The 71,738-nt window shown below is 46.5% G+C and overlaps 1 protein-coding gene across 1 annotated transcript; it reads right to left on the reverse strand.

The window, feature by feature from the left end:
- Positions 1-26,127: 26,127 nt before the first annotated feature.
- Positions 26,128-55,182, reverse strand: Lemd1 (LEM domain containing 1). The gene is made up of 5 exons (XM_032915277.1): positions 55,091-55,182; positions 54,416-54,535; positions 50,297-50,361; positions 28,071-28,147; positions 26,128-26,598 (listed from the first exon to the last, which is right to left on the reverse strand). Exons 1-5 carry the CDS (start codon positions 55,170-55,172, stop codon positions 26,358-26,360), a joined length of 585 nt encoding a protein of 194 aa, XP_032771168.1. The 5' UTR covers positions 55,173-55,182; the 3' UTR covers positions 26,128-26,357.
- Between the last annotated feature and the right edge of the window lie 16,556 nt (positions 55,183-71,738).

Here is a 71,738-nt window from a genome sequence, read left to right on the forward strand (position 1 = left end):
GTCTTCAGACACACCAGAAGAGGGCATTAGATCTCATTACAGATGGTTGTGAGCCACCATGTGGTTGCTGGGAATTGAACTCAGGACCTCTGGAAGAGCAGTCAGAGCTCTTAACCACTGAGCCATTTCTCCAGCCCGTATGATTTTTTTTTTTTTTTTTTTTTTTTTTTTTTTTTTTTTTTTTTTTTTTTCGGAGATGGGGACCCCAACAGGGCCTTGCGCTTCCTAGGTAAGCGCTCTACCACTGAGCTAAATCCCAGCCCCTATGATTTTTAAAGAATGAAAAATCTAGCATCAGGCAGAGTAGAGGCCAGTATCCTCACTTAATCACAAACCAACCTTCTGATTCTAACTTCCTTGCATATTAAAATCAGCATTGTTACAGTGCATGAAGTAAATGAAATTATTCATGTGAGGTACTTAGCATAACTCCAGGCGTATTGCAAGCTCTTAGTCGAGGTTGCTAATGCTACTGAGGTTGGATAAGTTCCAGCTTTTGCATGTAATCACAGATCATCCATACTCCCTACACCTTCAGTTACACAGGATAGCCTCTGGAGTTGTACATGCACAGGTACATAGCGTTTCCAGAAATACACCCGTCAAATGGACAAACACAGGCTTCAAAGTTACCAACCCCAGCCAGGAAATGGCCAGATTTTTAACATGGTTGGGGCTTTGTGGCACACTCGGGAGAGGTATATGTACAATGTATCAATATTTCTTTTTTTTTTTTTTAAAGATTTATTTATTTATTATATATAAGTACACTGTAGCTGTATTCAGACACAGGCCAGAAGAGGGCATCAGATCTTATTACAGATGGTTGTGAGCCACCATGTGGTGGCTGGGAATGGAACTCAGGACCTCTGGAAGAGCAGACAGTGCTCTTAACCTCTGAGCCATCTCTCCAGTCCTGTATCTATGTTTCTGATAAATGTCCTTGAAGCTGTTTAGGAGTGTGTAGTCTGGACCAGAGCATCCAGAATACGTCATGATTTCTACAGCTTCTACCTCGATAATTCTTCTCCTATTTAAGTGTGACCAGGGAAGCTCAATAATTAGATGAACATATTCAGGTCAGGCTGAGAAAGTGCAGTTCCTTGTGAACCTGTGAAAAGACTTGCTAACTTGCTTGGATTGGATATTAATGTGAAAAGCTAACAGCAGAAGAGGGAGTTGTAAGTAACAGCTTACACGGTTTCCGTTTTTCTGCCAGTCCCTATCTTTGATTGATTGATTGATTGATTGAGTGAGTGAGTGAGTGAGTGAGTGAGTGAGTGAGTGAGTGGGTGATTGGCTGACTGACTGATTGATTGTCAGCATGCCCCGCCTCCCGAGGCAGCAAAGCCTGAGGACATCACCAAGGCATCAGACAGCAGCATAGACCTCATGTCCACGAGGATCTCAGGTTTCTTCAGGGCTACAACATGGACCACAGACACTAACATGGCCTCTGGTGGCATCACAAACCACAGTGGTCCTTCGAGAAGGTCCAATCCAGAAAGTGAACCCTTCCTTATCTCAGGCCTCTGTGGTTGCCCAGAACCTGGGTGGTCCTGCTGCTGGATAGAATTTTCAGGGCCTGAGTCTGTGTCTACGTAAGTTCCAGGCTAATGACCACCACCCTGCTGACCGGAGGACGATGACAGCCTCTCCACCTCGGCTCTCTTTCTCATCTGTCACGGCCATCCTTCCAGTTCCACCTCTCTCCATAGCACATAACCCCTCTATTTTTTCTATCTTTCCTACTTCTCCATCACACATTCGTTCATCACACTGGAGCCTACCACCCTACACTGGGTGGCAGGGCTGATGGGGAGTGTCTTCCGCAGCCCCTATCTTTTTTATCAAGATGGGGTATTACTATGTAGCTCAGGCTGTCCTCAACTTGTGATTCCGTCACCTCAGCCGTCCAAGTGCTAGGATGATGGGCACGTGCCTCCATGCCCAGCCCTCTGAATCTCGTTACCAGATTCAACGAGGAAAGACACATACCAAAAAGACAGACAAGCAAAGGAGCCTGAATCTCAGAGAGGGGAAGAGCATCCTTTGTCCTGAGTAATTACAGGGAGCTGGGAGGACGAGGCAGGCATATCTTTGTGACTTCGGGGCCTGCCTGATCTTCACGGTGAGCTGCATTCCAGGATAGCCAGAGCTCCATAGCAGCAGGGCTGGAGAGGTGGAGAGCAGTCAACAGGACTGGCTGCTGTTCCCAAGGGCCTGGGTTCAATTCCCATCACCCATATGGTAGCTCACAACCATCTGTAACTCCAGTCCCAGGGTATCTAGCACCCTCTGCTGGCTGCTGTAGGCACTGCATGAATGTAGCATACAGAGATGCATTCAGACAAACATTTGATAGATTAAAATAATAATAAAATCTTTTCAAATTTTAAATAATAATTTCTTTTTATTATTAATAATGTCAGGTTGGGGATTTAGCTCAGTGGTAGAGCGCTTGCCTAGCAAGCGCAAGGCCCTGGGTTCGGTCCTCAGCTCTGAAAAAAAAAAAGAGAAGAAGAAAAGAAAAAAGAAAAAAAGAAGACTTTGTAAAAAGAATATTCTTAAAAAGGGGTTGGGGATTTGGCTCAGTGGTAGAGCGCTTGCCTAGGAAGCACAAGGTCCGGGGTTCGGTCCCCAGCCCGAAAAAAAAAAAAAAAAAAAAAAAAAAAAAGAATAATGTCAGCATCTGAATACCCACTATAGACATATCATTTATGAACAAAACCCAGGGCAGGGAGATTTTTTTTTTGTTTTTTTTTTTCATGTTTCTTTTTTTTCGGAGCTGGGGACCGAACTCAGGGCCTTGCGCTTGCTATGCAAGCGCTCTACCACTGAGCTAAATCCCCAACCCCGCAGGGAGATGTTTTAAGCCCTATTGTACAGATGAGAAAGTGAAAGCCCCCGGCAACTTCCCAAAATCACGGAAGTAAAAAATGACAGCACCAGTCCAGAGCTGAAGTCAGATAGAAGGCGTCCTCATCTCAGGGCCACGGTTATTTTTGGACTGGTCTGCCAATGAAAAAAGAACCTTGAGGTCATGGTCTCTCCTGTTCTCTGAAATCCGCTAATCCTTGATAAAGTGGAATTCATTGCCGACCTTGGTGGCATGATGATGATGCCTGCGTCCTTCCCCAGATAAACTGAAGCAATCAGTCTGGGGTCCAGCCTAGACATCAGAGAGTACATCAAAGGGCTCCAGATGACTCTGAAAGGCAGCAAGGCTGTGATCCACTGGGATAAGGACAGTGTGGCAATGCACCAGTGACTTTTGCTCAAAGCAGCGCCAGGAAAGACTGTTAGGAGAGACTACCTCCGGTGGTCAGATCAGATTTTCTCAGGAACTGGACCTCGAGATCATAGAAGGGAAGACTCCTATAGGAGGCCTGAGGTAGCCCAGCAGAACTCTTGCAGGCTAAGCTCTGTTAGGAGAAGGTGGACAAGTCATCTACCCCACGGCCACACAGTTGTTTGGCCTGTTTGTTTGTGATCAAAATGTACCAGTGTATCAGTTTCTAGAATTTGAACTCAGAGGGATTAAAGCTGGTCTTCTCATCCCTGCCTAGTGGCCTGTGCACTGGACTGCGAATTAAGAATTGTAGCGCCCTCATCTGGCTTCTCTTTGGCCTTCAAAAGTAAAGGACAATTGAGACCACAGGGCAAAAGAGAAAAATATCACAGGGCAGTGAATGCTAAGAACTACAAAGATGAATATTAATGTGGCTTTTCCTTAGGGTGTCCTGTTTCTTACTGTCCTTAAACGTCATATTGTTAAATTACCTTGCCCATTAGATTATGTGGAAAGAAAGCAGAATTATAAAGATATTTTTTATGTGCATGTGTGTTTTGCCTGCATGTATGTTCATGTACTATGTGTATAGATGGTGCCCATCAGAGGCCAAAGGCCAAAAGAGGGTATTGGGTCTTCTAGAACTGAAGTTACAAACAGTTGTGAGCCGTATGTGGTGCTGGGAATCGAACCAGGATCCTCTAGAAGAGCAGCCAGTACTCTTAGCCATTGAGCCATCTCCACAGATATAAGCAAACAGAATTTTAATATTCTGTTTTAGTCCCCATAGTAATAAAATTCAAAACTAAACTAGTTTTCCCTAAACTATGATAGCATGTTACTAAGTTTTGTTTTGAGACAGAGTCTTACTATATTCCCAGGGTTGCATTGAGACTTTCTATACAGCATAGACTGCACACAAACACTCAATCCTCCTGCCTCAATTTCCTAAATGCTAGGATTACAAGAATATACCACCATTTCTAGCAATACTCATATATAGGAATTTGGGTTTTTTAGACAGTGTCTTGTAAGGCTCGAAGTGAGTTTTAACTACTGGGAGGACCCCCCTGTGAGACACGAGAACAGAGTTCGATGCAAACACAAGAGGTTTATTTTTCTGGCATGTTGGGGGTCTACCCTCAATCAGCCCCTCACGGCGAGTGACCAGAAGGCGACCCCAAATGGCTATAACAAGCAGTTTTTATGCTTTTTAGGGGTACAGGTTACATCAGCAAGGTTACAGTTTAAACTTATTGGCTAATCATATTGACCTTTGAATCTATTGGCTAGTAAGCATATGACAGGCATTCGAACTCTATCTGGGACTAGAGGGTCAGGTGACTATCAGTACATTCTGAGGTTTTTCAAGAATGTCCCTGCTCCTTCCAAGAACTGTGGGTGGAGAATGGAACTTGGCATAGCCTTGACCCGAGGTGGGAAGCTGGTGCTTGGCCTAATCTTTACCTGAGGCGGTGAGTGTAAGGCTGGCGAAAGCCCCTAGGGTCCTTCACGTGACCCTATAACCTACCCACTTTCTACCAGGCCAAGCCTCTTAATAGCTCTTACACTTCAGTAAGAAGTAGGGTCCTTCAGTCTCACTCTGTAGCTCAGCCTGGCCATGCAGTCACAGTAGACTGGACCTGTTGCATGCTGGGATTACAAGTGCTAGGCATTCAAGGCAAGTGATGAAGAGACTCTACTTGCCACACACCCACAGTTCCAACCTACCATGTGCTAAGTCAGGTTAGATAAAAAAAGAGTGAATAACTCAGCACACAAGGTCCTGGACTGGAGAGATGGCTCAGTGGTTAAGAGCACTGACTGCTCTTCCAGAGGTCCTGAGCTCAATTCCCAGCAACAACATGGTGGCTCACAACCATCTACAATGGGATCTGATGCCCTCTTCTGGTGTGTCTGAAGACAGTGCTAGTGTACTCATATACATAAAATATATAAATAATTCTTAAACAACAACAACGACAAAAACAATGGTCCTAATAAATCTGGTTGCCTCCGACCTATATCTAGATTAGAGTGAGAAAATTCAAATGGAGGGAAGAAGGAAGCAAGTAAGGCTGTCGACCGAGAAGGCACAATGGCCTGGGAGTCCACTGTGGGGACAGCTGCCTTAGGTCTCGGTGGACCCTGACAGACATCTTTATTCTAATATGATAAGAAAAGAAGCATTTGTAACATTTGCAACAGTGGGGATTTGGAGGGTGCTTCTAGGAATTTGGCAAGAATTTGACATTGGGCTAGAACAAGAAAGTTGGCTCAAAGGCTGGAGAGATGGCTCAGTGGTTAAGAGCACTGACTGCTCTTCCAGAAGTCCTGAGTTCAATCCCCAGCAACCACATGGTGGCTCACAACCATCTATAAAGGGATCTGGTGCCCTCTTCTGATGTGTCTGAAGACAGCTACAGTGTACTCATATACATAAAATAAATAAATATATCTTTAAAAAAAAAAAAAGGAAAGAAAGTTGGCTCAAAATGAATACAGCTAAGGATTGTGTTATTTTATCTTGATGGGTCTTGTTAAGACCCTGTATCCAGTAATCATGGGACCATGGTTTATGCTTTGTTTGTTCCTTTTTTTTTTTTTTTTTATTAACTTGAGTATTTCTTATGTACATTTCGGTGTTATTCCTTTCCGGTTTCGGCAAACATCCTTCCTCCCCCTTCCTTATGGGTGTTCCTCCCCACCCTCCCCATTGCTGCCCTCCCCCGACAGTCTAGTTCACTGTGGGTTCAGTCTTAGCAGGACCCAGGGCTTCCCCTTCCACTGGTGCTCTTACTAGGATATTCATTGCTACCTATGAGGTCAGAGTCCAGGGTCAGTCCATGTATAGTCTTTAGGTAGTGGCTTAGTCCCTGGAAGCTCTGGTTGCTTGGCATTGTTGTACATATGGGGTCTCAAGCCCCTTCAAGCTCTTCCAGTTCTTTCTCTGATTCCTTCAACAGGGGTCCCGTTCTCAGTTCAGTGGTTTGCTGCTGGCATTCGCCTCTGTATTTGCTGTATTCTGGCTGTGTCTCTCAGGATCGATCTACATCCGGCTCCTGTCGGTCTGCACTTCTTTGCTTCATCCATCTTGTCTAATTGGGTGGCTGTATATGTATGGGCCACATGTGGGGCAGGCTCTGAATGGGTGTTCCTTCAGTCTCTGTTTTAATCTTTGCCTCTCTCTTCCCTGCCAAGGGTATTCTTGTTCCCCTTTTAAAGAAGGAGTGAAGCATTCACATTTTGATCATCCGTCTTGAGTTTCATTTGTTCTAGGCATCTAGAGTAATTCAAGCATTTGGGCTAATAGCCACTTATCAGTGAGTGCATACCATGTATGTCTTTCTGTGATTGGGTTAGCTCACTCAGGATGATATTTTCCAGTTCCAACCATTTGCCTACAATTTCATAAAAGTCGATTTGTTTTTGATAGCTGAGTAATATTCCATTGTGTAGATGTACCACATTTTCTGTATCCATTCCTCTGTTGAAGGGCATCTGGGTTCTTTCCAGCTTCTGGCTATTATAAATAAGGCTGCGATGAACATAGTGGAGCACGTGTCTTTTTTTTATATGTTGGGGCATCTTTTTGGGTATATGCCCAAGAAAGGTATAGCTGGATCCTCAGGCAGTTCAATGTCCAATTTTCTGAGGAACCTCCAGACTGATTTCAGAATGGTTGTACCAGTCTGCAATCCCACCAACAATGGAGGGTGTTCCTCTTTCTCCGCATCCTCTTCAGCATTTGCTGTCACCTGAGTTTTGATCTTAGCCATTCTCACTGGTGTGAGGTGAAATCTCAGGGTTGTTTTTGATTTGCATTTTCCTTATGACTAAAGATGTTGAACATTTCTTTAGGTGTTTCTCAGCCATTCGGCATTCCTCAGCTGTGAATTCTTTGTTTAGCTCTGAACCCCATTTTTTAATAGGGTTATTTGTCTCCCTGCGGTCTAACTTTTTGAGTTCTTTGTATATTTTGGATATAAGGCCTCTATCTGTTGTAGGATTGGTAAAGATCTTTTCCCAATCTGTTGGTTGCCGTTTTGTCCTGACCACAGTGTCCTTTGCCGTACAGAAGCTTTGCAGTTTTATGAGATCCCATTTGTCGATTCTTGATCTTAGAGCATAAGCCATTGGTGTTTTGTTCAGGAAATTTTTTCCAGTGCCCATGTGTTCCAGATGCTTCCCTAGTTTTTCTTCTATTAGTTTGAGTGTGTCTGGTTTGATGTGGAGGTCCTTGATCCACTTGGACTTAAGCTTTGTACAGGGTGATAAGCATGGATCGATCTGCATTCTTCTACATGTTGACCTCCAGTTGAACCAGCACCATTTGCTGAAAATGCTATCTTTTTTCCATTGGATGGTTTTGGCTCCTTTGTCAAAAATCAAGTGACCATAGGTGTGTGGGTTCATTTCTGGGTCTTCAATTCTATTCCATTGGTCTATCTGTCTGTCTCTGTACCAATACCATGCAGTTTTTATCACTATTGCTCTGTAATACTGCTTGAGTTCAGGGATAGCGATTCCCCCTGAAGTCCTTTTATTGTTGAGGATAGTTTTAGCTATCCTGGGTTTTTTGTTATTTCAGATGAATTTGCAAATTGTTCTGTCTAACTCTTTGAAGAATTGGATTGGTATTTTGATGGGATTGCATTGAATCTGTAGATCGCTTTTTTGGTAAAATGGCCATTTTTACTATATTAATCCTGCCAATCCATGAGCATGGGAGATCTTTCCATCTTCTGAGGTCTTCTTCAATTTCTTTCTTCAGAGTCTTGAAGTTCTTGTTGTACAAATCTTTTACTTGCTTGGTTAAAGTCACACGAGGTACTTTACATTATCTGGGTCTATTATGAAGGGTGTCGTTTCCCTAATTTCTTTCTCGGCTTGTTTCTCTTTTGTGTAGAGGAAGGCTACTGATTTATTTGAGTTAATTTTATACCCAGCCACTTTGCTGAAGTTGTTTATCAGCTTTAGTAGTTCTCTGGTGGAACTTTTGGGATCACTTAAATATACTATCATATCATCTGCAAATAGTGATATTTTTGACTTCTTCTTTTCCCATCTGTATCCCCTTGATCTCCTTTTGTTGTCTGATTGCTCTGGCTAGAACTTCAAGAACTATATTGAATAAGTAGGGAGAGAGTGGGCAGCCTTGTCTAGTCCCTGATTTTAGTGGGATTGCTTCAAGTTTCTCTCCATTTAGTTTAATGTTAGCCACTGGTTTGCTGTATATGGCTTTTACTATGTTTAGGTATGGTCCTTGGATTCCTATTCTTTTCCAGAACTTTTTATCATGAAGGGGTGTTGAATTTTGTCAAATGCTTTCTCAGCATCTAATGAAATGATCATGTGGTTTTGTTCTTTCAGTTTGTTTATATAATGGATCACGTTGATGGTTTTCCAGTATATTAAACCATCCCTGCATGCCTGGGATGAAGCCTACTTGATCATGGTGGATGATTGTTTTGATGTGCTCTTGGATTAGGTTTGCCAGATTTTTGTTGAGTATTTTTGCGTCAATGTTCATAAGGGAAATTGGTCTGAAGTTCTCTTTCTTTGTTGGGTCTTTGTGTGGTTTAGGTATAAGAGTAATTGTGGCTTCATAGAAGGAATTCGGTAGTGCTCCATCTGTTTCAATTTTGTGGAATAGTTTGGATAATATTGGTTTGAGGTCTTCTATGAAGGTCTGATAGAATTCTGCACTAAACCCGTCTGGACCTGGGCTCTTTTTGGTTGGGAGACCTTTAATGACTGCTTCTGTTTCCTTAGGAGTTATGGGGTTGTTTAACTGGTTTATCTGTTCCTGATTTAACTTCGGTACCTGGTATCTGTCTAGGAAATTGTCCATTTCCTGCAGATTTTCAAGTTTTGTTGAGTATAGGCTTTTATAGTAAGATCTGATGATATTTTGAATTTCCTCTGAATCTGTAGTTATGTCTCCCTTTTCATTTCTGATTTTGTTAATTTGGACACACTCTCTGTGTCCCCTCGTTAGTCTGGCTAAGGGTTTATCTATCTTGTTGATTTTCTCAAAGAACCAACTTTTGGTTCTGTTGATTCTTTCTATGGACCTTTTTGTTTCTACTTGGTTGATTTCAGCTCTGAGTTTGATTATTTCCTGCCTTCTACTCCTCCTGGGTGTATTTGCTTCTTTTTGTTCTAGAGCTTTTAGGTGTGCTGTCAAGCTGCTGACATATGCTCTTTCCTGTTTCTTTCTGCAGGCACTCAGCGCTATGAGTTTTCCTCTTAGCACAGCTTTCATCGTGTCCCATAAGTTTGGGTATGTTGTACCTTCATTTTCATTAAATTCTAAAAAGTTTTTAATTTCTTTCTTTATTTCTTCCTTGACCAGGTTATCATTGAGTAGAGCATTGTTCAATTTCCCGCGTATATGTGGGCATTCTTCCCTTATTGTTATTGAAGACCAGCTTTAGGCCATTGGTGGTCCGATACTTTTACGCATGGGATTATTTCTATCTTTCTGTACCTGTTGAGGCCCGTTTTTTGACCAATTATATGGTCAATTTTGGAGAAAGTACCATGAGGAGCTGAGAAGAAGGTATATCCTTTTGCATTAGGGTAGAATGTTCTATAAATATCCGTTAAGTCCATTTGGCTCATGACTTCTCTTAGTCTGTCTACGTCTCTGTTTAATTTCTGTTTCCATGATCTGTCCATTGATGAGAGTGGGGTGTTGAAGTCTCCTACTATTATTGTGTGAGGTGCAATGTGTGTTTTGAGCTTTAGTAAGGTTTCTTTTACGTATGTAGGTGCCCTTGTATTTGGGGCATAGATATTTAGGATTGAGAGTTCATCTTGGTGGATGTTTCCTTTGATAAATATAAAGTGTCCTTCCTTATCTTTTTTGATGACTTTTAGTTGAAAATTGACTTTATTTGATATTAGAATGGCTACTCCAGCTTGCTTCTTCCGACCATTTGCTTGGAAAGTTGTTTCCAGCCTTTCACTCTGAGGTAGTGTCTGTCTTTGTCTCTGAGGTGTGTTTCCTGTAGGCAGCAGAATGCAGGGTCCTCGTTGTATCCAGTTTGTTAATCTATGTCTTTTTATTGGGGAGTTGAGGCCATTGATGTTGAGAGATATTAGGAATAGTGATTATTGCTTCTTGTTATATTCATATTTGGATGTGTTATGTTTGTGTGCTTTTCTTCTCTTTGTTTTTGTTGCCAAAGGCGATTAGTTTCTTGCCTCTTCTTGGGTATAGCTTGCCTCCTTATGTTGGGCTTTACCATTTATTATCCTTTGTAGTGCTGGATTTGTAGAAAGATATTGTGTAAATTTGGTTTTGTCATGGAATATCTTGGTTTCTCCATCTATGTTAATTGAGAGTTTTGCAGGATACAGTAGCCTGGGCTGGCATTTGTGTTCTCTTAGGGTCTTTGTGACATCATTCCAGTAGCTTCTGGCCTTCATATTTTCTGGTTAAAAAGTCTGGTGTGATTCTGATAGGTCTGCCTTTATATGTTACTTGACCTTTTTCCCTTACTTCTTTTAATATTCTTTCTTTATTTTGTGCGTTTGGTGTTTTGACTATTATGTGACGGGAGGTGTTTCTTTCTGGTCCAATCTATTTGGAGTTCTGTAGGCTTCTTGTATGCCTATGGGTATCTCTTTTTTTAGGTTAGGGAAGTTTTCTTCTATGATTTTGTTGAAGATATGTACTGGTCCTTTGAGCTGGGAGTCTTCACTCTCTTCTATACCTATTATCCTTAGGTTTGATCTTCTCATTGAGTCCTGGATTTCCTGTATGTTTTGGACCAGTAGCTTTTTCCGCTTTACATTATCTTTGACAGTTGAGTCAATGATTTCTATGGAATCTTCTGCTCCTGAGATTCTCTCTTCCATCTCTTGTATTCTGTTGGTAAAAGCTTGTATCTACAGCTCCTTGTCTCTTCTTTTGGTTTTCTATATCCAGGGTTGTTTCCATGTGTTCTTTCTTGATTGCTTCTATTTCCATTTTTAATTCCTTCCACTGTTTGATTGTGTTTTCCTGGAATTCTTTCAGGGATTTTTGTGTCTCCTCTCTATGGGCTTCTACTTGTTTATTTATGTTTTCCTGGAATTCTTTCAGGCATTTTTGCGATTCCTCTCTGTAGGCTTCTACTTGTTCTCTAAGGGAGTTCATCATGTCTTTCTTGAAGTTCTCCAGCATCATGGTCAAATATGATTTTGAATCTAGATCTTGCTTTTCTGGTGTGTTTGGATATTCCATGTTTGTTTTGATGGGAGAATTGGGCTCCGATGGTGCCATGTAGTCTTGGTTTCTGTTGCTTGGGTTCCTGCGCTTGCCTCTCGCCATCAAATTATCTCTAGTGTTACTTTTTTCTGCTATTTCTGACAGTGGCTAAACTGTCCTATAGGCCTGTGTGTCAGGAGTGCTGTAGACCTGTTTTCCTCTCTTTCAGTCAGTTATGGGGACAGAGTGTTCTGCTTTCGGGCGTGTAGTTTTTCCTTTCTACAGGTCTTCAGCTGTTCCTGTGGACCTGTGCCTTGAGTTCACCAGGCAGGTCACTTGCAGCAGAAAAGTTGGTCTTACCTGTGGTCCCGAGGCTCAAATTCGCTCTCGGGGTGCTGCCCACAGGCTCTCCTCGGTGGCAGCGACCAGGAAGATCTGCGCCGCCCCTTCCGGGAGCCTCCGTGCACCAGGGTTCCAGATGGATTCTGGTGCTTTCCTCTGGAATCAGTAATGTGTGCAGAGAGCAGTCTCTTCTGGTTTCGCAGGCGTGTCTGCCTCTCTGAAGGTTTAGCTCTCCCTCCCACGGGATTTGGGTGCAGAGAACTGTTTATCCGGTCTGTTTCCTTCAGGTTCCGGCGGTGTCTCAGGCAGGGCTCCTGCTGCTCCTGGGCCCTCCCCCACAGGAACCGCTTTGTTTGTTCCTTAACTCCTCTGTTTATGCCTTAGGATCGACCATGTTCTTTGCATGTACCTAGAATGGTAGAGAAGCAGACTGGGAAAAAATAAACCCGCTTCAGCTTCAGCACTGGCTGGAGTCGTGTTATAGCGTTGTCTAATTGTCTTTCTTTCTTTTGATTCTCACTCCCTCCCTCCAGACACTGCTGTCTGACTGAGCTGGCTTGGTCAAGGGATACAGGCCCCCAGGAGCTGCTTTGCTCAACACATTGAATCCTTACTTGGTCCCGGTGCACCCCAGCATCTGTGACCTTGTCTGGCAACTGTCTCCTTTACTTTTGGTCAGACTCCTGCTTGGTTCAGCAAAGGCAGAATCACTCAGAGTGCCTGTCTGCCTAGACAATCACATTCCCCTTCAAGGCTGAAGGCAGGGAAATAAGTCACTGTCCTAAATCTGCTGCCTGTCCGCACTCGAGGAACAAGTCCTGGCAGCTAAGACAGACCACCTCCACATGGAAACAATTACCTATGAAGGAGAGGATGCAGCCAGAAGCAATCATCTCATAGGAAGCAGATGGTCCCCTCCTGTGATGGCACTGACAGGCAAATGATTTATTAGACCACCTTATGGGACCAGAGCAGAGACAGTGATGTTTGGGGCCACACCTTGACCAAGACTGACTGACTGACTACGCATGCCTTGGCTCTTTGCTCCAGTTTTTTTCCATTTAAGCCTCACGTGCCTATCATTACCACAGGGAGCCCCCGGATTCCTTTATTTGTTTCTCTTCTCACCCATGGACTAGATCTCCTTTTTCCACTTTTCACCCATCCTCGTCTCTACAGTTTGTGTTTTGGGACATTGGCAGAGCTGAAATTGGGCTGTCAGAACCAGGACTTCTGTCCTAAAACTCTAACTATAGTAGCAATTACTGCAATGGTGGGTGCTCTATGTGATGCTCCAGGCTGGGTACTCTGTGTGATGCTGCAGGCTGGGTACTCTATGTGATGCTGCAGGCTGGGTACTCGATGTGATGCTCCAGGCTGGGTACTCGATGTGATGGTCCAGGCTGGGTACTCGATGTGATGGTCCAGGCTGGGTACTCTGTGTGATGGTCCAGGCTGGGTACTCTGTGTGATGCTCCAGGCTGGGTACTCGATGTGATGGTCCAATCAGGCTGGGTACTCTATGTGATGGACCAGACAAGCAGTCTTCCTGTACAGCCCCAGCATAAACATTCAGACACACTTGGGAGCTGCTTTTACTGTGCAGTGTCAACTCCTCACTTGGGCCCACAAGGGAATTAAAGGCAGAGAAAAGGCTGCCATCTTTACCTTTATTTAAGCCTTTCCCCTTTACTCTGTGTGTGTGTGTGTGTGTGAGTGTGTGTGTCTGTGTGTGTGTGTGTGAGAGAGAGTGAGAGTGTGTGTGTCTGTGTGTGTGAGAGAGAAAGAGTGTGTGTCTGTGTGTGTGAGAGAGAGAGAGTGTGTGTGTGTGCATGTGTGTGAATCTATGTGGTGAGTGTGTGTGTATGTGAATGTTTGTATGTACGTGAATGTGTTTGTGTGTGCTTGTGTGTGAATGTGTGTGTTTGTATGAATGTGTTTACATGAATGTGTTTGTATGTGTATATGAAAGTATGTATATGAACGTGTATGAGTATGTTTGTGTGTGTGTTGATGCCAGATTACGGATGTCAGAGGACAAATTTTAGGAGTTGACTCTTTTCTTCCTCCACAGAGGAATTCAGGGTTTGAATTCAGGTCACAATACTTGGGACCTTTACTCACTGAGACATCTTGCTGGCCCATAAGGTACTGTTTTTTATCATCGTTGAGAGCATTATGAAGACAAATGCTGCCTCTGGAAGTAATTCTGATTTTATCCATCATGTGGCCAGGTTCCAATATTTTCTGTGTCTTCTTAAATTTCACTGTATTTCTTTCCCTTTTCAACTAATATTTGGGTTTGGTTTTTTTGTTTGTTTGTTTGGGTTTTTTTGTTTGTTTGTTTTTTGGTTGGTTGGTTTTTTTTTTTTTTTTTTTTTTTTGTTTTGTTTTGTTTTGTTTTTTGCTTAAAAGACAAAGAAGAGGGCTAGGGAAGCAGCTCTCACCATGGAGTATGCATGACAATAGAACACTGAGACAAGGGGTTACCAAAAAGGCAGATCTGTTCGCCTGAGTAACTTGTCCTCACTTTGAGAGTGCATAACGTATTCAAAAGAACCTTCTGATGGCTTCTCATGTGTGGGAGTCACATTCTATCACTGGTGATTAAACCGTAGGAAGCCTAGGCTAGGGAGAGAACAGGCTTCTTCTATCTGATCTCAGGTTTGGGAAAGTCCCACGCGGCCTGCTTTCTCAAGTAATGTCCCTTTCCAAGGAAGCTGCTAGCAGGTGCAGAGTACGCCCCTGGCCACGCAGTATCAGGCTTATGAGAGAAATACAACACGGACAACCCCTGGAACCTGCAGGACTGCCACCACTCAAGAAAAGGGAAATCCCATCCCCTGGGAGCTCACCCACTGAGATGCATTTATCACACTTGCCAAAGATCAAGAAACAGGGTGACAATGGTGCAGCATGGCTTTGACTCCAGCACTCAGGAGGCAGAGACAGGAAGATCTCTCAGAGTTCAAGGCCAGGCTGGTCTACAAAGAGAATTCTGGGACAGCCAGGGCTACACAGAGAGATCCTGCCTCAAAATCGCCATCACCATCACCATCACCGTCACCATCACCATCACCATCACCGTCACCATCATCATCATGATGTCAAGAAAGGGAACCTGTCTGACTTCTGAATTTGATAGTGAAGACAGGCATGGGATACAGTGAAGAAGGCTAGCAGACGAGACATCGACAAGCAGCAAAGGATTTCCATGGGTCTCCGTGAAAATTCTAGGAAAGGATACTGTTAGCAGAATTCTTAATGAGTTTGGGGTTAGAAAATGCATAGAAGTAACCCAGGACCCTGATGGGGTCTGCTAGAAAAGGAAGTGCTGAAGCCAGAGTGCCAAGGGCATCAACCCCGACCTTTCTAGCACATTCTGGTTAGATAGTATAGAAAACGTGGGGAGGGATTTATTCAGATACAGTTTGTCTCGATAACATGAAGGAGAAGTATGTTGTGATGTGCTGGCGTAGAAGTGGGGAATCTGATTTGCTATCTATACAGAGATTAGAAAACTAGACCCTAAAAATAGACTCTAGTGTATCTTGTTTACTCGGTTTTATTATTTATTTGTTTGTTTTTATTTATTTATTTATTTGTTTATCTATCTATCCATCTATCTATCTATTTGGTTGGTTAGTTAGTCGTGCCTTCATACTTGCTATGTAGCTGGAGTCCCCTCAAACTTTTTTTCAAGATTTATTTTTTATTTCTATGAGTGCACTGTCGCTGTCACTGTCAGACGCACCAGAAGAGGGCATCAGATTCCATTACAGATGGTTGTGAGCCACCATGTGGCTGCTGGGACTTGAACTTAGGACCTCTGGAAGAGCAGTCAGAGCTCTCAACTGTGAGCCATCTCTCCAGCCCCTCTCCCCCATCAAACTTTTGACCCTTCTGCTTCTACCTCTCAAGTAAAGAGATCACAGGTTTACAGCCACCTGCTTTTGTTTTTTAAATTATTTTAGGGGGCTGGAGAGACGGCTCAGGAGAGATGCCCAACAGTAATTCCCTAACCCACGACACACACACACACACACACACACACACACACACACACACACACACTTTCTATGAATTTGACTCACTCGCTCATCATAGCATCCCCCTCAGTTCGTCATGAGTTCAGTGTCACCTCAGAGAACCTGGTGCTTGTCCTATACATGAAGAAGCCCTTCATTCCCACAAGGAGCAGCGGGTGCAGTGAAGATCGTGATCTGGTCACATAGATTTCCTGTCCAGAGCTGGCTGCCCTGCCTTGCCCTCCTCATACCCATAAGTCTTTGCTCTTCATCACCGTGGGTTGAAGCAACGTGCTCCTCCCAGCAACAGAACCATCCTAGCTCACAAATGAACCCATGCTCTTCTCTGTGTCTTCATTTGAGGGGCTGCCCAACATCCCTCTCCGGAAAGGGAAAAGAGTTACTCTCTAGTCAGAACAGTAAAAGTTCTGAATAAGCCATTCCTCAGACACATTCCTCCTGTCCCCTCCCTGTAGCATTAGGTAACCCTTAACTCCATAGAGAATTTTAAGAACCGCTCTCTAGGAACTGAAGCTGTCGCACTAACCCTGTTGCCAGGCAATGGAGAGCAACGTCCTCAGTCGATGCTTGCGGAGTGCCTAAAATACTTCCCCGTGGCTCTTCAGACATTAATGCATTAGCTGGGCTGCATTTAAGTGACCTGTGCGCAGGAACAATCTTGGGAGCTGCCTTTGTGTCTTTCTCCAAAGGAGAGCAGCCCTGCCCCAGCCTCTTCACTTCCTGTTCATGCGCAAAGAACCAAGAAGGAAGTAGCCCTGTGTTGTGTACCCAGCGTCAAGGAAGCCCCACATGACCCTCTTCACGGGCGCTTCCCTTACTTGGGCAATGTTGCTTCACACACACAAACTGATGAGTTTTCTTTCTTCTGAGTATCTGTCAGGGTCCTTCAAAGTCTCTCACTGAACCTGGAGTTGTTTGGCCCGATTGGCTGACCAGTGAGCCACTGGGATCCTCCTGTGTCCTGTGTTCCCAGTCCTGGAGTTACAGGTTTGCTCCACCCCACGCAGCTTTGTGTGTGGATGCTGGGAGCCGGAACCCAGGCCCTCAGGCTTCTACAGGAAGCACTTTACCCCACCCCAGCACTTTCTTATTTTAGTCCTGGGGGAAAGTTCTGGCTTCAGAAAAAAATAAAGTTTAATTTTACTTCAGTTCCTCGAATCAACAAGGCTTTCCTTTTTTAGTTGTATTTTCTTTTCTTATAGTTGCCGGGATGGAAGCTGGGGCCTTGCACATGCTTGGCAATGAACCTTATCCCTCACCCCCACCCCGCCCCCCTTCCCCCAGCCGCTCAACAAGAATTCCCCTCAGGGGGCTGTGGGCGTGGCAGGGTTGGAAGAGGAGGAAGATTAAAATAAAACAGCTACGCAAACACAAATAACCCTTCTTGGTTTTGAGACTCACCAGCAACCTCTATAGATCTGGACAATGTGGTCTGACACTTCTCTATTTATGACAGGCAACGAAAATAACACAGTTCTTAACCAATTATTTTAAAAGGTGGAAGCACAGGATTTCTGTGAATGTCAAAAGAAAAAAAAGAAAACAAAAATAGAGCCTTTAAGAATTTCTCCCATCTGCGGTACTGCATGCACACTGGCTGAATAGAGACGTAAACAGTACAGGCGCTGTTAGAACAGGCCTCCCTGCCCTAGATAGAAAACACAGGCCAGGGCTCCTGTGTGGCATGCAGAGAACTGGATCCCGACGCTTCCGCCACCCTGCACCTGCTAACAATCATGGACTCACTCTAATTGGGTGGCAGTTGTGGCCCTGAGATATGCAGTTGCGGTGACCTTTACAGACAGGAGCACAACCAAGGCCCTGGGGATGACAGCCTGTCCCAAACTGCGGCTGCAGGGTGGAGGCCACCAGAATGTCCTGCAAGCCATTTGTTCGTTTCAGGGACTTCTCTTCGAAGGAAGAAATAAGAGGCAAGAACTGGGTCGTAGTCTTGAGGTTTCAAATGTCTGTTTGGATTGGAAAGTGCTCAAAAGGAAATGGGCATTTTCTGGAGTGAGTGCGCCGAGCTAGGTTTGAAAAGAGAGGAGAGGCTTTTGTATTGAGACAGTTTATTCCACCGAGACAGTGAGTGGGGCAGTCAGAACTGGGGGGAAAAAACCGACCCTCTATACCTAGGAGTTTGCTGAACAAGGAGAGAAGAAATCTGTATGTTGATTTCTCCCTAGTACTAAGAACATTGTGGCTGTCTTTTGCTACTTTGTGGGTCATTTCTTCCACCCTTCTCCACCCCTTTCCACCTCTCAACCTGCTGACACTAGATAGGACAGAAACAAGGATAGAGGATAAAGGGGATGATGTTGTCCTAAGACTACTTCCTGCTGATTAGGGAAGCTGAGTTTCATGGGGCAGGGTTGATCTTCCTCATCAGGAAATCTAAATTCTTCTTGTTGTTTCTTCTTTTTGCATCACTACTTAACAAACCGTTACCAACCAGCAACCAACCTATAGCCACACCTCTGTGTGTGTGTGTGGGGGGGGGTGGCTAGCGTTTATATACCCTCTAAAGAGTTCCCAGAATTCCAAACACTACATCATTGCAGCTGACAAAATCACAAGGCAAATCTTTTTTTTTTTTTTTTTTTTTGGTTTTTTTTTTCGGAGCTGGGGACCGAACCCAGGCCTTGTGCTTCCTAGGTAAGTGCTTTACCACTGAGCTAAATCCCCAGCCCCCACAAGGCAAATCTTAATTGGCTGCTGTTCTGAAGCAGCTCATATCCCCATACCTGGAATAAAATGAAAGTATTTCCACTTCTTCCTCCCCCTCCCCCCGCCTCCTCCTCTTCCTCTTCTCCTCCCCTCCCCTCCTCCTCCCCTCCTCCTCCTCTTCCTCCTTCTCTCCTCCTCCCCTCCTCCTCCCTTCCTCCCTCCTCCTCCTCCTCCTCCTCCTCCTCCTCCTCCTCCTCCTCCTCCTCCTCCTCCTCCTCCTCCTCCTTCTTCTTCTTCTTCTTCTTCTTCTTCTTCTTCTTCTTCTTCTTCTTCTTCAGAAAACAGAATTCTTGCTACAGAACAGCCAGGAGGAAGCCCTGCCTTGGAATTAGATTTGACCAAAATTCAAGATCTCAATGCCATGAATTCTTCAGGGTCATTGCATAGCTGAAGGTGAGGTATCGTGGTTGGTGGTGGCTCTTTGGAAGTGAGAGCCACTGAAGTCCTGTTTGTTATGTAACTGGACTCTGGGTGCACAGCAGGGAAGGGAGCATAGTTAGAAACACATACTGTTCCGGTGAGAAGCAGGAGGAAGCTCGGTGTACTGTGTTGTTTGAGATGAGGCAAATGTCTCTTTCTTATAGGGCTGCACCAGGAGTCTGAGACTCGGTGTCCTCAGAAGGGCATGACTTTAAAGAGTCACTTTAAAAGTAGTGTCCTCCAGAAGATCCCCCATGACAGGAAAGTGAGGCTGGTGACTGCCGTGCATCTGGGAGGGGACCCTTTTGACGGAGGTTAGACGTTTCCTCTGCCTGGAATTCTGGGCATGACCTATTTAGCATCTAATATATGGTTACCCCCTCCCCCCATATTTGAATTTTCTCTTCACTTTATAAGATCCACGAGTATGTTGATACTGTTATAGCGTGCAGACAGGACAGCAGTGGAGAAAGTGGCCTTCTGTGCATTACCTTGCTGGCAGCCAGGATGAAGAACATGGATCTTAGGGAATCAGTCTGCTCTATACCTGCATATTTCTCCCAGTCACTAGGGAAAACAGTGTCTTAGTTAGGGCTTGACTGCTGTGAACAGACACCATAACCAAGGCAACTCTTCTAAGGACAGCATTTAATTGGGGCTGGCTTACAGGTTCAGCGGTTCAGTCCATTATCATCAAGGTGGGAATGTGACAGCATCCAGGCAGGCATGGGGCTGGAGGAGCTGAGAGTTCCACCTTCCTCCCCCCACCCCACCCCCAAGGCAGCCAGGAGAAGAGTTGCTTCCAGGCAGCTAGGACAGGGGTCTTAAAGCCCATGCCCATTGTAACACACCTACTCCAACAAGGCCACACCCACTTCAACAAGGCCACACCCACTCCAACAAGGCCACACCTCCTAGTAGTGTCCCTCCTCGGGCCAAGCATATTCAAACCATCATACAGAGCCTTAAAAGGGGGGCTGTAAAAGAATGGGCACTGTGTAAATACCCAAGAAAGGGCCATTCTTAGCGTTCCCTCGGCTGATGAGTTACAGGTGTGCACTCTCCATCTCCCTGGTCAGACAGCTCAGTTGCAGCAATGCTTCTGGAGGCTCTGGCATCCCTGAATCTGCCCCCTGCCTGTTTAGCAGTTGTCACAGCCACTGGGTGGAATCCCTCGCTCGAGGCCTTCTCTGCACGTGGTGGAAGGGCCGCCTCATATGCATGCTGAATGAGCAGCTCCTGGATCCTGGCAAAGTCAGGGCCCCACACTCTAAGAACTGACTCCCCAAATCCCTCAGACTTTCAGCTGCAGCTCTTAGGTTTGCCCCTCTTTAGAAGCCTCCTCACTCAAGCTGTCTCGTGGGTGGCAGTGGAAACTAACCGGAAGACAACCAGAGAGAGGGAGACACTGTAACCCAGGTGTCCTTGGGTTCACTGTGATCCTCCTGCCTCGGCTCTTGGGCTCTCAGAATCTAGCCGACTGCTCCCTGGTACAACTGATTCTAGAAAAAAAAATTTTTTTTGGGTTATGCTTTGGCAAATTCCAGTTTACTCTCATGTAGACCGCACTGACCTTTAAGATTGCGTGAGCGGAATCTTTCCTTCCTTGGTATCCACTTTGCTCACGGCTCCTTCACTCTTCCTCCGATCCCTCAGTCGCCATTTTGTCGCTGGTAGGGCTGTGGCCACGCTGTACTCTGCCAGGCTGAGTTCTCTCATACCCTCCCCCATGCTCGCCCCCTTCTTTGAACCGACTCTTACTCATCCTTCGCCTTAGCCATGACGTCATTTTCAAGAAGTTCCCACACCCGGTGTCTGTGATGACTATCCCCAGGACAGACAGTCTGTGCCGTCTTCAAAGGACGTGACTCAGCACCTGTAACTGGCTCGACTTCTCCATCCCAGCACCACGCTGCGTTCCTTAAGAGTAGGAACCGTGTCTGCTGTTAGTATTGTTTGTCACTTTATCACAAGAGCACAGGATTGCAAATTAGTTGTTGAATTTGTATCTCTTAGGTGTCCTGCACAGACAGGTTCTCCCGCTGTGGGAGCAGTCTCAGCCATACTCACGCTCCTGAGAAACTTATCCCCACCTCCCTCGATCCCGAGTCCTCTGAGTGCCTATTAACGATATGAAAACCCAAGGTGTCTTTTTTTACTGTCATCAACCATCCCTCTTCTGACGCCTGATAAATGAGTTTCCTCCTCACCCACCAAGCAACTCTGATGCCAGCTCCCTAGCAGACACCAGCCGATTGTCCCCTGGTTCAGCTCTGACACCACCTCCCGGAAGGGAGAGAAGGATCCCACAGGTGGCTCAGCCCAAGTATGACCTCTCCAGAGGTCTGGTGGCACAAACTGCGCTTCTGACCAATCTGGCTCAGACTTGCAGGCTGCTTTTGCTGACTCCTCACTTGGGCCTGCAGGTGACCTATGGGAAACTAACAGCGTCTCTGCCGCCATTTTGCAGCTGTCTTCTTTGCTCTGGGTATTTCTGTTCTGCAGTCACCTTAGGTTCTAGGAACAACAGGTTCCTGAGAAACATTTGTGACTGGAGTGGAATCTACCACTTTCTTCTTTCTACAAGGCCCACTTGACTAATTCTGAGGTGCTGGAGAGATGGCTCAGTGGTTAGAGCACTGACTGCTCTTCCAGAGGTCCTGAGTTCAATTCCCGGCAACCATATGGTGGCTCACAACTATCTGTAATGGGATCCGATGCCCTCTTCTGGTGTCTGAAGACAACTACAGTGTACTCATATATAATAAATATATCTTTTTTTAAAAAATAGACTAATTCTGAGATAATAATCTGCTAGCTGGTGCTCTGAGGCGCCAGACATGCCTTTTGTCCTGTTTCTGTCTCGTCCTTCTATGTGAATAAAATCCTTTCACCACCATCTCTTCTTATTTGGCTTTTTTTCTTTTCTTCCTTCCTTCCTTTCTTTTCTTTTTATAGATAAGGGTTTCGCTCTGTGGCCATGGCTGGCTTGGAACTTGCTATGTGCACCAATTATTTTGTGTTTAGGCAAGTGGCTGAGCCTGATTTTGGGGGTTTTTTCTCGTGTTTTGTTTTGTTTTGTTTTGTTCTGTTTTGTTTTTGAACCCTCAGGATAGCCAGACGTCAGAGTGGGATACTATCTCAGAACAAACAGTGGAGGGTGAGCAGGTTGAACTGAGGTGGGGGTCTGAGCTGCTACTGGTCAGTAACACAGCCCTTGAGTGACAGGTCATGAAGCAAAGTTGTGTGCACTTCCTTTCCACTGACTCCAGGATTCTGACCTTTAAGTGCCAATTGCACGCACACACACACACATACACACACATACACACTCATACACACAAACATGGACACACACAGACACACATACACACAGACGCGTATACACACAGCTTCTTAGAGGTGTTCCCTTCACTGAGTATGCAGAGGTATTAAGTGGATTCTTTTTATTTCTTGTCCAGTGTTCTTCTCCCTTGTTTGTGTAATCTAGAGTCTATTAAAGCCCAAAGCTCTTTCCCCAATCTCCCTTGATGCTCTGGGAGCACATAACACATAGCACAGAGCCAGGGACTGCAGGGAATCCTTGTTGTCCTGCCTTAATTAAATGCTGGTCTCATAGTCTAAGCAGAACTTGTTACAGCAGTAGTCAGGTCAGGCCAATGTCTATGGACCAGCCTTTCTCCTCCTCTTTCTCCTCCTCCTCTTCCTCTTCTTCCTCTTCTTCCTCTCCCTCCTCCCCGCCCCTCCCCCTCCCCCTTCTCCTCCTTCACCTCCTCTTCCTCCTCTTTGTCCAAGATAGGCTCTCTCTCTGTAACCCTGGCTGTCCTGGAACTTACCCTGTAGACCAAGATGGCTTTAAACCCAGAGATCCTCCTGCCTCTGGCTTTCTAGTGCTGGGATTAAAGGTGTGCACCACTATGCCTGGCTTACACTTCTTTTTAAATGTTTTTTTTTTATGTGTACGGGTGTTTTGCCTGCATGTATATCTGTGTACCATATGCATGTGATGCCCACGGAGACCCGAGAAAGGCGACATATCTGAAACTAGATTTGCAGCCAGTTGTGAGCCACCATGTGGGTGCTGAGAGTCAAACCTGAGTCCTTGGACGCGTAGCTGGTGCTCTTGACCACTGAGGCATCTTCTCGGCCCCTCTTTCATATTCTCGCTTCATGGTTATAGAATAACTGCTTCGAGGCAATGAGATCAGTCATCTCTCAATATTTCCAACAATATTGTTATTCTCAAATGATTTTCTTGAGATTTATCTATGCGTATTGTCTGCATGAGTGTTTATGAGCCGTGTGTGTGTAGTGTCCACAGGGTAATAAGATGGTGTTGGATCTCCTTAGGACTGGAGTTACAGATGTTTGATAGCCACCATATTGGGTGTTGGGGATTGAACCCTGAATCTCTGGAAGAGCAGTTAAGTTCTCTTAACCACTGAGCTAGCTATCTCTCCAGACCCTCAGATTTTCTTGATCGCAAAGAGATGTGTCTCCCGGACACCGGGTGGGTATAAAGGATTGCAGGGAAATTGTTAAAATCACTGTTGCCATTAGTGATAAGTTCTAAAGCTTTATATTTATTTTCATGTAAAGAAGCAAAGATGTTGAGGGTGTGGCTATTGGACTCACTAATTTGCAGCTGAACTTTCTCTTATCGCCAAGATGCCTTGAGCAAAAGGGCTGCCCATCTAACAACTACCCACTTGAACACTCCATCCATGCCTCGAGACAACTCTGCAGAAGACAGCAGCTGAGAGACAGCGCCTCAGTCACTGTTTGGACAGTTTGTGTCAGATGTGCGCAATCGCCAAGCCGGAAAGAACAATTCCTAACTTGGCCACAGGGGGGCACACTATCCAGTAGCGGGACTACTATGACTGGTGAGACGCTCATGATTGGTCCCAGATCAAAGCCTTAAAGACTGGTTGATGCTGCATGGCAAGCTATGGATGAAGGCTGCAATGACTGGTCTAAGCACGCCATCTCTGGATATGTAAGCAGGTTACTTAAGCTCACCTAGTACACTGACGCGGAAACATTTTCCTATGTTGCCTCTCCTGGAAATAAAACATCGTCCTGGAGGGAGGCGCCTTAAGATTCACGAAGTCCTAAGGTGAAAGTTCCTTTTTGAGAAGGAGCCAGGAGATTCACAGGAGACTCAGGAGCATACAAACTTCACTGTCTGGGAAAACTATAACTCACAAGATTCAGGGTGGGCGGTGCCATTCCTACGCAGGTGGCCCCAGGTTAAATAACAAAGCAGACTGAGCAAGTCAGGGGCAAGCAAGCCAATGAGCAGCACTCCTCCATGGTCTCCCCCCCCCCTTTCAGGGATCACGATGGGGAGACCCGGGTACCAAATTAACCCTTTCCTCCCCAAGATGATTTTGTTTAGCTTTTCATCGCAGCAATAGAAAGCAAACTAAGACGGGGACAGCATTAAACTACGTAGCCCAGGCTAGCCCAGAGCCCTGTGCTCCTCAGATCTCCTGCTTCAGCTTCCCAAGTAGCTGAGACTGCATGCACCACCCCCTACACACACACACACACACACACACACACACACACACACACACCACACACCACACACACATACACACACACACACACCACACACACACACACAAAGCTAGTTTTTAAGTTATATTCTCATTAGCAAATTAATACACAGTGTTTGTAGAAATCTTTAAATCATGCTGTGTTTTTCTCTCCTCTCCTATTGTGACACCTTGATAATACAGTACAATCTGTCCTTTTTGATTACCATTTTAAAAAAGCACGTTGGGGCTGGGGAGATGGCTTAGTTGTTAAGAGCACTTGCTGCCCTCAGAAAGGACCCAGGCTTGGCTCCCAGCAGACACACAGCGGCTCACAATCATCCCTAACACCAGTATAGAAGATCTGATGCCCTCTTCTGCCCCCCACTTATTTCAGGCATCGCATCACACACATGCATGCATCCAAGCAAACACTGTCACATACAAAGTAAAGTAAGTTTAGAGAAAACTTCAGTTAGGCGCGTTCTACGGTAATCTGGGTATTCATGTTTTAGCTACTCCTTCATCTCTAAGAGGCAATGTTTATGCTTGTTAGACCAGTCCCCAGGTCTATACCTTTGTACAGGGCTTGTTTTAGCTGCCATAAAAAATTGCTATAGGACCTCTTCCTCTTCTGAGCCTGGCTGGAATCCAGACCTCACACTTGCTTGGCAGAGCTCAACCTCTGACCCCCTCCAGCCCCAACCAACCTCAACTGTGAATGACTGAGGCAGCCTTTCCCATGGTGGCTCCGCCCCAGCAGTGCCTAGCGGATCCTCGTTCTCCAGCATCGCGTGGGCTCACCTCTGTCCTCCCAACTGTTCTTGCAGATTTCCAGGGTCAAATGATCCCTGGTCAAGAAAACTTGGTCTCCAGATCGAAACGGGAGGAAGGCTTACAAAACCCGCAAGACATTTTCAATAATTCACAGGGATCCTACAAGGTTCACGAGGCCCCTCTCTGAGCTCATAGGACTGTAAACAATTTCCAGAGAGAAGACTCTTCTGGAGGAGCTGCCTGGACGCTGTTTGGGAGCTCCAAAAGCCAGCTTTGCTGAGCTCTCACCCATGCTGGGGAAAGGACTCTTAACTCGTAAATAATCACAGTAAGCTAGATTGGTTAACCTAGACTGGATTGCTAGATTGTGTTTTAAAGGTCTGTCCTCTGTGTCCTATCTCGGGGAGACATCGATGTGCATCTTCTCAGGGTAAGTCACGAACTGCCACCAGAAAATCAGGAGCAGAGATAAAGTTAGGCCCAATGACTAGGGAAGGACCCATCTGAGTCTGAGGGATTGCTGCTTCGGAAGCAGAGTTATGCTGTATCAAGGTCACTGTCATCAGCGTGCCAAACTGGAAATGTCACCACTACCTGGACACTTGGACATATTTTATTAAGAACATAATTTTCTCCTCGTTTCTATGCTCTGTAGTTTGCAAGTGATCTCAGTCATCAGAATATGAAGCCTTTTCGGCTGAGGAAACCGGAAGGAGGGCGGAGGGCGGAGGGCAGAGGGCGGGAGGCCCAGGCAGTTTCCCTTACAGAAGAGCGTTCTGATGTATCAGCACCTTTAATGATGGCTTACTTGGCTTACAGACCATCATGCACCACCATGCTGCCTGGTTCTGCCCTTGCTCCTCCACCTGGCTGAACCCAGAAACAGCCAGGAGAGCCAGTATAGGGCGGGGAGGGGTTGCCTGGTTGTAACCATGGCCCTTCAGCACAGCTCTGTGGTTCCAGTTAAAGATCCGGGCACTGCAGACGCTGCTTTGCTCCTCAAGGGCTTAACCGAAGAGCGGCTTCTTTTCCACAATTATGTAGACAAACAACACAATGAAGAAAATCCCAAGGATGGCCAGCTTCAAGCCCCATGGCTCGCTGCTCTCGGGGTTCTGGCTTAGGCAATAGTTCCTGGGATACTGGTCTAGGAAGCTGCTCTCGGAGCATTGGTTGTAGGCGGTGACGCATTGGCTGCAGTCGGTGATATACCGACGCTTGTTCCTCGGACTTGGTCTTGCAGCGCACCTGTGGAAACATGTCAGAGGCTTTTAGGGTTGTAATCAGCTGTTTCCTGATCATCTCTGAGGGTAAATGCGTGCAACTCGGAGGCCCTAGAGCCACTGAAAACATGTTAAGTGTCCATAGCTTTAAACCTACATCTGGGCGTGGGAGGGCTCTCAGTGCTGCAGAGTATTTCTATCCACTCTTACCTGCCTTTGAATCACTCAGTATTGGCAAAGTCTGGCTCCAGGAATTTATGGTCTCTGGGTCCCCAGTGGAAAGTTTTACAAGAAATGGGGACGAGCCATAACAGACCCTGTCCTGTTTGCACAGGCTCAGCACGGCCCTCCTGGGCGGACATGCGAGTGCTTTTCCATTCTCCTTAAAACTGACATTTAAAAGAATAGGAGGGGGGTTGGGGATTTAGCTCAGTGGTAGAGCGCTTGCCTAGGAAGCGCAAGGCCCTGGGTTCGGTCCCCAGCTCCGAAAAAAAGAACCAAAAAAAAAAAAAAAAAGAAGGGGTGGGGGTGGGGAAGAAAAAGGCTAAATGACAGTATCTGCAGAACTCAGACGTGGGGTTTATGCAAGTCATGGGACCAGCATGAGGCCTTCGGTTCAGAGAACCTCAAAGACCAGCCAATGACTCAGAAGTTCAAAAGTCCCCTAATGTCCTAAAAAATTCTGTTCAAACCCTGTTTTTGGGGGGACCCTGGTTTAAACAGGCCCCCAAAACAGGTGCCTTGAACAGCTTTTTAGGCATTAGGATGACTTTGAACATTTGGCTGGTATTTGCCTTCTCGAGGGCCTCATGTTCTACCCTAACTTGCAACCTTAAAGAAACGTCTTCAGCTGGTCTGGCATAAGCTTTTATCAAAGCCACCTTCTTTTTTTTTTTTTTTTTTTTGCAGATACTGGGGAGCGAACCCTCCTTATTTTCCCCCACCCCACCCCACCCCTAAATCCCCAACCCCCCCACGTCCCACCCTAAAATATGAACTAAGAGCCTCAACAGGGTCAGCAACGCTCTTTCAGATGACTCCAAGTGAGGGTTTGGGTTCTGATCTGTGCCCCTGGAGACTTTTCACATCTCCTTCCCCCTGCCAACCTCTGTTTTCTTTCTTTTTTTTGTTTTGTTTTGTTTTGTTTTTTCCATAGCTGAGGACCGAACCCAGGGCCTTGCATTTGCTAGGCAAGCGCTCTACTACTGAGCCAAATCCTCAACCCCCAACCCCTGTTTTCTTATCTCCAAATACGAACGATAAGAGGTAGACTTTGGCGTTGATGTCACTTGGTATTACAAGCCTGTCCTCTTTCCAGCAGGTTCTCTCCAGGTTCAAACTCTTCACAGACATCTGAATAACGAATTTTACCCCCCATTAAATATCTATGTCTTTTTGTGCCACATAAGAGTTTGTTTGAGGCTGGGAATGGCCTTCAGGGCAGAGCTCTTGGCTAGCATATCCAAGGCCCTTGGACACAGAGGTATCAGCCTTTACCTGACTTTCTTTGTAGGCTTCTGGCTCAGGTAGTAGATGTCTAAGATTCTTCTTTTATTAGTAGAAGCCTCAAGTCTCTGCTATAAGCAGAAAGAAAATGCCAACAAGAATTTATTTGCAACATCTTGTAATTTAGTTGTTACACTAGAAAAAAAAGAATCAATCTATAAACTCGCCTAAGTTTTAAGCATACCAGGTGGTTTAATACTCGTTGGGTTTGTCTTTCCTCAATGGTCAGAGAAAGTGCTCAGTGCCACGAAGTGGTATTTTACTTCAGTGACTCACAGGAGGACAATAGATAGTCACCGGGGTGGCTAAGGTCACGTGGTGAGAATAATTACTGTTACTGTGCGTCATTTTCATGTAAATAATAAAGTTATTGAAAAAAAGCTGTCTGTGAACAAGTACTAGAAAAACGGCTTAAGAAAAGAGCCGTTTCTCTTTAAGAGCATGACTTGGGACAACTGTATTCTCTTTTTCAAAGATTTGTCTTATTTCTATTCGTGTGTGTGAGTGTGTGTGTGTGTGTGTCGGGTGTGTGTAGGTACCCAAGGAGGCCAAAAGGGGGCGCCAGATCCCCTGGAGCGGGAATGAACTGTTGTGAACTGTTGTGAACTGCAAGGCTTAAGAGTTCTGGGAACTGACCTGAGTCCTCTGAGAGCAGGATACATTCTTAAATGACAAGCCATCTATCCAGCCCCCATCTTTTCTTTTTTTCTCTTATTTTCTTTTCTAATTAAAAAGTAGTCTTTGTGGACCACTGAGATGGCTCAACAGTGAAGAGCACTGACTGTTCTTGCTGTGACCTGGGTTAGGTTACTAACACCTACATCAGGTGCATGTAAGCTCACACAGGCGTGCGCGCGCACACACACACACACAAATAAAAATGAGAAAAATAAATAAATATTTTTAAAATTGCAAATATGTCCTTTACGGCATCATATTTTCATGGAGAGGTGTGCATGGTAAATTCACACATTTGTATTTATGTATCTGGATGCATGGGTGGGGTGCTTGTGCCAATCGCGCTAAAGGTTGGTGCTGCCAGAGGCTGACATCAGCTGCCTTCCTCACTTGCTCCCCGCCCTATCCCCGTGTATTTTGGGGCAGGGTCTCTCAAGTGAACCTACAGTTTTTACTCTCTATGTGGATGCCTGACCCCTGACCCCTGACCTCTGACCCCGACCTACACTTGTGTTGCGAGTGCTTTACCCACGAAACCATCTTTCCAGCCCGTATTTGCCAATAAAATGAAAAGCGGTAGCCTTTGTTCCTTGTTTGTGGGACAGATCTGTCAAAATTGAGGCATTAACATACACAGATTGCTAAAATACATCCTGGTAAGGAAGGAGTAGTCAATAAATATTGATAGTAACAACTGTGTTCGTTATTGTTAATTCTGAAGCAGAAATACACGGCGGTCCCTGGACCACAGAGACATTCTCATCTCAGCCTTTTATAACTCAGGGACTGGAGTTTCTAGTTGTTTGCTGGCCACGAAAAGCCTCCACTGAGGCAGGCTTCAGGGCCTTGTCTAGGAGTGAAATTCGGGACAACAAATTTCTAAAATCTCTTATTATACAGGAAGCTTAGAGAACAGCGAAATCCCTTACCACGTCCTAAATCTTATCTTTAAACCCACAGATACATGTGACTGCCACCCCTCAGCAAATAAGAGACCATCACAACAAATAGAAAACCATCACGGAAAACCACAGCTGGACACAGTTCAGGGAGGGACAGATTGTGGGAGCCTGGCTCCTGTGGGTACATCGACAGCACGACCCCTGTGTCTGCTGCTGAGGGGCAGCTCAGGAGAGGGATGGAAAGCTAGTAGAGTCAGGTTAGCAGGAAGTCTGCTGTGAAGCAGTCTCTCACAGAAATGGCTGCACAAACAACACACAAGCCATGGCAACAGCAACAGACATGCTAACACAAAAGCGGGAGCATCCCATGGGGTCACACCTCTGGACAAGGAGCTGCAGGCTGACAGCTGAGAGAGGAAGAGCTATTAGTCTGTGGGTGAGGCCCCTAACTGATAATCCAACACAAAGTGAGCCTCCACACCACACACACACAACAAGATGGACTCAGTGGGTTGTGTTCATGCATTTTTGCACGCGCGCGTGAGCGCACACACACACACACACACACCCATGTAACAATAATTATTGGGAAGAAGAGGGTATCGATTTGAGAGTAGTTGGGGGACAGACATGGAAGGAGTTAGAAAAGACTGAGGAGGGGCTGGAAGAAGGGAAGAGAAGAAGAAAGTGATATAGTTATATTTTAATTTCAAATAATTTAATTGGGCTGGAGAGATGGTTCAGTGGTTAGAGCACTGACTGCTCTTCCAGAGGTCATGAGTTCAATTCCAGCAACCACGTGGTGGCTCACAACCATCTGTAATGGGATCCGATGCCCTCTCCTGGTGTGTTTGAAGACAGCGACAGTGTACTTACTCATATAAATAAAATGAAACTTTAAAAAAAAAATTTATTGTAGAAAGAGGCCTTCAAAAGAGGGTGCTTGGAAGGTCAGATTAGCATCCTGAGAGGAGCCCCTGAAGGGAGCTGTCCCTGAGCTTCGTGGGGGCTTTCCTTCTGCTCACCGCTCCCTCACCCAGCCAGCAAGGTGGCCACAAGCAGTTCGCACACTGCTCACCAAGTTAGGAGAGTAGTCATGCTTTGAAATCCCTGCTGGCTAGGTGTTGACCTTGGCTGGCCCGGTAACTGCCAGCCTTGGCCACCGTGGCTGATCCTGACCTTGCAGAAGCTGCTGGTTCCCGACCTTGGCAGGGTCTGCCGGCTGTCAGCAGCTGCAGCTCATATAGGGCTCCTTGTCTAGGGGTCCAGGGTGGCCCCCTTCCTGGAATAGGTGGAAACTTTACACAAGCTGTTTTTGTGCCTACAACGTAGAGTATGTAGAAAAGGCAACCGGCGCCTACATGTGTTTCTTGTGGGACATCGTGGTTGCTGGTGTCTGCAGGCCTTCCGCATCCTGGTCACCCAGGTTACCTCACACCCTCGCACCTAGCTGCGATCCTTTTTATTTCTCATCACTAGTGTTTCCAAACTGACTTTTGAAACCAAAATACCAGTTTTTACTGTAATAATTTCATTTTACTGTTTATTTTTTCTTCCTCCCTATTGTGGTGCTGGGGAATCAAGTCGTTCCTCACTTGTCCATAGTTATAATTTAATCCTCAAGGAATATCTGGTCTATTATTTTATATATATATATATTTGATATATATATGTGTATATATATATATATATATATATATATATATATATATTCGTATTCCATGTAGTTGCTGGGAATTGAGTCAAAGATCTATGGAAGAGCAGTTAGCACTCTTAACTGCTGAGTTTTTGTTTAGTTTTGTTTTGAGACAGGATCTCTCTGTATAGCCCTGGCTGTGCTGGAACTCGATTTGTAGACCAGGCTGGCCTCAGACTCAGAGGTCCGCTTGCCTCTGCACCCCTAAGTGCTGGGATCAAAGGTGTGTGTCACCACCACCTGCTCGTTAACTCCCATCCACCCAGCACAGGTCCCATGCACCCCAGACTGACAGAGATCTGCTCGATGAACCATGCCCCCTTTTTCTGATAAAGCTGTTAGTCCATTTTGGAGATGAACTGAGACACAGAAAGGTTAGGAGCCCCGACTGGTGTCATACAGTGTCATACAGAGAATCCTGTACACAAACACAGGAACAGCCTCCTTTGTACCTCTCAGTCTCCAAGACTGACTTCTGTAGGGATCTTTGTTACTCGTGTCCATGCATGCTGCTCCTTTCTCTGTGATCTGAGGCCCTAACCCACTCATGCTATGGCACACTTAGGGATCACTCTTATTTACCCACTCAGAAAACATGTGGTTCCTTTTTAAAGGTTTATTCATTCACTTAATGTGTGCGTATACATTCCTGAGTGTGTGCATACACACCATGTTTGTACCTTGCCTAATTAGGCCAGAAGAAGATATCAGACCCCTTGGAACTAGAGACAACTATGAGCCATCATGTGGGTGCTGGGAGATGAACCCAGGTCCCCTGGAAGAAAATCACTGAGCCACCTCTCCAATATGACTCGTTGTGTTTCGCTGACATGCCGGAGTCCGCAGATACCGAGGCTACCACACTATCCAAGCCACAGACAGCTAAATAGGAAAAGATACTGTGTAAGCACTGCATTAGTTGGACCTTGGTCAGTTGGCTCTTACAGCACTACGTCCTGTTTTGCTTATTCCCTGGAATGTTGGGAGCTGAACAAGAGTAGGCCTCATGTCAGCATTGTGCGTCTGAGGCCCGGAGCAAACAGCCAGTCACTGACTGAAGAAGAGGACTGGCTACCTCAACAGAACAATAATTCAAGGCCACCCAAGTGGACATCGGACCACAAGACCACGAGGCTGGACCTGGGTGTGTCACATGGGACAACAGAGGTGGACACTGGCTTCTTAAGGTTACCACAGCCAAATGCCTTGGTCTCTGAATGCTGTCATAATGCTCACTTGAGCGCCTAATTCTTGTGACTAGACTGTCACAGACCCATCAGCTGATCCAAGGGCTTTGGCCTGATAGGGCGAGAAGATATGAACCAGTTCTGACCACACCCACGGGAAGGCTGCAGTCTGTCTGCTGCACCTTCCCTGTCCTTCTCAGAGGCACAGGGCCTGCAGCTGTGTCTCTCTTCTCATGGGCCTGCTGGTTCAGCCACCTCCTGAGCAAAGGTTCTCAGGGTCAGCATTCCTCCAAGATTCCCTCAGCCATGCATGCTCAGCAAGAGGTGTTTCGTGCTGTTCCCAGGGGTGCTGGAAAAATCTCTTTATTGAGCAAATCCCATTTTTAAAAGCCTTTGATTTAGAGAAAAATGTTAACATACACAAAAGTAGACAATAGTGTAGGTAGCCTCCACACATCTGTCCCACGACACTTTTTCTCTTGAGGTTAGAAATAGAAATGTTTAATAAAGCACTTAAGAGAAAAGTCTATTGCAAAATAAAATTATAGGATTTCACAGCTCTTAGGCAATCAAATACTCCCCCCTTCTCTTCCTGTCCTAGGTAGTTTTAGCTCCTTTGTTCCTTCCCTTCCCTTTGTGTTGAGATGACATGCTGCAGTGTTGCCCAGGATGGCCTGAATCCCTGGACTCAACCCACCCCTGAGCCTTAACCTCTCCTGACAAACTGGAGCTACAGGTGTGGGACATTGTGCTTCCCTACCCTATTTTCTGTTTGTTTGGAGACAGGGCCTCTCTATCTAGCCTGGGCTGTCCTAGAACTTGCCTTGTAGACTAGGTTAGCCTTGAGTTCACAGAAATCCTATTGTCTCTGCCTGCTGAGTGTTGGTCTACCCTATTTTTTAATAAATTGTTTATGTATGTATGTGTATATAATACATACATATATGTATGCACATATATACATATATGTATGTATGTGTATATATATAATTCACATATAGAGTTCTCATATAGTATGTAAAGGGTGGACATTTTTCCCAATATAGAGCAGTTATCTATCACCTGTCCCCTTGACTGTGTAGCCACCAGAATCATTACTACTCTATTAATAATGTCATAAACTTATATCTCAAGGAAAGGGTCACCAATATGTCAGCTGGTGAACTCTAGAAAATCTTATGTAAACATCAGTGCCAGCTGTCTACACACTGGACCTCCACACAAGTGAATCTTCTATAGAAGGAAAGAGCAAAACCAAGCCAAGCCAGATTTTGCAACAATTGGCGTCTTACGATTCGCTGTCTACACTATTAGCTGATTTATAATTTTCTTTCTTTCTTTCTCTGTTTTTCTTTCTTTCTCTTTCTTTCTTCTTTCTTTCTTTTCTTTCTTCCTTCCTTCCTTCCTTTCCCCTTTGAGACAGGATTTAGCCCTGGCTGTTCTAGAACTCACTCTGTAGACCAGGCTGCCCTGGAGCGAAGGGATCTGCCTGCCTCTGCCTCTCAAGCATTGCACTTGGAGACATCACCATCACCACTCCCTTTATATTTCATCTTTTTAAAAATCCCTCTTAACGTTCTGCTTTGATCTCCTCCACAAACACCATTTACAATGTAACAAAATATACCGGACTTCATTGCAATGTCGGCTGGGCCAGGGTAGACGCCCTGGGGAGATAGAATGTCTTTGCTTCCTTTTTCAATCTTTATTTTTATTTGAGAGGAAGTCCCACTACGTATCTGCAGCTGAGCCGAAGCACAGGTAGAGTAGGCTGACCTTGAACTCACAGACCCCTGCAATTAAAGGCATGCACCACCATGTCCAGCATATATATCTATGCTTCTCTCCCCCAGCATCCAGGGCTGAGCTCTATAACACAATCAGAGTCCAGTGAAGCCCTGGGCACAGTGAAGCACACTTGGAATGCCAATACGTGAGAGGCTGAGGTGAGGGTATCCCTTCAAGTTCAAGGCCAGCCCTGACTGTATATGGAGGACTGGATCTTTTTATGTAGGCCTGGCTGTCCCGGAATTTGCTCTGTGAGGCTGACCTCGAACTCACAGATATCCACCTGCCACTGCCTCTATGCTGGCATGACGATTGTGAGCCACCACCGTGTTGGAGAACAAACAACAAGGGAGGTGTCGAGCAGGGGGAGTGTGTGGTCTCCCCTACTTCACTCTCTTCACCCTGCACTCGAGGCAGAGGAGCCCGGTGCTGACCACGGCTGTCACGATAAATACGAGAAGTCAGAGATGTGCCGATGCTATAAGCCACGTGCTCTGTAACAGTAGTAATGGAAATAAACCCAATCTCAGGACTAGCCTATGAGGAGGGCTTCTGTTAAGCTTGTCCACAGACAAGGAAACAGAAGCACAGAGCACGTCAGCAGCTTGTCGTGGTGACCTCGCTGGTGAGGGGACCCTGCCAGGAAGTAGCCCAAGCTGTACACTGAGTCCTGGCTCGGCATCACTGTACCAAGCAGTAGGACAGTGCCGCTCCGTTAGGCAGTTAGAAACGGTGCGTTCCAAACATCTATTATCTTGGGTATGCGGCGTACCTCAATTCCCTTAGTCCTTCTAAGATCACAGGAACTACTTATAGACACTATTTTGTACGTGGAGAAACAGAAACTGAAGACATTAAATGATCGGTCCTAACATAATCAATAAAGAGCTAGTTAGAGTGTGAGGTTTGGTTTTGTTCTTTCTTTTTCTTTTAATTTATTTATGCATGTGAGTACACTGTAGCTGTCTTCAGACACACCCAGATCCCATTACAGATGGTTGTGAGCCACCATGTGGTTGCTGGGAATTGAACTCAGGACCTCTGGAAGAGCAGTCAGTGCTCTTAACCACTGAGCCATCTCTCCAGCCCGGTTTTGTTCTTTCTTTCTTGTTTGTTTTTTGTTTTGCCGCTAAGCATAGAAGCCATAGCCTTGAGCATGCTGGGAGAAACTTTCTGACTGAGCTCGGCAGCCAAGCTCTGACACATACATCTTAAACCCAGATATTATGGCTTCAGACCTTTGAGGTTCTCCCCACCCCCACCTATTAGGAAAATTTGTCATTGAAAACAGGTCAAAACATTTCTTAAAACTTTCCATTAATTAGTAAATCATCAAGTCATTATTTTTCCTGTGGAAGCACTACATGCAGCCATTAGTTCTGTTCCTACATGTTTCTGGAACTTCTGAGAAATAGCCCTTTTCTTAAGATTTTCCCAGGTGGACTGTTTTGTACTAATTCTGCGTACTTAAATATATATATCCTATTGACTCTGAAAGTGGATTGTATATAAGATACTGAGTCACACTGTGTTATATTCCAATTAACCACAAAACACTGGGCTACCACCTAGCACCAGAATGAACAATAATCAGCCTGCAGTCTCCTTAAGTCACATTTGTGGCTAAGAGACAGCTAAGAGTAGAAATTGAGGGGCCACCGGCTGCCACCAACACAAGGCATAGGCAGGGCAGGTGCCACTACTGTAAGTATGTGTTTGAAAGATAAGAGAGAAAAAGAAGCAGACAGGTTTGTGCACTATGAAGAGAAGTGGAACTGGAAACATGAGGGCTGTAAGAAATGATGTGGTGTGAGTAGCCTGTGCTGCTGCCTGAAGCCATGGTGATGTCCCAGCCTGGGCTGCTACTGGGGGCCATATTGGGTCCGTGGGCCTGTGGCAGCAAGGGTCTATGTTGATGTCCATGGTCCATGTTACCACCAAAGGCCATTCTTACATCATTGGTCTGGGCTACCGCCTAGGCCCTGTTGATGTCCAAAGGCTGTGCAGAGAGAAAGCCCCACCTCTTGCCAGGGCAGTCACCCCACCTCTTGCCAGGGCAGTCGGGGAGAGCTGGCTATAGTGTGGGTGCAGGAGAGCTGGCCCCAATGGCTCCAGCCCAGGAGAGTCAGTCCTACCCCTTGCCAGCTGCCACTGGTAGGGGAGCTGACCCTCACCTGGACAGAGTGGAAGAGCTAGCCCTGGTGACATGGGGCAGGAGAGCTGGTGGAGTGAACACCACAGCTACTACCCAGCCCCAGATCCAGGGCTTTGAGTTAGCCCACCTCAACATCTAACCCATTTATGAACTGTGTGTTAAGGGGCCAGTTCTACAGAACCAAAGCTATAGGATCTCCATGATACAGGGCAACAACAGGATATCTGAGAGGAGTCTCCGTGAAGTTCCTGTATTGATAATATAGCAGAAGTGTACACACACTGCAGCTTCCGTGCGAGATTTTTGTTGCTGCTGTTGTTTTGTTTTGATTTGATAGGAAGTTATAAGTGGGGAGGTCAGATATTGGAGGCATGTGGAGATGAGTGGGATTGGGATGTATGATAAGAAATTGACAAAGAATCAATAAAAATGTTTTAAGGGCTGGAGAGATGGCTCAGCGGTTAAGAGCACCCTACTACTCTTCCAGAGGTCCTGAGTTCAATTCCCAGCAACCACATGGTGGCTCACAACCATCTGTAAAGGGATCCGATGCCCTCTTCTGGTGTATCTGAAGACAGCTACAGTGTACTTATATAATAAATGAATAAATCTTTTAAAAAAAGTTTTAAAAAGGAGGGTGGGTCAGTGTTAGATTCCCACCACCCATGTCACAACTATTGTTAACTCCAACTCTAATAGAGCCAAAGTCGCTGGGCTCCAACATACAACCCCCCATCATCCCCTTGCACATAACTAAAAATAAAAATAACTCTATTAAAAGAAGAATTATGAGCTGGAGAGATGGCTCAGCGGTTAAGAGCACTGAGTGCTCTTCCAGAGGTCCTGAGTTCAATTCCAACAACCACATGGTGGCTCACAACCATCTGTAATGAGATCTGATGCCCTTTTCTTGTGTGTCTGAAGACAGCTACAGTGTACTCATACATGAAATAAATAAAGAAATGGAGGAGGAAGAAGAAGGAGGAAGAAGAGAAGAAGAAGAAGAAGAAGAAGAAGAAGAAGAAGAAGAAGAAGAAGAAGAAGAAGAAGAAGAAGAAGAAGAAGAAGAAGAAGAAGAAGAAGTATACTTGATTTTTTTTTCTTGATACAGGGTCTCTCTATGTGGTGCTGGCTCTCCTGGCACTTGCTATGTAGATCAGGCTCAAAGTTAACTGCCTGTCTGCAGCATAAGTGCCGGGATCAAAGGCATGGGCCATTACATCTAGATTACACTTGATTTTTAAAAAATGGTCTAACTTGACTAAAGCCACCACTAACTGTCTACAGAAAAGCACAAGGCTGGATTTTCAAATGCTTTGTATACCTCAGACCCAATGCCAGCCAACATTTTACAGGCAGATACCTGCAGTTACAGATGAGAGGAAAGAGCTGGACAAATGGCTGCCCTCTCTGGTTCCTGTTCTTCTAGGGACTTCTTGCCCTCGGACTTGGGAGAGCCAGGATGCTCTAGGACTTAGACACGGCAGTCCCTGCAACTGAAACAGCACACAGTCCTGCCCTCCCCCAGCTCATTAATGCTGTACATGTGTATGGCTTGTATGTAGAATCGGGCACTTTCATAGATGATGTCGCAAACCTGAAGTTATAACCAGAGATAGCAACAACAAAATGTCCTTCTGATTTACAGCTCTTTAAAACTGGGCTAATCCTAGCCCTAGGGAGGCAGGAGCAGGTTGATCTCTGTGAATTTGAGCCAACCTGGTCTATGTTGTAAATTTCAGGATAGCCAGAGCTACATAGTGAGACCCTGTCTCAAAAACAAAACATATAAACAAGGAACGGGTCCATCTCAAATCCCTGCTTTACTAACATGATTATCGCAAAAGTTCTCATAGTAACACCACACTTTTACTTTAATGATTTTACCTGAATCTTCTTAAAAGCGAATTTCATTTAGAGGATAAATTCACGCTTGTAATGGCAGCACTGGGGAGGTAGACGCTAGAGGATGAATTCAAAGCCAAGGCAGGGTACATAGTAGACTGATACCAGCCAGGGACAAGAGTTTGGATCCCAGAATCCACATCACAACAAGTCAGGCTTGGTCCCACACATGACTGTAACCAAGGCAAATGAGACAGAAGGATCCCTGAGGCTCACGGCCCTACAGCCCAGCCAAAAGAAGTCAAGCTTCAGCTCCAGGAGGAGAGCTTGCCTCAAAGAAACATGGCAGAAAGTAATAGAGAAAGGAACCTGGCACCCTCCCCTCCGGGTGCGACTTGTGCACAACCCCACACACACTACACTCCCACACATGCACAATATAAATAAATCAACAAGAACGATTTATAAATAACTATGTTGCAAACAACCAGATGCAGTTGCATGTACTTGTAATTCTAGTACTTGGGAGGTGGAAGGGGAGGGTCAACAGTTCAAGGCCAGCCTTGTGTGTATAGCAAGCTCAAAGCTATCCTGAGCTGGTAAGACTCCATATCCTCGAAACCGAAAGCATATGTATCACGGCTCGAGGGCACATGTCTGTAATTCCAGAACTCGGGGTGGAAGCAGGAGAACATCAATAAAGTCAGTTTAATCTATGAATACGTAGATCTATGAATCTATGAATATGTAATCTATGAATATGTAATCTATGAATACGTACCCTTTGAATATGTCGATCTCATCTTAGAAAAGCAAAAGTGAGCTTTCTAGCTTGGAACGGTGACTCATGAAGAGAAGAGCCATTCTGCCATTGAGGAGATGGTGATGTGAGAATGACCATGGAGTGGCCTTTCAGGACTATGACCCCCCCAAAGCCCTGAAGAAATCCAGTCATTTTCCACGAAAGATACAGAGATTCCAAATGGTGCATCCACACCAGGCTCGGCAAAAGCTGTCTGGGACAAAGAAAAAATGTCCCATACCATATCATACCTGTGTACATTTATCAAAATAAAACCATCATGAGGATGAGGGTTCACCCGACGAGCTCTACACTGTGGTGACCTGCTACCATGGTCAAAAACCTATAGTCAGTGTGGTTGGGAATTAACGCTGGGTATCAAAGTTATAAACCTGTCAAGGCAATCAAACTAACGAGTGTATCTATGGAAAATTGACATGTGTCAGGCACAATACTAGAGATGGAAAAGGGTGGAATATTCCATGATAGGATAGATGGATATCTTGGGCAAAGACAGACCACATCTCCAGATATCATACATGAGACAGGCATACAAAAGTTCCTGTGGAGAAAAGGCACTGGAAGGTAGCCTGCAGGAGCAGAGTGCTAGCGATCTGTGAGCTTCTTAACCTCGGATATCCAGGAGAACATGATGGAGCAATTGTCACCTTAGAGATGACAACGGATGCAGTCCTCCCAAAATTGCCCTCAGAAAACAAAGGGTCAGTCTGGTAAACTAGAAAACTTTCTGATAGTAATTGCCCTATCCCAGCCAAAGAGACCATCAGTCAGAGTGAACAGAACCTGGGATGTCATATCTGTGTGTGGTACCTTCTGCACACACCCACATGCACTCATGCACATGCAGCATGCACTCATGCACTCATGCACACATGCACATGCCATGGCTGTCCCCAGTGTTGAATCTGGACTTTTACCCGTGCCTGGCAGATAGCCACCTCAAGGAGTCAGAGAGGTCTGCCAGGTAGGTGCTCAGCAAGAGAATTGAGAGCTCCTGGCCTCTGCTACAGAACCCCATAAACACTGACTAAATAGCCATCAGCACCAGGCTAGCACAGACACCGCTATTATCTCACCAGGGGTTTGAAGCAGCCATCATAACATGCCTCACTGAACATGTCCGAGCCAAACAGAAAGACTCTCTACAGAGAAACACAAGCCGTGGGAAGCAGCCAGGTGTAGGCTCTAGAAATTAATTAAAAGAAAAGAAAAAAGCCTCACTAGATGAATCAATGAATTCTAAGACAGAGAAAAAGAAATCACCCAGCAACAGAACTGACCAAGAAACATTAGCTGGGTCTCAGAGCCACAGGGAGCCTTAGGCAAGTATCTCACACCCATCCCATCAGAATCCCTGAAAGAGAAGGATGGAGTGATCCCAAAAGGAATGTTTGAAGAAATAATGGCTGAAATTAACCAAACTTGATTAAAAGACTTCTTGATTTAAGAGGTGGAGGGAGTCACAGAGAGGAGATGGCTGAAGACATCCAGGCACCAATCATCACGTGATTTCTGCACCAAAAGGCATCAGGAAGGTGAGGTGGCAGGTTTCAGAGTGAGGAAGAATACTCAAGTCATATTCCGACAAAGATTCACCATATGTAAAGAGCTCTGACATCCCAACAACATAAGAATAAAATCCCCTTTTATTTTATTTTATTTTATTTTTTTGGTTCTTTTTTACAGAGCTGGGGACCGAACCCAGGGCCTTGCGCTTCCTAGGCAAGCGCTCTACCACTGAGCTAAATCCCCAACCCCTAAAATCTCCTTTTAAAGATGAGTGGAGAATTTGGAAAGACTTTCTTTCTTTAGAAGGAAGAAAATATTCAGTATTGGGGAGATACTGAAATGCACAATGAGCCCATAAAGATATATTCAATACCACTACTCATGAGGGAAATCCAAATCACATGACTTCATCATTAGGAATGCTTACCTAGCACACACAAAGCTGGGCTCTATTCGGAACTAGGCATGGCGGCACACATCTGTAATCCCAGCACTCAGGGATGGAGATGGCCATCCTCACCTATACAGCCAATAACAGGCCAGTCTTAGCCCCTTGAGACTCTGTCTTTAAACCCAAGCAAGCAAACAAGCAAGCAAAGGGATAACAGGGCAAGCAATGAAGACAGATTAGGTGTGTTGGCACACCCCTGCAATCCCAGCACGTGAGAGGCAGAAGCAGGGGCAGGAAGCTTTCATGAGTTCGGGGCCAGCCTGGCCTACAGAAACAAAACTAAACGAACCAGAAACCACAAGGACACTCAAAGAGGAAGAGGAAGAGAAGGGAGAAAGAAGGCAGATGGACATTGTTAACATGCGCTGTACACATTTACAGAAATATCGCAATAGACCCCAGGACACCGAGCAATTAATAGACAGTGGCGATTATAAGATAATTATGATATGAACAATAGAGAGGAGAACAACAACAGGTGCTGGCAAAGAAGCGGGGTCATCCGTAACTTACATGTTATTGGTGGGAATGTGACCTATGACAGCAGCTCAAGAAAGGAGCTTGGCGACTCCCCTGAGAGAGTAAACACACAGCTACCGTGTGCCCTTGTGTGTCCTCTGCCAGGTCCCAATGCACTGCAGTCAGGCACTCAAACACTTGAGCAGGAATGTTCACAGCAGCACAATTTTCAATACCCCAAACATCAAGACACCTAAGTGTCCCTGAAGGGGCATTGAATAATAAAGTGTGGCTTATACTTGTAACAGAATATTCCAAGCAAGGAGATGCTGAGGAAAATGCATGTAACTGTGTGGACGGAGCTCAGAAACCCGGTATAAGGTTAAAAAAAAATCACACACTGAAGGGTTACTTAAAATATACAGAAGAGATAAAGCCAGGGAACAAAAGGCAGGTCTGCAGCTGCAGCGCAGGTAGGGAGGAGACTGGGGAACTCAGGTTGAACTGCACACCAGCCTTAGGTGTTTTAAGAATGAAGGTTGCCTTCTCTACGGTAACAACAGTACTGCGTAGGGAGATTTTAGATCAAGGTGTTGGTTCCACATTCTGAATGCACTAACCTCCTATAACTGTGTGCTGTAAAGTCTCTAAGCTTCATCACAATAACGCATTCCTGTGTGGCTAGGGAGATGCTCCGTGAATGTCTTCGTTACTTTTCTATTGCTGTCATAAGATGCCATGACCAAGGCAACTTACAGAAGCATTTACTTGGGTCTTACAGTTTAAAAGGTTAGAATTCATGACCATCATGGTAGGAAGCATGGCAACAGGCAGGCAGGCAGGCAGGCAGGAAGGCAGGGAAGGTGCTGGAACGGGTAGCTGAGAGCTACATCTAATCCACAAGGCTAAGGCAGGGAAAGACTGGAAATGGCATAACTTCTAAACCCTCAAAGCCTGTCTCCAGTGACACACCATTCCCAACATGGCCATATCTCCAGAGCCTTTCCAAATGGTTTCACCAACTGGGGGACCATGTATTCAAACATAGGACCTACAGGGAGCCTCATTCAAACCACCACACTGGGCAAAGGGCCAGCCATGCAAGCCTGAGGACCCATGTTCAGATCCCTAGCACCCATGTAAAAAGCCAGGTACAATGGCTGTCTGTAACCTTAGCCCTGAGAGGGCAGAGAGACGGGCAGATCCATGGAGCTCCTGGGCAGCTACTGTAGTCAAATGGTCAGCTCCAAATGAGGCAGGTTCAGAGAGACCTTGCCTCAGAAAATCAAGGCCCAGAGCAAGAAGAAAAACATCCAACATCAACTTCTGGCTGCTTCTCTCTCTCTCTCTCTCTCTCTCTCTCTCTCTCTCTCTCTCTCTCTCTCTCTCACACACACACACACACACACACACACCTATCACAAATAATCAAAAACTATGGGTAAATCTGGATTAGTACCATATAGACATTCTTTTTAAAAAACAAAAACATTTTTGAGGGCTGGAGAGATGGCTCAGTGGTTAAGAGCACTGACTACTCTTCCAGAGGTCCTGAGTTCAAATCCTAGCAACCATGTGGTGGCTCACAACCATCTGTAATGGGATCTGGGTGTGTCTGAGGACAGTAACAGTGTATTCATACATAAAATAAATAAACATTTAAAAATATTTTTGAAAGGCAAGAAAAGAGTGGAAAGAAAAGCAAAGCAAATAGAGGGTATTGCTACATTCATTGCAAAGAAACAACAGAAATCCACAATATCTAAGTCACACCTATAAACCAATAAGGTAAACAATCTACTAAAAAGGACAAAAGACATGATCAGGCATTTCATAAATGTGAAAGTACAAATGAAAAATTAATATGAGAAAAGATGCTCAATCTTATCAGAAATTAACAAGAGAAATTCCATTTACAATCATGAATAACACATTCCATCACCACACTTATAAAACTTAAATATCTCTCTCTCTGTCTCTCTGTGTCTCTCTGTCTCTGTGTGTGTGTGTGTGTGTGTGTGTGTGTGTGTGTGTGTGCGCGCACACATGCACACACATGCTCACGACTTTAATCCCAGAACTCTTGAGACAGAGAACTCTCTGAATTCAAGGCCAGTCTGGTCTTCAGAGCCAGTTCCAGGATAGCCAGTGCTACACAGAGAAACTGTGTCTCAAAAAACTAAAAGTTAAATTAAATTAACTAGCAATGCTGAATTTCGTTGTTGGCTTGTTTTGAAACAAGGTGTCACTATGCAACCCTGGCTGTCTTCAAACAAGCTTCATAGACAAAGCCATCTCTGCCTCCCAAGAGCTGGATTGAAGGAATGTCACCACACCCCACTTAGTAGAATTCAACTTTTTTTACTCTCCACTTAGGCAACCATTCATTTGCATATTTAGATGTGTTGACCTGTGTCCCGTAGCCTTGGTGTGCAACGGGACGGGTCCACCATCAAAAAAACCAATAATCCTAAAGAAGCCTTTGCAGCACAAATCCTCCTGCACTGCCTAAAATCAGACACCAGGGGGAGCAATTTCATCACTAAGACGGCCTTTCCTCCCCTTTGGTCACTTAATACAACTGGATGAAGATTGGAAATAGAAATTCTACTCCAGTTTTTCTTCCGGCTTTCTATGTGTTCTTGGGGACATCACCTCCTTCCTGTACATTTCCTCATCTATAAGGAGCTCTTTCAGGGAGGAAGCCCCATGATCAATAATTATCTCCAATAAATCATGCCTAAGTTCATGAGCTATGATGAATGGTATCTACTGCCCATGAAGCTGTCCCGTGAATGCCCTATGGAGAGGACAGCAGGAAATTCCTCTCGATAAAATGAAGACAGATGTATGTTCTCAGGAAGGAAATGATAGGAAAGTCCATCGCTAATTAAGAAAAGGCCCCACAGGCTTCCCTACAGCCCGATCCTATGGATCCGGGTTCCCGGTTGAGGTTCTCTCTTCTCAGATGACTTTAGCTTATGTCAAGCTGACACAAAACTATCCAGAACACTATGCCTGAGGTCTGTGAGTCATTCTCACCAATTACCAGGTCTATGAAAGGGTTCGTAGGAACCAAGGTAGCTGGTCCATCAGAAGCACAGTAGAGCCAAGGATTGGGGTCGGCATAGGTGACAAAAGCCCTTTGGGAGACCGAGCTCTCAACCTGTGGGCTCTGATGCTAACTGCAGGGAGCGGTCAAAATTGAGTCGAATTCTCCATTTCTTTTTGAAAAGAGTATAGGTCTCTCTCTCTCTCTTACACACACACACACACACACACACACACACACACACACACACACACACACACAGTTGGTACTGAGAATGGTTTGTAACTGAATTAGAGCATACTAACCCAACAGAATGGAAGCACTGATCTCTAAAACTGATCGGGGCATGAGTTATAGGGAGAGGCTCAGACATTGCTATGCCAGGATGAAGGACACTGAAGGGACCAGAGAACTAGAGGTGACAGGCGTTTCTGGAATGAATGGTGGTAGACCAGGAAGCAAAAGGACACTGTTGATACAGTAACTGAAGCCTGGCGGGATCTGTGCGTTGGAGGTACAATTGTTTCTAGCTGGATCTCTGGAGCCAGACAGCAGAGCGCCTGTCTGAGGGCTGGAGGCTTCTTGTGCTGTTTGCTCTCAAGAGGGTTCAGAGACAGGACCCGTGGAACAGCAAAAGTGACACATGGTAGCAACGACTTCGCTCTGGTAAAAGAGTACAGACTTCTCTTTACTACTCTTGCCACTAAGTACCTGTGAAATGAGTGCAAAGTAACTTAATTTTTAAAATGTTCAAAGAAATGGGCAAGGATGCAGATATGAGGTTTCAGAGGAGGGGTCCTCAAGGGGGGAGTTGGGGGGGATGGAGGGGGACATAAGCTTTTCTGGATGTTGTCTTATTTTTTGAGCCAGAGTTCTCATTCTGTAGCTCAGGCTAGCCTGTAACTTGGAGTGCTTCTGCCACGGTGTCTTAGGTGTTAGGTTTGCAGGTGTGCGCCACTGTGACTTGTTTATTATTCAGACAGAGTTTTAAAAGTTCAGCATGTTTCAGTCACAAGCAGAAAGCCGCCCCCTCCCCCTTTGGAGCTGGGGACCGAACCCAGGGCCTTGCGATTGCTAGGCAAGCGCTCTACCACTGAGCTAAATCCCCAACCCTGAAAGCAGTCTTTAATTATGCCTGAATATTTACTTTTATAAACATCCCCCGGGCACGCTGGTAAGTCATATTCTGCATCATCCAGAGCTCGGTGCTGAAGATATTATTTTCATTTCCTTACTTTTTCCCCCACTAACCGCGTTATTGTGTATTGCAGATAATTAAATAGTGTGCTTTTTATAGAACAGCCCTGCTAACAAAAACAATAGCTCTTATTTGGAGCTAAGTATCTTTTATTAGGTGGCATAACTACTCTGTTCTGAGCTACGTCTCCAGTCCGATTTATATGGTTGAACTCAAGCTGCACGACTCACTACAAGGCAGAGGCCGTTATTAACCCACTTTTGGATAGCAAGCTCAGACGCAGCAAGGTTGGGGACTTATCCAAGTGACTGGCAGAGCTGGGATTGAGCCCAGAGAGTCTGTCTCTAGCGCCCATAGTTTTGAAATGTCTTTTTGTGTTTAGAGCACATTTTAAAGTTTTTTTTTTTCATAGCAGGGCATGGTGCTGTACACCTTGTAATCCCAGCACTCAGGAGGCAGAGCCAAGTGGATCTCTGTGAGTTCAAGACCAACCTAATCCACATAGCTAATTCCAGACCAAACAGGGCTATAGAGAGAGATGCTGTCTCAAAACCGAAAAGGGTTTCTTTAGGTTAGAAACTATGTCTCTCTCTCTGCACCCTCAAGCAGATTTAAGACAATGCCTGGTACTCAGAAGTGACACTTAGCTCATGGGCGAGCCTGGCTGGAAGGATTGTCTGATCATATTCTGAACTTGTCCACCCGCTGTGACCGAAGCTCTGTCTCTCCAAGTCGTAATGTCTAAGAGGCAACGCATCTGGTGAGGAATAGGAAATCAGAGAGAGAGAGACCATCTTCCTCAGGGTAGGACCAAGGCTCCTTCCAAACAGGCCGGTAAGGACCAAGAAGTCAATCTTCCTATGCCTAGAGACGAATTGAACTCAGGGCAAAAAACGAGGAAGCTTGGTCCGTTCAACATTTCCCAGCCTAGAGGCAAAATGTGTGGAAAAGCAGATGTGCCCTAGGCAGGGGGCACATGTGAGAAGCCAGGAGTGAAATGTTTAGGAAAGGGGGCAAATGAGAGGACCCCACTCCCCACCCCCAGGCTGGAGACCAGGGAGTATTGAGGCTATGGTCACAAACAGCAAGTTATCTCTGGGCGGAAACAAGAAAACCTCAGAGGGGTTGGCAGAGCTCCATCTCTCTCTCTCTCTCTCTCTCTCTCTCTCTCTCTCTCTCTCTCTCTCTCTCTCTCTCTCTCTCTCTCACACACACACACACACACACACACACACACACACACACATATATACAAAGACTCAGAGACAGGCAGAGAGATACAGACAGAAAGACACCCCTACCTCATACCCATACCCATGAGCTCCCCAGCTACCCTGTGGCTTTTGCCTACAGCCTTGCTCTTAAAGTGAGGTGTGCACACCCATATACTTCAGTCCTTGGAACTGGCCCTAAACCCAGAAGACCATGCGTCTCCTTCTGACCTAGCCACTCCTGCCTTATTCTTGTTGTTCTAGTCTCCCTGACTTGTAACCCCCTTTTACTCTTCATCTCCATTTGGGTGGTAAAACACAAGGTACCTTACTCAAACCCCACTTTACAGGAGCTGCTACTGGAGGCCGTTACATCTCAGTTGACTGTAAATCCCTTTGAAAGAGGAGACAGGGGAGCCTGAGTTATAACTGCAAACCTAGCTCTCGCCCCAACAGTAGAAAGATGAGGCATTTCCAGTCCCTGTCAGAGGAATAGCACCACTGACTTCTACTCAAGGACCTGGCTAGCTTGTGTCCCTCACTAAGCATGCGCTTGCTACCGGGCTGCACCTCATCCCTGACCCGGCTTTTGTGAGTGGTCTTAATGACTACATCAGCAGGCTATGTCAGTGGTTTGACAACCTACGTGGTCACTAGGTAAAGAACAGTGCGACAGCTGCCATAGACCACGTCTCAGGAGAGCCCTCTAAGAAGAAAGGATGTTTTGAACAAACACGAGCCCTCTCTTTCTAGACGTGGACAAGATTATTTGGTGCAGGCCACTGCTCCAAATAACGGTCTAGGTACAAGTGTCTGAATAAACACACTCGCTGCCATCTTTAAGTGGCAACCTGAACGTTTGTTTACCTCCACTTCCAGATTTAAAGTGGAGCAGATGTGCCGGGGGCCCCTTGAAGAATCCGAATGGCTTATATAAATTCCTCACGTTAAAGGATCCCCCGCCATCACATACTTCCTACTTAATTCCACCACCAGTGGAAATATCAATGCAGCTTTGTCTCCGGTTTGTGTAAAAGACTGCGGGCCCCTGCTTCCAAGCTTAGGTGGTTTAAGTATGCAGGTTGCTTTTTTCTACTGTAGCCATCTTTGTAAGATCTAGACAAAAGCGCTTTCTGAGGAACCGGGGTTTGGTGAATAGAAAAGATGGATACCTTTGTGAGCCATTTAGTAGACTTTTTTTTAAAAATCCTTTTAGAAAATGCCGTACTTGCTCAGAATCACCTCATCAAATGCAAGCTGTTTTTGAATGGGAGCTATCGCCATGTTTATACCTGGGGTTTCTTTTCATTTATCTAAGTTCTTCGGGTAGTTTAAATACTAGAATCCAATTGCAACTAACCCATTTGTTGGTGAAACTGTGTGTGATAGGCTCAGCGGAATACATTTTAGGCTCCTGTCAGGCGCAGGACCCTGTGACGGTGGTTCAGCTAATGAGTGAGGTAAAGTGTCTTTTCAAAGGGATTCAGATGAGTGGCCTTTGAAGCATTTCTTACAAAATCACAGGATTTTAACAGTGGGAGGAAAAGAGAGCCGGGAATGAGAAGAATGAAGAGAACTCCAGGCACAAGCAGCAGCTGGCACCGAGGCTCAGGAGACACTGAAGGAAATACCAGGTGCATCCACTGGGCGAGGGTGAGGAGGGAGGAGAGCCACAGGAAGTACGGAGTGTCTCCGGAGGGTGGAGCAAGCGAGTGGTGGGACTGGCTAAGCCTCTGCTGATTGATCTATGCTAGGACTGGGAAAAGTCAGGGGCAAAAACCAATTGGGAAGATCTTGCAATTGGTTAAAAACAAATAAACAATACGGGTTGGAATGGGGTACTGGAGAACAGAAGAGAGGTCTCTGTCGGGTGGAGGCTGGGGACCGGGTCCCAGGCTTACATAAGCCAATCAAGTGTTTGCTTTGAGTTACATCATCAGCCTCTGGTTTTTGGTTGGTTGCCTGGGTTTGCAAGAATAGGGTCTTGCTATGCAGCCCAGGCTAGTACGGCGCTCACCATCCTCCTGCTTCAGCCTCCTGAGTACTGAGATTAAAGGTACAAACCACCCAGCCCTGCCTGGAGTAAGTTTTAAAACATGATTCTAATCTCAAGAATGTAGAAACCTCTATGAATACATTACTATGAGAAGTGGGCATTCCGGGGTTGGGAATTTAGCTCAGTGGTAGAGTGCTTGCCTAGCAAGCGCAAGGCCCTGGGTTCGGTCCCCAGCTCCGAAAAAAAAAAAAGATTTAAAAAAAAACTGGGCTGGAGAGATGGCTCAGCGGTTAAGAGCACCCGACTGCTCTTCCAGAGGTCATGAGTTCAATTCCCAGCAACCACATGGCGGCTCACAACCATCTGTAAGGAGATCTGATGCCCTCTTCTGGTGTATCTGAAGACAGCTACGGTGTACTTATATATAATAAATGAATAAATCTTTAAAAAAAAAAAGAGAGAGAGAAGTGGGCATTCCACAAGAGGTCTGGGGGCTTTGATGCGGGGCAGCGATGGCCACCTGTGCGGCTGGATGGAAACGGGGATGTTTGCTCCCGATGTCTGTGCTGTACACAGTAGCGGGGAGTGGGGGGCATGTAGCAAGGTGTAAACGCATCCCTCCAATCTACAAAGTACTCAGGGCTGTCAGGGGTCATCCGTCGAGTGGATGCAGCAGCGGGGAGGGAAGGGCAGAGACTGTGAAGGAATAAATCAACTTGACACAGGCCCTCACGCCTGAGGAGGATCTTTGGAGGAGTTAGCACAGGAGGAGGTAAACAAGGGGAGCCACATAAAGAAGGCAAGCCCTTGGGGGAGGGCTAAAGCTAGGGGTCTCGAAAAGAAGAAGAAAGAGAGGAGGAGGAGGAGGGAGCAGGAGGGAGCGTGGAGGACATTTATTTAGAGAGCAAGACATCCGTCAAGAACAAGCCCTTGGGGGTTGGGGATTTAGCTCAGTGGTAGAGCTTGCTGCCAGCAAGTACAAGGCCCTGGGTTCGGGTCCCAGCAGGAAAAGAAGAAGAAAGCAGGAGGAGGGAGGAGGAGGAGGAGGAGGAGGAGGAGGAGGAGGAGGAGGAGGAGGAGGAGGAGGAGGAGCAGGAGGAGGAGGAGGAGGCAGCGGACAGGGACCCTAACCTGAGGGAGCCGTCTCACACGCATGGGGAAAGGTCAAACAGAATGACGTGAGTTTTTTTTTTCTTTTAATGTGTCTGAGAGTGCTAATTTTTATTTCTAACATATGTGTAGAAGTATTCATTAGAATTGGTCATACCTTCTTGCCTTCCTTGTTTTTTGAGAATTTGATATTTCCTTTCAAAATGATATCTACGGATGGATCTGGGGAAACAAAAGGAAAACAAGGCCACGAGAACAGATGAGGCAGCAGAAGAAACAAACACCAAGTGTTTTTTTCTCAGCCACAGGGCGCTTTCACTAGGGGAAGAAAATTCACAGTGCCCTTTATAGAGAAAAGCGCCTTCCTCTGGAGCTGCGGGGGCCTTAGTGAGACACGCTCAGGCCTCCTGTGGGGACATAGCTGGCTGTCATGTTTGCACACCTCTGAGAGATATACGCTAGCAGGCTCTCTGAGGGCTGTTGTTCTCAGTTTAGCATTGTCCCTGAAAGCCAGCTGTGAGCTCTGTGTGTCCCCAAATGCCAGGGCAGGAAGGACTTTCTGCCTCCTATCTAGAGCAGCACCCTGAAGAAAGGGAAGCCAGTAGCTTTCTGAATGGCAGGATGGCCGACAGCAGAAAGCAGCCCATAGTGACACTGGGATGTGGGGGGACTCTGTGCTGGGATTTGTGTGTGTGTGTGTGGTGGTGGGGGGTAGTCCACAATGGGATGTAGGGAGGAATAAATGCTGGGATGTAGGGAGGACTCAGTGCTAGGTGTGGAGAGAACTCCGTGCTAAGATGTGGGGAGGACTCTGTGCTGGGATGTGGGGAGGACTCAGTCCTGGGATGTGGGGAGGACTCAGTGCTGGGGTATAGGGAGGACTCTGCTGGTGTGCATTCAGCCTAGATGCTCATGAAGGCATTTTATTTTGCTTTTGACGTTTCGAAGCAAGGTTTCACTACTTGTTCAGGCTCCACCTTCCAGCTAAGGCCCTCCCGTCTCAGCCTCCCCAGGGATGGGATTGTAGAGAGGCTCCACTGTAGGGGCAGTGCTAATGCTAAGGTCCTGTTCCCCAATTGGTTCTTGATCTGTCAGTAAAGAAAGCCATAGGCCAATTGCTGGGTGAAAGGCACAGGCGGGACTTCCAGGGGCAACAAGGAGGAGAGGAGTTTCACCAAGCTTCTGATGGAGAAAGGTTGAAGAGCCATGTGAGATCTCAAAACAGACTAGCCACATGGGCAGCTTCTACAGGCAGACGGTCAGGGGCTTTTAGCAAGGGCTAGATGGGACTAGCCACTAAAATTTAGGGCAGGTAGGAGGTATGGAGATAAGAAATTGATAAGGTCAGAGATAGCAGCACCCAGCTATTGTGCCAAGAAGGCAAGTTGGAAATGAACAACTGTGTGTCTTTTTTTTTTTCTTTTTTTTCGGAGCTGGGGACTGAACCCAGGGCCTTGCATGCTTCCTAGGCAAATGCTCTACCACTGAGCTAAATCCCCAACCCCAACTGTGTGTCTTATATCGGTGGATTCAAGGGGAGCTAGGCAGGGGCAGGTAACTCGACCCAATTTCAGAGCTAGGCAGGGTAGTGAAAAGCTACGCACAATGTTCCATCACAGCAGGGCATTTGGTACCTGAGAATTTTGAGAAGAGGTTGCTGACCAGGTGAAATTACACCCGAAATTTCATCGATAGTGAGGCTGAGACAGGAGGATCACTGCGAATCCAAGACCGCTCTGTTCTATGTACTGAATTCCAGAACTGTTAGTGCTACACAGTATTAAAAAAACATATCTCCTGGGCTGGAGAGATGGCTCAGTGGTTAAGAGCACCGACTGCTCTTCCAGAGGTCCTGAGTTCAATTCCCAGCAACCACGGTGGCTCACAACTATCTATCATGAGATCTGATGCCCTCTTCTGGTGTCTGAGACAGCAACAGTGTACTCACATAAAATAAATCTTTAAAAAACAAAACAAAACAAAACAAAACAAAACAAAAAACATATCTCCCATCCTCCCCTTCAAAAAACCAAAAGGGGTCAAACAATTAAACCGAAACCTCCTCTGCCCAGAACAGTGACTGAAAGTGAGAAAAATCCAATCACTGGTTGTTCGTGAGACCTGAGGAGCTTTCTGTCCTTGCTGTCCTCTAGTCCCACTGCTCACCCCAGCAGGTGTTTTTGGAATCTGTTGGATCCGGGCTGACTCTTCATAGGCCGTTCCCAGGTAAAGCCTCCACTCCACACACTGGAGTGGGGTGGAATGGTTCAGCCCTCCATTCCAATGTGTTAGAAGGCTCAGGTGACAAACTTGACCTTAAGTACACAACTCAGGCCTCCTCTGGAGGATGGTTTTGTGACTGGGGCAAGCACTGGCAGTTGGTAATCCAGGGCTTCACCTAAGCGTATGGTGAAGCAGAGCCTCCACTCTGGCCTAGAAGTTAGCATCCGGGAGACCCAGTGGAAACAGTCAATATCACCAGTGGGAAGCAATCTTCTGCAGTCCCAGCAGAAACATGCCTTTGTGGAGGCTGTGCCCTGGAAACCACACATGAATGAGGAGGGGATCCTTGGCCAGAACTAGCTTGGGCTGGCTGCAAGTCCCCCAAGCTTCTTCCCCAAGGAGAAAATGGAGACGACCCCAGTCTGAGACAGTCACTTGTCCCAAGGTCATTTGTATATACTGGCTATCCCAAGGTTACCTGTATGCTGGCCAGTGGGGTCTATCCCTAAATCCTGCCATCCTTTTGAAATGAGCTCACTGTGCCAATTGGGAAAATCTCTGTGTCCATTCAATATCAAGATTTTTCCCCCATACCATTTGGACTGTTTAATCAAAATGTTAATAAGTATGGGAAATTGTCCTTTTGTATAGATCCCACATGGTCCAAAATACAAAATGTTTATCAAGTACAGGCTATGAGATAGTAAGCACAAGTTTAAGAGGCAGTCAGTCCTGAGTTCAGGTCTTAATTTTGTCACTGTTTGTGTGTGCATGCACGTGTGTGCACGAGCGAGCACATGTGTGTATGTGTGTGTGCTTATGCACTCATGTGTGTACATGTGTATGCATGTGTATGTGTGTGCACATCTGTGCATGTGTGTATGTGAGTGTACAAGTGTGTGCGCAAGTGTGTATGTGTGTGTGTGCATGTGCACACGAGAGCATTGTGTATGTGTGTGCTTATGTGCACATGTCTGTATGTGTGCATGTGTATGCATGTGTTATGTGTACCTGTATGTGCATGTATGTGCATGTGTGTGCATGTGTGTGTGTGCCCAAGTGGTCCTCAGGGCCTTACACACACTAGTCAAGTGCTTACATTGAACTACATGAACTACACCCACAACCCTGACTGTTCTGCTCTTTACTCTCAAACATCCACTGAATTCCTGCTCTGTGATGCTGGACAGAGTGACATTATTGAAGATGGATGTTCTGGTTCATTGTGCTACATCGAGAAGATGTGGCTCATCTTCTCGAGCCACGCCCCAGTGGTGTGATTTGGGGCCAGTCACTCTTGCGCTCTGACTTCAGCTAAGTGTTGTGAGGGATAAGGGGCTTGGTTCACATCCTGTCTGGAAGGCAGGGTGGGCCGCATTAGGTACTGTTTCCCGGGGGCTCCAGGGAAATGTTTGTGGGATCTAGAGTGGGGTTCTCCAAGGCCATCCTCAAAGCGCTCTGGGGACAGAGACAACTACAGGTGCATGTTTTATGCTGCTTCGTGTAGTGTGCTTGCAGGGGGAGTGGGGGCAATGTTAAGGTACCCCAGGGGCCACGGCTTCCCACCCACCCACTCTTCAACAAAGCTGCTCTAGGCAGTTTGTGTGTGAGAAGTTCCAGAGAAGTACAAGCTGGTTCATCCTTTCTGGGCATGAAATCACCTAATTCAAACAAAACCGTAGTAAAAAATGTATCCATTTGAGACAAAGCAGCGTTTGCGACCTCTTGGAAGGCTGGAAGCTCTCGACTCTAGGAGCTAATCTTAAGGACTCCCCATACATAAACTGACTCGGGTTTAGGTGAAGGATGTGCACGCCAGCCGGTCCTCCCCGCCACCCCAATATCCTACCCAGCCCGTCTTCGGTGTGAATACAGACTTCGGCGCACAGATTACCTTGCAGCCTAGGGGAGCTTATTTTGTAGGCTGTGTGCGCAGAGGCCACACGGCTATTTCACAGGTCAGCATGTGCATCACTTACGGTGTGTAAGTCACGCTGGACGGGGTATTAATAAATGTGAAGCTGCCATCTGGCAGCACCACAGACAACGGTACCTTCACTGTCATCGCTGTCCTCAGAGCCAGGCAGCCTTCTGGGTCTCTTCATGACAGATTCACAGGGAGGCGAGGCCAGCAATTGCACTAGTTTTCTTTCATATATTTTTCTGGTGGAAGCTGAGAAGCAACACGGAGAATTAAACCGTTCTGTGTTGTATATTTAGGGTTTGAAGTATTTTCTAACCCAGACCTCTCTTCTAGGAACTTACATTATTGGCTAAGTACGGCTTTTAACAATGAGACGGACCCCAGAGCCACTCAACTCATTCTTACCATTACGCAAACAGGTAATTTCTACAGGTTATCAACAACCAGGTCCTGGGTCCTTCTGAGAGCAGCGGGGACAAAGTCGTGTATGAGGGAGAGACATAATGAAAATAGAGGGCACATATAAAAACCCAAGAGGGCTAATATGATAAAGAATTGGACTTTTTAGCATTGAGAAATTAAAAAATAAAAACAACCCCTCCCCCTCCCTGGCCTTGTATCTCCTGTCTGTAAGGACCTAGACTGTCTGTTACCTCTTCCCTCCATATGGCTGTTTTCCTGTCTGTTTTCAGTGGTTTTTACCACATATGTTCCTTCTACTTTTCTGCTTTAAGTTTTGGAAGTAGCGTGTAAACAGCAAGTGAAGCACCCCCACCCCGCCCCCAATGTTAACCGCAGGCATACGTAGTATTGGGCCAGGTGTGAACCCAAGCGTCTTAAGATGCTTGTGCAATTCATGGTCACTCAGACATTTCACATCCACCATGGTGATCAAAAAGTGGCCTCTTCTCTGACAGCGGATTCCCTGAAGCAGGAAAATATTAAGATCATCAAGGTAATTTCACAAATACCACAGCTAGACTCATAGCTGCATCCCCCTGCCGGTCCACAGGGCTAAGGTATTCCTTGCCCCCTCTTGCTGTCTGCCAGTCTCCTGCTGGGACTGGTGGTAGCCTTGGTAAACAACTTGACAGGCTTCCACTCTAGCCCAGGTTCTTGAGGGTCAGTGATTTCTAACTTTTCTGCTCAATTAAGGTGAGAAAACTTACCTGGATAAAATGAGCAAAATATTTCCACAACTGCTCTCTGCCCAGGACTCAAGCCGCCCCGAGGATAAGCCGTTAATTAAATATGAACGAGGCGAGAGAGATTTGTTTTCGGTGAGCTAGAAGAGTTATTTATCTCTGCCCTCTTTTTCATGAGGCGGGGGGGGGGGGGGGGGAGCTTAGAGCAGTCCAGGATTACAGGCTGCAGCCGGTTTCATGCGTGCATTGAGCACAATGAGATGCAATTTTTATAAGATTTTAAAATTTCCACTTACACGTGTTTTGTGCATGTGTGCATAGACACATGTGGAGATGGGCGGGTACCGCAGTGCATGCACATGTCGGGGGGGGGGGTCAGTGGACAACTGTGGAATCAGTTTTCTTCCCTCACCACGTGGGTGGACAGGCAAGGGTACTTACCAACTGAGCTATGTTGTCGTGGTGGTTTTCAATCAGCCACAAGGAAACCGTGTGGTTGGTGGACTGGCCTTTGGCAAAAGCCAACACTTAATTCTTAACTCAGATTGAGGCACATAGGTTTGCGAGGGCTCGGTCTGTCTAAACCTGTATAACCTTAACTCAATTTGCTTTATCCCCTTTATCTCTTGATTCCTACCCCCCCAAAACTGACCCCATCACCCATTTAATAAAGTTGGGAAAGAGGTAGGATCGCCCATTCACAGAACCCTTTTGAAGGCTTTGCCACACGGGACTTGTTTACTGCTCCTCGTTTCTAAGAGGTTTTCAAGGAATTTTAATATCGCAGGGAAAACAAGCTAAGCGCTCAGCACTGGAAGATCGGGCCCCGTTCGAAGAAATGACTTTTTAACCGGTGCTCAGTCAATGTCCAATTAGGAAGCACATCATAAACGAGCTGGAAAAAAACAGGAATTGTGACCTAGGACAGAGCACCCGGGCAATTTTGTGCTTCAAACTATGCTTCTTTTCACAAACATAGTCTTGGTTAACATTAGCTTTTTCCTCCTCCTCCTCCTCTGTGTGCTTGGGAGCTGGATGAACCTTTCGAGAAAGCAGAAGTCTAACCCTGGAAAGGTAAAGGGCTCAGCAGCTCAATTTTTTTTTTTTTTTTTTTTTTTTTTTTTTTTTGTACTGGAGGCACACTTAGGCAGATCCGGCCGACATTTGTTCCAGAGAACAGTTGTCTGTTGTTTCCCTTGCTTCCCCAAAATAACCTTCCAAAGAGCTCTCATCAATTTCAAGTGACATTAGACAATTGCCCAGAGGGAACACACATATGGAAGACAGATATTCAAACGGAATCCAACGGGATGATTAACCCACTCACCCCTTCACATGGTTGTCTGCAGTCTATGCACAATCAGTCTGGTTACTTTAGCGGGGCGAGTCTCACCCAAGGGTTGCCACGGACGATGGCCCCTTCTCTGCCTGTTAGACATTGTGGTACTCATAATACTGACAGTGTGACATCAGCACCATACCCTTACCCCAGCAACACTGATGACAAAATCAGATGAGGGATTAAAGCTACGCTCAAACAGGAGGCGGCGCTGGCCAGCGTCAGAGGTGGAGCGCCAAGGAGAAAAGGCGAAGAGAGACTAACAAAGGCGCCATGGAGCACAGGGAGCAAGGAGCTACACGAGACTATACGGTACCAAGGAATGGAGGAGAAAAGAGATGGAAAGCAAATGCCAGCATCCAGGCCACCAACCAAGACCCACAGGGAAATAGGAGAGTGGAAGAGACTTGGATCCACATGAAGGATTTTTCCATTAATAAAATAAGAATCATGCTGGGTGGTGGTGGAGACAGACTCCTCTAATCCCAGAGGCAGAGGCAGGCAGAGCTCTGTGAGAGAGCGAGCAAGTTCCTGGACAGCCAAGGTTACAGACAGAAACCCTGTCTCAAAAAATAAAAAAAAATAATAATAAAAAAATAAAAACAGACTGGAGAGATGGCTCAGTGGGTAAGAGCACTGACTGCTCTTCCAGAGGTCCTGAGTTCAAATCCCAGCAACCACATGGTGGCTCACAACCATCTGTAATGGGATCTGATGCCTCCTTCTGGTGTGTCTGAAGACAGTAATAGCAAACGCATATACATAAATGAATAATTTAAAAAATTTAAAAACCCAAGGGTTGGGGATTTAGCTCAGTGGTAGAGCGCTTACCTAGGAAGCGCAAGGCCCTGGGTTCGGTCCCCAGCTCCGAGAGAAAAAAAAAAAAAAGAACCAAAAAAAAAAAAAAATTTAAAAACCCAAAGACACAGTGAGACGAAATGGAAAGAAAAGAAGAATCAAGATGGTCCGGCAGGTAGCTCAGTGGGTAAAGACATTCGCCACCAAACCTGAAGACTCAAGTTCCATTCTTAAGGCTCGCATGGTGGAAAGAACCCACACTTGAAAGTTGTCGGTCGGTCCTCCAAACTCCATACCCACACTGTGGCACACAAGTGTCCACACATACCACACACATGCACATACAATAGATAAATGATTTTTTTAAAAACTTAGAAGAATCAGGATGAAGGTCTTGTACTGACCATTCAGAAGTCATGGTTTGGGCCTCCTTAAAACATGTTCAAGTCTCACTCCATTCTCTGGATGTGCTCAAGACAGCTGAGACACATATCACTACATTCCAAAATGTAGATCTTAGCGTTGCTTTATTTTAAGGGGATATCTGTCATACTAGTAGCTGGAATCTTTCGAGAAAAACTGTGATTTTTCCAAAACGATTATGCGAGACAAAATGTAACTGTGAGGAAACACAGTGTGTTCATTAAACAGCAGGGGAAGGGGAGCATCTGAAAGGGTTTAAAGGGAACAGAGGACGCCTACCTGGAGTCGAAGCTCAGCTCCGTCCCTTACCATCTGCCGGTGACCAAGTCCCCCCTTTATCTGCTATGGCAATGGCAGAGAAACTGTCTTTATGCAACTGACAAGAGGCAAGGACTTGAAACACAGGAAGTATTTGGCACCTAGTATATTCTATACGTTTCCACTTCTAATTATCTGTGCACCCTGGCCTCAGAGCTTCAACGTCGTCTCCTCCCCCGAGAAGCTCCATCCCATTTAGACTTCCTACGTAGCCCTATGACTACAGCCTTTTCCAGGCCTTGGGAAAGAGCGGAGCATCTTGTGGTGGATGGCCAGGGAGGCTAAGTGGCTCCCAGACTGTGACTCCAAAGTTTTGAATAGAGCAGCAGTTTCCAAACATATGATGTGATCATTTTTATCAACATCCAAACACTGGATTCACCAGACAAAGGCTTGGAAAATTGACACATTTGTTTCAATCAAAGCAAATAAATGATAGGCTTGCCTTATTAGGATGCAGAAGCATTTTTGTTTACATGGCCCAGCATCGCTTTCAACAAAAATCAGCCAGCAGGTGGAATCGCTTCCATTTTAAACAGTGAAGCTGTTGGAATGAGACAGGCATGGTGTGTGTGTGTGTGTGTGTGTGTGTGTGTGTGTGTCTGTGTGTCTGTGTGTCTGTGTGTCTGTGTGTGTGTGTGTCTGTGTCTCTGTATGTGTGTCTGTGTGTCTGTGTGTGTGTCTGTGTGTGTGTGTCTGTGTGTGTGTGTCTGTGTGTGTGTGTGTTGTGTGTGTGTGTCTGTGTGTTTTTGTGTTTGTGTGTGTCTGTGTCTCTGTGTGTGTGTGTGTCTGTGTGTATGTCTGTGTGTGTGTCTGTGTATGTGTGTGTGTATATGTCTCTGTGTGTGTGTATGTGTGTTTGTGTGTGTGTGTCTGTGTGTGTGTGTCTGTGTCTGTGTGTGTGTGTGTGTTTGTGTTTGTGTTTGTTTTTCTTGATCAAACCCCTGTCATTTGAAACCAGTGGGTTAAAAAAGGATCAATTAGCAGGACTTTGCCAGCCTGTGTGGGGTGAGCTTCCTGCTCTATCTTCAGACAGACCTTGGGGTCTACAGCTCTCCCCTCCGAGCTCCCCTCATGCATATGCATGGTACCATTGTCAGCATTGTTCCATCCGAGGATTCCTGTGTGAGATCCTGAAATACTCATCCTCCGTGTGCACAGCCTTTCTGTCAGTCTTATCTGTGTGGTCCTGGGCTTTGGCTTGGTTTTGTTTTTATTCTCCCCACAGCCGAAAAGGCATTCCACCCCATTCTTAAGACAGGTTTAATTGCCAATCGACTAGGTATTCAACACGATAAGGTATCTAAGTCCTGAGAGTTTCCTCCTTTCATTAAAATGTAGATCCAATTTCTCTTCTCTTAATGCCACATGCTGTTATTAAACCAAAAGAATGGAAGTAGTAAAAGCCAGATGTCACTTCAGTCTCAGATTTGATAGGGGCACAATTTCCTCTCCTCCAGCTTAATCTGCCAGTTATTTACTAACCCCATCCTTCGGAAGAATATACAATTTAAATGTAAATGCAATTTACATAGGGGAGCAGATAGTAGATTTGCAGTTTCAATTGCCAAAAACCATTTGCAAAGGGGGAAATCAGCCAAAGCAAAGACCAGCAGCTGTCAGCCTCAGGTTAAGCCATTCACCGTCTCTGCTCTGTTCCGGAAGCCACCTGCCTCAGAGCCTCAGCTACAAGGCACAGGGGTTACCACAGCCACCTCAGGTATTCCAAGCTGAGTGCACCCCCTCCTCCAGGGAGGCTGGGTGAGCTTGGGTTTCAATGAGCAAAGCCTGTTGCCACCATCTCTGAAAGAACTGAAGAATTCCTCTCAACAATTATCGACCATCTCTTACACTGGAGTTGGCATGATGCTTGCCTTAAATCAGGACAAGGAGCGGGGAAAGAAGCAAGAGTATCATTGAAGAGCTCGGCATCTCTGCTAAGAGGGAAAAAATACAGATCATTAAAAGAAAATAAGACAAGTATCAATAGGAAAGCCCTAAGTGTCATTCAGGCTGAGCTTTCCAGAAACCATGTTTTTTTGTAACAAGGGCCCCTGGCAACAGCCAGGAGGGCAGGGAGTGAGAAGGAAAAGCAGTCAGGTAGCCTAGGGCCAAACTGTCGGGAATTTGTGGGAGACATTAAAGGGCTTGGCCTTTTACCTTTAGGCACATTTTAAAAGTTTCAAAGCCGGATGTGGCTCTCATGTCCCATTTAGATTAAACAGGATTTGACAGTAAAGGGCAACGAGCAAAAAGTCTAGAAGCTACTGGGGGTTGGGGGGGGGCTAACACAGCAGGACGAAGGATAATCCTGACCAGGACACCTGAAGGGATGTCTCTTCTGCTCTCTCAGATAGGCACCGCCTGTTGCTGTCTCTTGTCTCAGAATGGAGCCTACCCAGTGTGGTCTATGCAGCCCTACACTTCAGAAGTGAGTCTGCACAAGTCTTCTCAACCTTGATGGCGCCCTCCTTGAAGGCACCGGCGACACGGATAACCACGGTCTCTTCTGTTTGGCTCTGGGATTAATTACACCTTCTAGACAAATTTGCCTCCCTAATTAATCTTTCTTCGGCTAACATTAAAATTAACTAGTAGTCTTGGAGCCCATGCCAACTGGGCAGGGATGAGGAGCAGCGGAAGGCAAGGGGAGGGGCTGCTGCCGCTGCCATTCACCTTGGGTCAACACAGCAGTGCTGGGAACTGTGTGCTGGTGGGGGCCTCTATGGTTACAGACTCCAGGCAGGGGAGCGTTTGGAATCATGAAGTGGCTGAAGGTGAGATGGGAGTAGGTGGAGGCCGAGAGGGGACTTCCCAGTAACAGACATGGGGAAGGGGGGGTGGGGGTATCCCAACAAAGAAGTGTGAAACCAAAGAGAAAGTCACACAATGACCACTGATGTGTGAAACCAAAGAGAAAGTCACACAATGGCCACTGTATAAACACTGGGACAAGTATACTTGTAACAAACTCACCACTGGGGCTACAGAGAAGGCTCACCAGCTAGTAACACTTGTTGCTCTTTGCAGAGGACTGGGTTTGCCTCCCAGCATCAACACCGAGACTTGGAAACACCTGTAACTTAGGTCCCAGGAGATCCAGTCCTCAAGTCTGACCTCCGAGGACACCAGGAAAAACAAAGGGACATTAAATAAAAATTTTTAAAAAATTAAAAACATGCGTTTTTTCCCCTTTCAGTAAATCATATTGGTAAATTCTAACACGAAACTAGATGTGAACTTTCCCTAATGATTTCTTTCTTTCCTCTTTTTCTTTTTTCCACCCACTTCTTTTTTGTTCTGTTTTGTTTTATTTTGTTTGTTTCCTTGCTTTTTTTTGTTTGGTTGGGGTTTTTTGGTTTGGTTTGGTTTGGTTTTGGTTTTGGTTTTGGTTTCGGAAACAGGGTTTCTCTGTGTAGCCCTGACTGTCCAGGAACTGGCTCTGTAGACCAGGCTGGCCTGGAACTCAGAGATCTGCCTCCCTCTGTCTCCTGAGAGGCAGGGTTAAAAGTGTGCACAATTCCGCCCTGATTTCCCCTAGTGCTGGGGTTCACTAACCCAAGGAGTTGTCAGAGATGATTGGATGGCACTGGGGACACAGAGAAGCAGCCTCGGCGACTGTATGTCAGACCCCACACACAAAGTGCTCTTTTGAATATATTTATTAATTCTTTGAGACTATCATGAGAACATGCAACTGATAATATTCACTCCAAACTCCTCCTACTCCTCTGCTCCCACTCCTCTGCCCCTTCTTTCCTATTTCTTTTGTTTTTTAAAGCCAGTGAGTTTAACATGTGCTGCTGATGTATTCACAGGGGTGGGGACCACACACTCCTAAAGGATGGTTGACCTCAGGGACCACACTCTTAAAGAAAATTGTTTCCCCAAAAAGTCATCTATTGTCCATAGGTCCTCAGCTGGGGGTAGGAACATGTGAGCCTCTACCCCCTATGTTGGGGTGTTGATTGACTTAGTCGTATGCAGGCCACCACAGCTGCTGTGTGTTTCTGAGTACGATGGTCCCATCCTGCCTAGAATACACTTTGTTTCTGGTCCTCCTCAGCCTCTGTCTCTTTAAATCTTTCTGACCCATCTTCCGCAATGGACCCTGAGCTTTGGGGGAAGTATGATATACCTGTCCCACTTGGGGCTGAGCACTCTAAAGACAATGTCGTGGTTTGAATATGCTTGTCCCATAGGGAATGGAATTGGTAGGAGGTGTAGCCTTGTTGGAGGAAGTGTGTCACTGTGGGGGTGGGCTTTGAGGTCTCCTAGATATGCTCAAGTCTGGCCAGAATCCATCTCTCCTGGCTGCAGTTGGATCAAGATGCAGAATTCTCAGCTCCTACTACATACAGTACCATGCCTACCATGATATTAATGGGCTGAACCTCTGAACCTGTAAGCCAGCCCCAATTAAATGTTGTCCCTTATAAGAGTTGCCTTGGTCATGGTGACTCTTCGCAGCAATGGAAACCCTAACTGAGACAGACACCCTACACTCTAAAGAAAGTTCTCTGATAATGTCACAGTTGTACTAATCTACGGGTGTGGCGATATGAGGTTAGAGGGCAGCTGGAGGCCATGTGCATTTAGTAAAATATAGTGGTAGGTTCACCTGAGGCCCATATGCTCCGGTCATGATCCTTGGTCAGGTTTACCAGGCATGGGTTTCCTCTTGTGCAGTGGTCCTTGAAATCCAACCAGAAGGCAGCTGGCTATCCCCATAACATTCATATCACCACCACACTCACAGCCTGTTGTGACTGTAGCTCGCAGGTCTCACAGTTGAATAAGACTGATGATTACGAACCAGAACCATGAGCCCCACCCCGCCAAACGCTTAGCACCTTACGGTACTATGAGCGCTCTCCAAAAAGGAGAAAACTTCCTGGTCAGTTCCAACTTGATTTCTCCTGTGACCGAAGTGGAAGGCATCTTCAATAATCGGGTCATTCCATCAGGTGTGGTTGGTGGGCAGCCAAGGGAGTTTCTGGGAAACCACAGAAAACATGGATTCTAAGGAGAGATCTCGCTGCCACAGAAAGATAGGACGCTACCCATCTGCTTTGCTTTCCAAGCCGCTGCTGAACACCAACATGGTTCCAGCCTCCAAGTCTATCCTGAAGCAAGGCAGGGCTCTAATGCTGGTAAGTGACTATATTGGGGGCTCACGGCCCACCGCCAGAGGTTTTGGGCACAAATCTACATGCAGGAAGTTTTAGATAAGCTGTGGGTTAGAAAGGCCTCTAAGGGGGCTGGAGAGACAGAGCAGTAGTTGGGGGTGCCGGCTGATCTTTCGGGGGACTCAGGTTCAGCCTCTTGCCCCTACATGGCATCTCGAAGCTGTCTGTGACTCCATCCAGTTCCAGGGAATCTGATACATTCACACCAGTGCACATTAAATAGAATTTTAAAAATTAAGAAAGAGAGAGAGAGAGAGAGAGAGAGAGAGAGAGAGAGAGGGAGGAAGAGAGAGAGGAAGGGGGGAAGGAAAGAGGAAAGGAAGGAAGGAAGGCATCTAAGATGGGGCTGTAGACCCAGAAGGATTATATTCTAAAGCATTTTTTATGTTCAAAATAAGGGGAAATAAACGTAAGTGTAAGGTCAAAGTTCTGGGGCTGGCATCCACTCTGAGGTCCTGAGGTCCCCAGTGCATGGACGTTCACACACACTCAGCAGCAGAGCCCGATCACCACTGACGAAGGATAACTTTCTGGAGGAGGTCAGGCACGCATCAAGCAGAGACGAGCATTCTAGCCAAGGGCACATAGTGAATACTTGAAATGGGGACAGGACCTGGCTGGCTTTAGAGAAGCAGCTAATAGATACAGTTGAGATAGCTGGCAGAACACTGGGCAATTTCCGGGAAAGATGGCAGCCCCCAGCCCTCTTCTGTTTCTACGGTCTTTCTACTATGTGGCCTGCTACTGCTGAGGGGAGGCACCTGGAGCTGTCCGGAGGGTGACAGCTGTACAGCTGAGGTGAGCAATGACAACCCTGGGCAGGGCAGAACAGACAGAAAGCACTCCCACCCCTCATTATTCCATGAACAGTAGTGGAGGGATTGCAAAAGAGCTCTGGACTGCCAGGATCTCCTTTGGGGTTGGGCAAGGGGCACCGGAGGACTCTAGGATAGAGCTATGGAGGTGTTAGAAACTTAGGCTTGGATGACCCTGCCTCATTCACAACCTGGACCTTTTGTAGCAATGCCTCTGTTTGTGTCACACGCCTACCTTGCCACTCAGGGCCAGGCACAGTCCACACAAAGATAACGCATTTCCATGCTTGCCACACTATTCTGCAAGTGCTCACGATGGGAGGAAGACATCTTACTACACCGCCATGGAACCATGAACTGTGTCTGGGCGCTTAGTGAGAGAGGACGCCTCTCCTCTCCTCTACATAGGAAATTCAAAGTGGTTCCTCCCCCTTATAAAAGCCAGCCTAGCCAGGGAGCTGCTTTCTGTCAGTGACATTTGAGTGAGAACACGCCAGAGGACTGGCTTTATACCCCCCCCAGAAGCACTTGGGAAAGACAACACCTATTAATAAGAAACAAACCAAGATGTTCTACTGAGGGCATTATGGGACATCTACTCCTGTCCTTACAACTGCAAAGGGCACTCAAAGTGAGGATTGTCACCGCCAAAGACAGACAATAACAGTGGAAGCAAAAGAAACCAGATAATAGCAAGCAAGCACAGGAAGGAACGAGGTCTATGTACCTAGAGGAACTTGAGAGGGATCTCCAGCAAGACAAAGTTCTCTAGAAGCACACAAGTGCGCTTGTCCGTTCTGTACTCACCAAGGGAAACGGAAAAAGCATCAGTTCCCGGGAACCATAGTTTCCCCTACAACTCTGAGGTGTGGATGTCTCCTGAGCATTGTGCGGGTGGGAGGCACTGGACAGCCAGAAAGGCTGACTGGCAGGGGCCAATCTGCAAAAGGCCTCAGATGCTGGCCTAGCAGCTTTATTCTGAGACGGTGGGAGCTACCGAAAGCTTTTGTGTGTGTCTGTAATTTTTAAAACAACTTAGCATATTTGGGGCTGTAACCGACACTCACATTTGATTAAACCAACAAACAGAGCACTTGCCCGGCTCCAATAGGTGTCAACATTTCAACAATCTTGTCACCAAAGGGCTTAGGTTGGAGGAGTGACATGACAAGGGCTGCATCTGAGAAGGACCTTTAAGCTCTTCTGGAGAGGATGATAAGGATGCGGCAGAGCAGGGTGCATGGGTTGCATCAGGTTTCAGCAGGCCACTCATTCATTCATTCATTCATTCATTCACTCATTTGTTCAACAAATGTTTCCTGAGCCTTACTACAGACTTGCCCCAGTTCTTGTTGCTATGGATTCAGGCGTAAAGTGTCTGAGGTTCCTGATCCCCGGAGTATTTGGCATAGGAGGAGAAAGCAGATCAGCAAGCAAAAAGGAGTGAACTAGGAAATTTCATAGAGCAATATGGAGACAGGATATTGGGCGGGGAGGAGTGGGCTGGGAGGATGGATGGTTTAGAATCGGAGAGTCAGGGTGATTAGAGCAGCATAGAGTGAGGAGCAGAGGGGCCTGGAGAGGCCGGGCAGGAACAGGTCCTTAGTCTCAGGCAGTAGCAGATGGGAGCAGTCCATGTAATGGGATTTAGAAGGAAGAGACGGTAGGAACTGGCGGTGGATCCCAGGCAGAGTGGGGAGATGTGAGGACTCGGGTATGTGGCTTGAAGATCGTGATGGACATAGGTACCTTTCCTCACAGAAGGAAGAGAGGTTATGGGAGACTCGTATTCCACAGGGTTTCCCCTCATCCTTTCCCAGTGAGGTCCAGGCAAGGGAGCCTCTTCTCCCCATCCCTAGTTCCCCAGTCAAGATGCTAAGCAGAGAGTCTGGACCAGCAGTTACCACGGGCAATTTCAGATGACTCCAAGCCCAGCTGAAGCCGGCACTCCTCCATCCACCTTCCAGCACCTACAGCAATCAGGATACTTAAAAAAATCTTTTTCTTTAATCAGTTTCCAATGAAAATTGTAAGATTGCTTTATGCTTGAGTCCTCGGTCCTTATCTTCCCTCTTCCCCTCCTCTCTCTCTCTGTCTCTCTGTCTCTCTGTCTCTCTGTCTCTCTCTCTGTCTCTGTGTGTGTGTGTGTGTGTGTGTGTGTGTGTGTGTGTGTGTGTGTGTGTCCATATGTTTAGGAGCCAATGGCATTCCCAGTTGTTTTCTGTCTACCTCTTTTTTTCTGGAGCTGAGGACTGAACCCAGGACCTTGCGCTTGCTAGGCAAGCGCTCTACCACTGAGCTAAATACCCAACCCTGTGTCTACCTTATTTTTTGGGTTTGTGTTTGTTTACAGAGCTCTGACTGCACTGGGACTATGTAGACCAGGCCTGCCTAAAATCTACAGTGATCTGCCTGCCTCTGCCTCTCAAGCGCTGGGAGTGCAGGGGTGTACCACCACACCCGGATATTCTGGTTTTGTTTGAATATCTTTTGTTTCTGTGTGGGTCTCTTACTAGCCTGGAGCTCACTGACTATGTTAGGCTGTCTGGCCAGTGAACCCCAGAGTCTCCACATCCCCAGCATTGGGATTGCAACTACAGAGATGTACCACCACATGCAATTTTTTTTAAAAAACATTTATTTATTTTATTTATATGAGTCCACTGTAGCTGTCTTCAGCCACAGCAGAAGAGGACATTACAGATGGTTGTGAGCACCGTGTGGATACTGGGAACTGAACTCGGGGCCTCTGGAAGAGCAGTCTGTGCTCTTAACCGCTGAGCCATCATCTCTCTAGCTCACCACACCCAATTTTAAAATGTGGATTCTGGGAATCAAACTCAGTTCCTCATATACTCTCTTTCCCATCCTCTTCTTAGGCAGGGTCTCGCACTGGCCTAACCTAGCCTGAAAGTCTCTCTCGAGCCCAGCTGCTTTCAAGATCACAACAATCTTCTCTTCCTTGTGTGTGTGTGGTGGTGGTGGTGGTGGGGTAATGTGCATACATTCCTGAGTGTGTGCACACGTAAGTGCAGGCACACGTGCAGATGTGTGCATCCATGTGGAGAGCAGCAGTTGCTGTCAGGAGTCTTCCGAGAAGGACTATCAGAAGCCACGTCTCTTCACATTACCTTTAAACTGTATTTATGTGTATTGTGTGTGTGTGTGAATATTTTGTCTGTATGTATGGAGGTGCACTGCATATGTGTCTGGTTCCCATGGAGGCCAAAAGAGGATGGAGCTGGAATTTGGGGTGGTTGTATGATCCCATCAGGTACCGGGGGTCAAATCCAGGTCCTCTGTAAGAGAGTAAAGTACTCTTTAACTACTGAGCTCTCTCTTCTTCACTTCGCTGCTGGTGGCAGGGTTTCTCTGTGTAGGCCTGGCTGCCCTGGAACACCATCTATAGATTAGGCTGGTCTCAAATTCACTTTAGTTTTTGAGACAGTCTCTCATCGAACCTAGAGCACACCATTCCGGCCAGACCGGATGGCCATGGGGTCCAAGGGTCCTCATGTCGCGGTGCTGGGACAAAAGACACATGCAGCTTTAACATGGACACTGGGGATGCAAACACATGTTCTTATGTTTGCACAACCTTCTATCAAGCCTGGCTTTATTTTTTCTATTTTAAAATTATTTTTATTTTATGTTTATGGTGTTTTGCCTGCATGTCTATCTCGCCAGAAGAAACCATCAAATTGTCTGCAGTTAGATGTCTGCAATTACACACACTTGAGCTACCATATGGTTCTGAGACTCAAACCCGGCTCTCGCCAGCTCCCTGCTTTGGTTTTTGAGACAGGGCGTCACCGCACAGTCCAGGCTGACCTGGATTTCTTGATCCCCTTTCTCGTCCTCCTGGGTGCTGCGACTGTCATCAGGTCCCTTCATGCTGGCCTTTTGTTTTTGTTTTCCAAGACAGAGTTTCACTGTGCAGCCCTGGCTCATCTGAAACTTTCTCTGTAAACCAGGCTGGCTTCGAACCCAGAGAGATCCACCTGTCTCTGCCTCCCAAATGCGCCATCACCACCCAGCTACATGCTGGCCTTTTTTTTTAAGGACAAATTTTGTGAGGAAAAGGGTCCTATGAAACCATGCCAACGTCTCCAGTCATTCCATGGCTCTGCTCCTGTGGCTGCCCCATTACGTCAGGAGGACAAGAAGGCAAAGTATTAAAGGGAACAGGGGTTTGCTGGGAGACATGTAGGCCTGGGATAGACAGAAATCTAGAATCAGAACATCTGTTCCAATCTCACTCTGTGACTTGCGTAGCAAACAGATTTATTAGAAGAGAGAAAATGGTGGGCCGTGAAGATATTTGGAATGGTAGAGAGGCAGAGAACCCACAACCCAGCCCAAATGGGAGAGCAGAGGCAAGGAAGGCACCGGTCCCAGGAATTTGCTCCTCTGTTCTCTTTAGCCTGCTTTCTAGCTATTAAACTGTCCTTGCTGCACCTTGCTCCAGAAGGACATTTTTCTCAGCTGTCTATTTTGGTGTTTGTTGGGGGAGGGGGCATTTGGGGTCACTGTCTGCGAATGAATCCTGGACAGCAGGAGTCTCTGCGCTCACTCCTCTGCCTGTCATCTGTCACTGAGCCAGAGCGGCCTGCAGCTAGGCTGCGGACTGCCTAATGAAGACAGAGAGGTGGCTCTGGCTGTGCACAGGTGTCGCTTTCCCATTAATGGAGGTGACATTCCGAAGCACTACTCATTACAGAGCAGACATTGGACAGGGCTGGGACACATATTGATGGCAGCAGGGCCAGCCAGCGTCTGTCTCAAATCCCATTGCCCCTGAGCAGGGAGCGAGAGAGACAGAAGCATCCCGAGAGCGTCAAATCCTCAGGCCCCTCGCTTTCCAGAGAAAAACGAATTCTCTACAGGCCTGACATTGAGGAGCAAGTCATTCTTTGTGCTGCTTGCTGACCCAACAGTCCCTAGTTTCAGACCCACCCCAGCGCTGACCAATCCACATAGAATTCTTCAGCTTCTGTCCTCCGAAGGGCTTATGGGGACCAATGGTTATGGGGCATGTCTGGTCCTCAATTTCAGGCTTTCATAGAGAGGCTCTGATGGCTTCTTGGCGGTGGAAATCGACCCACCCTGTAACTAGGAGAGTACAGCTGCAGAAAACTTACAGGTTGTGGCTGTCAGGGTCCAGGGCGGCATGGACAAGAACAGAGGAAGGACAGTTTCTTCTTGTCCTTACAGACATTTAGTTGGTTCCTGTAGGACAGGAACGACCAGCTCATCATCTTGGAAACACAGCTCCCAGAGCCAAGAGTAAAGTGGCCAAAAAGAAGAGCTGCTACGTGCAAGCACACACCCCTCCAAATCCCGGACGCCACCCCTCACTGGGCCCAGGCACCGCGCACGCGCAGTAGGCCGCCCCCGCGCAGCTTGGTTTTAAACTCGTGGCAGACGGAACTCAACTTAAAAATAACTATTTTGACAGTTGCGATGTAAATATGTGAGTGACGCGTGGGGCTGTTTTTCCTTCGAGCTTCCCCCATTACCCGGGCCAATCCTACCCCCCACCCCTCACCCCGGCTCCGCTGAGGCTGAGATGACTAGAGCGTCTCCTGCAGGACACTCAGCGCACTGCAGCGGAAGAATTCCTCTCAACATTCCACACTGCACCACTCCTGTTTTTGCTGTTTTGAGACGAATCTTGCTATTTATCACAGGCTGCCCTTCAGTTCACAATCCTCTGTCTCGGCCTTCCCAGTGCTGAGATTAACAGGCGTGCACAGCCATCCTCAGAACCCCATACCTACCCGTCTTCAGTTCAGTTCTGTCCTCTACTCCCAGCACTGCGCTGGCTACAGTGGAACATGTGAGAGACACTAAAGACAGCCATTTGTAATGCTTCCAACCGAGCGTCTCAGTTACCGTATCTTGAACACCTACCTGCCCAGGGCCAGGCACTAAGCTAGGAGAGCGCCTGAGCAAGTTACCGTACTCATCGCGCTGCAGTGGAAGAATTCCACATGCCACACTGTACCTGTCCCAAAAACTCAAGGGCCGTTTTACTATCTGCATTTTACAAATGGCTAGGAGACGTGTGGGACACGAAGCAACTAGAACGTTGAGATGGGCACCTCAGTCTCATCCAGTCCCTATAACCCATCTTGTGATGGAAAGAGCAGTAGTCACCCTCTCTAACAGGCAGGGAATGAGGTCTATCTGGACACCAGTGCTTCATCTAAGATAAAGCCAGGACTATCAAGGACACTCTGAGTGTTCCAACCTGCTTTTTCTGTCTTTCTAGTCACAGACAATAGAAGGAAGGGACAGAGGAGTGTACAATAGATTTCCAAACTACCTCTTACAAAAAGTGAAAGAAAGGAGGAGAGAGGGCTGGGGTGTAAACCAGTGTGTGCTGGGGTATTTACGGCCCAGCACGGTACAGGTGTGGGACAGAGCACGTTCATGCTGAGTGTGGTCTGTCCTTCAGTGTCCAGAGAGTGTCCTGTGCCCTTGCTAGGTGTCCACTGAGGTTCTCTGGTACTTTAAATTTTATTTTCATTTATGGGTATCTGTCTACGCTTGCCCATGAGTGCCATGTGCATGTAGGAGCCAGAGGAGGCCAGAAGAGGGCATTGAATTCCCTGGAAGTGGAGCTACAAGCAGTTGTAAGGGGCCCCGTGTAAGGGTCGGGAACGGAACCCAGGTCCTCTGCAAGAGCAGCAAGGGCTCTTAACCACTGTGCTATTCTCCCCAGCCCTGTTCTTGGGTTCCTTCTCTCTTTCCTGTCCCAGGAGAATTTCCGAAACAGCCGCTAGTGCTGGGGGATGACCATTAGCCACACAGCAGTCATCTCCCTGCTGGATTCTATCCCTGTAGGATCAAAGGTTTATGTCAAAGCACTAATGCAATGCCGGGAGTCAGGCTTTGGGAGAGGAGAAGAACTCGGAACAACTGGACCCACTTGTGATGTAAGAGGCTCCCATGGCCTCTGATGGCAATATCATGCTGGCTTTCGCCTGTGCACATAGCTAGGCTCGGCTCCGAGTCCATGTCCTCTGAGAAGCCTTTCCCAGCTCCCAAGCCCAAAAGCACTTTGCTTGACCTCTCCCAGGGATCTTGTGTTCCTCGAGTCTTGTCATGTTGCTTTCTGTTACATTGTGAGTTCCTAAGGAGCAGGGGCACTCTCTCCTGCAGTGGCTCTCACAGTGTTCTGCTCAGGGTCAGGATTCAATACTGAGTTAATGAATTCAGTGGACAATAGCACCCATTTCTTCAGGGTGAGAGCTGGGAGGTGGAGAGCAGCAGGCAGGCATCCGAGCTGACGTTTGAACCAAAGGCAGAGGATGTAGGGAGGTCTGTGTGGGGTACGCCTTCATGAATACCTTAGGCCGGACAATAAGGAAGCTCAGCTAAGAGCGCCATCATGCCCATGAGCTGCAGTCTCCAAAAACT

The sequence above is a fragment of the Rattus rattus genome, chromosome 10 (genome assembly GCF_011064425.1).
Source record: "Rattus rattus isolate New Zealand chromosome 10, Rrattus_CSIRO_v1, whole genome shotgun sequence".
Lineage (NCBI taxonomy): Eukaryota > Metazoa > Chordata > Mammalia > Rodentia > Muridae > Rattus > Rattus rattus.

Bases quoted from the DNA above. Each gene is read 5' to 3' on its own strand.
- Lemd1 (XM_032915277.1), bottom strand. From the start codon at position 55,172: ATGGTGGATGTGAAATGTCTGAGTGACCATGAATTGCACAAGCATCTT. The intron at 54,536-55,090 runs GTATGCCTGCGG...GTTGCTTCTCAG, and splicing joins CACACCTGGCCCAATACTAC to CTTCCACCAGAAAAATATAT. The intron at 50,362-54,415 runs GTACCGTTGTCT...TTGTTTCCCCAG, and splicing joins GGACAGCGATGACAGTGAAG to ATCCATCCGTAGATATCATT.